Source organism: Camellia sinensis, chromosome 9, assembly GCF_055761805.1.
Source record: "Camellia sinensis isolate YWXY chromosome 9, ASM5576180v1, whole genome shotgun sequence".
In the NCBI taxonomy this organism is placed as follows: Eukaryota; Viridiplantae; Streptophyta; class Magnoliopsida; order Ericales; family Theaceae; genus Camellia; species Camellia sinensis.
The window spans coordinates 31,172,239-31,244,327 of record NC_138969.1 but is presented as its reverse complement, the minus strand read 5'-3'; the positions used below and the strand labels follow the sequence as shown (position 1 = coordinate 31,244,327).

Genomic DNA, 72,089 nt, shown 5'->3' with positions numbered 1-72,089 from the left:
GTTATGTAAATAAAAATTAAGAAATCAATTCTTATCCAAAAATAAAAATAAAAATAAAAAATCATTATTTGTGAACATCAACTTAACTAGGCAGAAAACAAATTTTTCCATATGGTAAATAATTGATTTTAACTGATTTCTACCCCAAAAAACCCATGTTTTAGTCTCTTAATTAAGCAGAAATATTATCACATGTGGATATAAAAAGGCTATAAACGTGTTTGGTATTGTTTATATTTATAATTTCTATTCATATTCATATAATTTTTAAAAGTTGTAAATAAGAATTCGGTTGGTTTCTATTTTTGTTCTCAAAAAGTTGTGCACACAAAAAAATTAGTTTCACTTTTTTGTTTAAATTTTTTTTTTTTTTTATATATATATCTTCTTCTTTCCCCCACCCTTTTCCACCACCAACCATTACTCATCACTACCAAGCACCATCGGAAATAACCTCCTCCGCCAACCACCTCCAACCACCACTTCTCTCAACCGCCTACCATTGCCACAAACCACCTCCCAACAGTGGCAACCACCTCCAACCACTTTTTGTAGAAAACTACCTACAACTACCATCTTACGTGGCTAACCAGCTTCCATCTCTGACCACCGATAATCATTTTCGGCCACAATTTCCTATGGCCATCAATCACCTCCAACCATACCAACCACCTCTCACCTGTGGTAACCACCTTCGGCTGCTACCTCCTAACAACCATCTCCGGTCACCCTCTCTAACCGTCGACAATTATTTCTCGCAAACCACTCATTTTCAATTGTTTTTTAAATAAAATTTTAAAATACTTGTGTACCAAATATGTTTTTTATTTTTACCCAAAATAAATATAAATGTGTTTAATATTTTTTATAAATTAAAAACAATTAACTATAAACGTTGCTAAAAAGACTCCTACAAAAATCATGTGCCCAATTAATAGTGTATGTTTTGCTCATCATTCTCTCTATAATTTTTTGGGTCCTATAAACACATAACCTTTTATTATTATACAGGCACACAACCAACTGGTTAATTAATTATCAAAGAAAATATTCAAATCTCTTACAATCCATTTGGATTGAGTGATTTGGAGAGGCGGGAAAAATGAATCACGTGGTAGTTTGAATTACTAAACATGACAGAAATGAGGAGAAATTCAATGAAATAAAGAGAGATTAATTTTTCTTATAATCACTTTTTTAATCACTCCAAAATTGAAGAGATTTGGTGAGAAAAGAATTGGGATGATTCCTAATTTTATGTAATATCAAAATTGTCTATCTAACTGCTATAAAAATAAAAACAAAAAAGTTATTTTGGTAAGATAACCTATAAGAATTTCTTTTATTTTCTTTCATGTAGTCTATCTCAATAAGATTTGAGAAATCTATTGTTTTCTTTTATCTCCAACGTAACCAAACAAGAGGAAGAAAAAAATCCTAATCTTTTCTTTTCTAACAAATCTTTTCTTTCCTTTCTTCAACAAAACTACCAACTTTATTTGTTTTCATGTTATTATCTACCGTCTCGTGGGATTTCTTTATTGATTTTACTCATATTTCTTCTATCAATTAAAACATCTCAATAAGAAAAAAGAATAGTTTTAAAAAGTCGACAGAAACCAAAATTATTAGTAACAAAATATTCGTGCAAGTAAAGTTGGGAAAGAGCTTATTGTTTTGTAAATTGTATTAGCTAAGGGAAATATCAATCTAGTGAGTTTTTGAAAAAAATTATAAATAAGTAATAAACTTTTTATATATTAATAATTAAAATTATAAATTTTTTCACTTTCATGTAATAATTTTTTAATCATACAGCTGATAAGTAATTTAAAAAAACTTAATCATAGAGGGGTAACCTCCGAGAATAGATCCTATAAAAAATTAAGACGCCAAAGGTCACCTTTATATGATTGTTACATAACATGGCCACTCAAATATATAACAATAAGTCACGAGATTCCACAGAATTCAAACTCACAATCCTGACACTGATTATTGTTCGTCCAGACTTAAAAAATTCGTCTTACCAATTATAAATTATATATGTTGTCGCTCAAATAACTGACCCCAAAAAGAGTGAAATCTGATAACTCAGGGCATATATTCCACAAGCTAAACACTCAAAAGATTTTCTTTCTTTTTTTTATAGAACAAGTGGAAGAATTATTGGCATTTAGGTCCTACAATCATGTTGTGTATCTTTTTTATTTTATAGTATTTTTTTAGTCTGCACGTTGAATTTTAATGTCTTTAAACGAAAGAAAGATCTAATGATAGCTACAATATATTTATTTGGCAATCTAGGACACAAAAATAATAATAAAAGTTTATTAAGAGATTATTTAAGATGACCTAAATAAGTACACTTTTTGAGTTGCCAAACTTAGCCTAAATTAGCACCAAAATAAGTTTTATATTGTTTTCAATTTGAGCAGACTATGTTAAAATCTTGCTAACAATGTGCGGTAACACACCTTTTTTATTTGGTATTAAGCTGGCAAAAATAGAAAAGAAAATACACTCTCTCCTATCTTGTCTGGGTTACTCTTATGCAATATTTTTATGATTTATGATAAATGTTAATAATTTTTTCTCTTTTCTCCAAATCACTCCATCCAATCCCAAATCACTCCATCCAATCCGACTGTAATTTGTACGAGGCACCAAAATTAACATAGCAAGCAAGTGATTCCAATCTCAATGCACACTTACAAAACTTTCAAATTCTTTTCAATAGATTTGAATATCCGAATCAATTATATTGCAGCAAATGCCAAATCTGTATCATTGAGCGTGTGTGTATTTTAGATTTGTTCAGGAAAAAAATCCAAACATATCATTTAAAAAAAAAAAAAACTGAAACAATAGGAATGTGGTGCAGTTGATAAATCATGGAGTGAGCTCTTCATTAGCGGAGAAGGTGAAGATGGAGACTCGGGAATTCTTCAACCTCCCAATGGAAGAGAAGAAGAAATTTTGGCAGGACCCTGGTGATGTCGAAGGATTTGGGCAGGCCTTTGTTGTATCAGAGGAGCAAAAGCTTTGATTGGGGTGACCTCTTCTTCCTCACCACCCTTCCAACCCATTTGAGAAAACCCAATTTATTTCCAATGCTCCCTCTCCCCTTCAGGTACTCTCTCTCTCTCTCTCTCTCTCTCTCTCATATATATATGCATGTACTCTATATATTGTCGGAGGGTATTCTTACCCTAAAATTGTGCAGAGCATTACTAAAATCATGTCCCAACTAGTTTGCCACATATGAGCCACGTTCGACTTGCAAGCAAGGGGGTGAGATATAACTCTTTTCTTTTGACATAAATTATCTAACGTCCAGTTCAGATTTTGTGATCCTAACTAACTTATCCTAAGGTTCCTTTATCAAGACTTTTTGTTCAGTAGAAGTGGGACAACTTATTCCGAAATAGAACTTTCATTATAAAATGACTAAATAACGCTTCCTATCCTGCTTAATCCCGTCCATTGTTGTGCTGCATTTCTCTCCTTCAAACAGACTTCAACAAAGGCAAAAACCTGAGAAAATGTCTAGTAAACCAAAATCACAGCCAACAATTTCATACAGTAATTTGAATCACAGTTCTCATTCCCATATCTAGAGCTATCAAACATGCCTTGTCTAGTGTGCTGCATTTACTAAATCAAAAGATAAAAAATCTCAACCCAATAAGCGAGGCAAGAACTAGAACCACAGTTTTCATGGCCACAGTTACAGTTGATCGATCCAAGAACTCAGTCAAATCAGCTTGGGTTTGCTAAGTCTTTTCATGCAGACACACTCTGGAAGTTTACACGGCTGACTTAAAGCATCTTGCCATGAAGATTCTTGACTACATGGCTAAAGCTTTGAAAATGAAGGCAGAGGATATGAGGGAGTTGTTTGAAGAAGGGATGCAGGCAGTGAGGATGAACTACTATCCTCCATGTCCACAACCAGAGCTGGTCGCTGGCCTCACCCCACACTCCGATGCCGTTGGCCTCACTATCCTCCTCCAGCTCAATGAAGTGGAAGGTCTGCAGATTAAGAAAGACGGGATGTGGGTTCCTGTTAAACCCCTCTCTGATGCCTTCGTGGTCAACATTGGAGACATTCTAGAGGTAATAAACCACACATTAAAGTTTTGTGTTGTTATAAATGGACTTCAATGAGTAAACTGGTAGAATGGTTATCATTTTACGTTTGTTTCGATGAAAAAACATTTCCTCAAGAAAAATAATTTTTTTTAAATGTTTTCTGTAAAAAAACATTTTTCAATGTTCGGTTTTAACTTTGAAACTAATGTGCATAGTTGGATTAGCAGTGGTGATGGTGGTAAAGGCGGCGGAGGTTGTGGTAGTCAATGTGGTGGTGGTGGTGAAGGTCGTGCAGTGGACAAGCTGTTGGTGGCAGAGGCAAAGGGGTGGCGGCAAAGGTTGCAATGATGGTGGGATGGCAGTAGTGTGGTGGTACTAATAATATTTCAGTCCTGAAAATGTTTTCTACCTTTCAAAAATGAAAAACATTTTTTACCCAAATAAGTTTGTTTTGCTATTGACCAAAGAATTTTTTTTGTTGTTGCCTGTCGTTTTCCATCAATACCAAATCACTAAAACAAATAAAGCGTATGTTGAAATCAAAAGGACACCCACGGGGTAGTCGAGCATCAAGTCGTAATACACAGCATTACCTAAAAAAAAAAACTGTGAAAGTTGAATTTGTAAAATAGGACCTTAAATTTCATGATCTAGTTTATCCTGCTATGAGATCTCTTACCTTGTTTTGCAGATTGTTACCAATGGAACTTATCGTAGCATCGAGCATCGAGCAGTGGTGAACTCTAGCAAGGAGAGACTGTCAATTGCCACATTTTACAACCCAAGACTTGACGGAGAAATGGGTCCTGCACCTAGTTTGATTACCCCACAAACACCAGCACGGTTCAAAAGAATTAGGGTTCAAGATTATTTCACAGGCTTATTTGCTCGAGAGCTTCATGGGAAATCATACCTAGATGTCATGAGGATTGAAAATGAGGAAAGCCAGAACAGTACTTGAAAATTCTGTAACAGTAATGTACTAAAACCTGTTTCATCTTTTGCTATTAAGTTGTAAGGAATATTGAAGACGCTTCAAAACCAGCCTATCGCACAAACCTTAATATGAAATTCCTCAACAAAACTAGAGTTTTTTTTTTTTTTTTGGATAAATTCCTCAACAGAACTAGAGTTATAAATAATATTTCATTATACAGACAATAGATGCTAAATGGCGATTGCTAAGGGATTTCTAGATGTTGTACTCGGGTTGCGCTTCACCCTTTAACCAGAGGCAATAAGCCTTTGGCATAATTTTCACAAAATGGTTGCCCCCCAAGTTGGAACCTACAACCTCAAGGCAAGTAGGGCGAACTTTAACCACCCTTGATAGAAAATTCATAGATAATGATACTATCAAAATTAAAATGTACTAATAGAGGAAAGAGAGAAATAGATTAATGATACAAAAATCAAAAAGAACCATAGAAGTAGCAATGCTAGAGTTTCGAAATCCAAAAGAATATCAAACTAGCTAAATCCTTTACAGGAAATATTAATTCGATACATACATGAATATGCTACACGGACCAATGGCTTCATTCCCAATTCCAAATCTTAGGTGTATTAATTCATTACTTCTGAGAATACCTCCAAGTAATATAAGATTTGTTCACTTGAAATGTAGGAACAAAGCAAAACCCCAGCATCAAGTTTCAGCTGTGTCTGTGAACCTAGCATTCAAGCCAAAAAAAAAAAAACCCCAATTACAAGACAGCTAAAATAATCAATCTGAAATAAGATACAGAACCGAGAATTATTCTTTAATAAAACCCCTATTCCCAAACCAAAAACAAAACCCTAAACATGGAAGAACCCAAAAACCAAATCAATAAATTGCATTGGCACCACCCATTATTGTAAGAAATGCCACATTAATCCCTTTCAGTCTGGTCATGAAGCATGAAAGCATAAACCCTAAAACCCATCAAACAAAGTAAGCTAACAAAAAATTTTGTAATTTGAACCACACAAACATTGATCAATCGACACAATCAAATTACCAAAAACAAGAACAAAGAAAGATAAAAGGAATCTCAGTGAAAGCATCTAAGGCAGATAAATTGGGAGATCCAAAATCAAATCGAGACGTATCAGCAACAAACAAAACACTAGGAAAACCCAAAATTGCATCCCAAAACACAGGATTAGAGACAGAGAGAGAGAAACACTGATATACCTTTTCTGAAGTAGACAACGCCATGGACCGTATCGGCCAGAGATCGAGTGACAGAACACATTTCAGCCCTAAAAAAAAGAGAAGAGTAGAGAGAGAAAAGTTGGAAGCTTTAGGATTCGAAATGCCTGTCTCTCTCTCTCTCGTCGAACCTTTTGAGGTTGCTAGAGGAGGCTTCGTTGGATGGGAAGGGAAAGGAGAGAAAAAGCACGACTCCCCAGGCATACATCTGTGCGTCAGAGAGGGGTTTGAAATTAAACAGCCCCCGCCCTCAGGATTCATGGCTTGTTTGGTTTATTTTTCACAAAAATTTTTCAAAAATTTTTTACAAATAAATTTTTAAGTGTAATCAAATTAAATAAATTTTTTTAAAAAAAAATTTAAAATTTTATTTACTTACTTACTTTTCAAAATCACTCTCTCTCATATACATCAAATCAATCACTTTTTTTAAAATTTTTTTCTAAAATAATTTTTTAAAACTATTTCTAAAAAAAGACAAATCAAATAAGTTTTTGTACTTTTTATCTCAAAAATTACTCTACAAACATAAACCAAACACACCCCATATCTCTATGAATGGTATTGAAGTTATTGGCTAGTTTATATCACATTATTATCTGTTAATATATTAGATAGTACATTAATTATAAATCTAGCATTATTCTATCTTGGGCACTAGTCTTTTAATAAAGTTGGGAACAGTAGAGGAGATAGGATTCATAAATTTATATTAGATAATTAGGAAATATAAAAAAAAATATGATAAATTATGATTAGTGAGAGATATGACCACGTGACACTCCTGCAACAACCAATAATTTTTTTTTATGTGGAGTATGTTTAAAAAAAAGTACATAAATTACCATGAAAATTTTACTATACACATCTCTTAAAAGAAGTGTATCATATCCACTCTTAGTTATATTATTTTATTCTTTAATTATGACTAATTTTTTTGTAATTATGATATTATTTTAGTTATCACTCATAAAATATTTAATTATGTCTCATGTTGTATTTTGTTATAACTTTTGTTTTTAATTATGACTGAAAAAATTTAGTTATAAGATGCTTAAGGGTTATGTACCATAGCGATTCTCAAATTACAAATGCATTCTGAAGTTTGTTTAAATTACGGATAATTTATTATAGTTTAGAAAATTATAAATATCTTTATGTTAAAATTTTTATTTAACAAGATTAATTAGAAAGTTAAAATTCCTAACATTACTTAAATTACCTAAACTATTAATTGAAATAAATTTTTGTCAGCATTAAAAATTGTTAATTTACTTGATAATTTATTAATAAAAATCGTCATTTGTTATAAAATTAAAAATTTCAATAGTGAAATATAATTTATAGAATCACAGGGGTAAATCATATTTTAAACAAATCTCAAAAGCAATATTTTTAATTTATTCCAAAAGTATTATCAAATTATTCTCTATTTTTTTGAATTTTTTATAAAAAATTAAAAAATTATTAAAAAAGTTAATTTCCCAATATCTCCTAATTATTCGGCATGTATATATGTATATCTCTCTTATTTTAATCTTATAACAAAATAAATTTTTTATTTTTAATTTTATCAATTAAAATTTTAATTTTTTAATTTATTTTCAATATAAATCATTCTTTAATTTTTTAATTTATTTTCAATATAAATCAATCATTCACATATATTGGTTAAGTAAAACTAATGGAAAATGAATATTTTAATTATTAAACTCATAGAAAGTATACATAAGATGTCTAAAATACTGATTTAATTAAATTCAATGACTAAAATATCTATTTTTATTGAGATTTTTATTGATAAATCCCATTTAGAAGTGTTCTAACACAAGAAGTCCATAAAAAAAAAAAAAAAAAAAAAAAAAATTAACCCACTTAGTCCCACGTATTTATACTTTTATTCCATAATTTTTTTTTCTTAATTTACACTATTTTCTTAGACTCTTATGCTCTTATATTTAATATTGATATCTAATGTTGGAGGAGGAGAGAAAAGGGAAAGGACCTGTAGACACCCCATTTTGACCAGTCCTAAGACTTGGACACTTTCTTTTGACCACCCACTAATAAAAATTAGAATATGTCATTTTATGAATTTCTCAGTCGAAAAATCAAATTGAAGCTTTAATCCCAAACCTAACCTATTTTGGTCAAATTATTTTATATTACTAATATTTTATCAATTTGTAGTATTTTATAATTTTTATTTAATTTTATGTGTGTGTACACATTTTTATGTGTTTTTTATATAAAATAATAAAAAAAACAAAAAAAAATTAAAAAGAAAATAAAGAAAAGAAAAAGAAAGGGTCAGATGAGGATAATGGGTTTTGGGATGGAAAAGAATTTTGTTTTTGCTGGATTCAAAGGAGAATAGAGTGGACATTGTGATGATAAGTTTTGGGTGAAAAATAATTCGTGAAGTGGGTTTGAAAAATGGTGGAGGAAATTGAAAAAAAGAGGAGGGCAAGTGAGAGTGGGTGGTGAGGAGACACCTAACAAACACACTCTCTCTCCCTCTTCAGAATAATTGAGGTTTGTGGGCACCAAGCGTGTGGACTTTTTATGATTGTTGGCATGGTGGGTGACAAACAATTAAAAAATCTCTCTCTTTATATTTTCCAACTTGTTTGAAGCAAAAGGGGGGAGGGGAGGACAACACATGCAATAAGGCTCTCAGTCTCATCTCTCTCTAGCTGGGTCTCTCTCTCCACACATACACACCACCAAGGATCCTCTAGAGTGAAATTTTCCTAAAGTTTCCTAGAGTGCTACATTGTGTGGTTGAGATTTATTGGCAAGTCACATCAGAAAAATTGATGTGACTTGCCAGTAAATCTCAACCACACAATGTAACACTCTAGGAAACTTTAGGAAAAAATCACTTTAGAGGATCCTTACTCCATACACACTGCACACGCACTCACGGCAGCAGCACACTACACACATGCACAACATACACTCTCACCACACCACCACTGCCATCCCAACACACATGCACAACATCACTCAACACACCCATTCACCACTGAACACACACACACACGGGTTTAGAGAGAGAGGCCACACACTCATCACCCACACACAGCCGATACACCAGGCACACGCATGCACACGGTTCACACAGGCCACAGACGAGCTCACACACACAAGAGATGCATGATCTCTCTCGGCACCGGTTCTCTCTCTCTCTGGCATGAACTGGTTCGGAGATGAAGAGATCACACAGATACACACATGCACCTGCTCTCGGGCTCTCTCTCTCTCTCCATGCAAAACCAACTTCTATCTCTCTCTCCGGGTTTCGGGCTTCAAGACCGAACAGACCACCAATCTCTTCCTCTCTCTGGCTCTATCTATCTCTAACACACACACACACGGAAAGGAAGGGCTCTCATCTTCTCCCTCTCGGCACCTCTCTCTCTTTCTCATGCACACGTAGTCGGTTTTCTTACCCAGGAAACTTTGTGATGGTGTTAGACATACATACTTGAATCAAGTTGATATAATTGTTGCTTCTTAGTGTTGCTGCAGGTGTTGGTTTTGCCCAGTTTCTAGTGATACCATGTGCATTATTGTTCCGAAGTGCGGCTGTTGCTTCGGTAACAAGAAGCCCCTGTTTTACTTTTGTTTCGCTGGAGAAAAATAAAATTATGGTTATTGGGCCGTAAAGTTGTGGGATTTTGGTGCTGCATCACGTTAGGTTGGTGCATTTTTGATTGGCCGGTGGGCCGGCTTGACAGTGGGCCGGTTTTGTTTGAGTGTTGATGGGGCCTCCATTGAAGATGAATACATGGGCCGAGGCATAAGAACCGATGGTTATTTGCAAGTTGATGAATGGCCGGCGATTTCAAACTTTTATTTTTTTATTTTTGATTTTGAGTGTTTTGTGAGGTTTTATTTTGTTTTATTATTTCTTCCTCCTCTTTTATTTGGATCTGTAATATTTAAAGTGTTGTAATAATCTCCTCACCCTGTTTCTTTCTATCCCATTCTTTAATCGCTTTCCCTAACTGTACATATGTATATATCTGACATGTCATGCATATCCCTGCTTTACATCCATGTTCCATGCATTAAGATTCGGCTAAATTTGCATCCTTATGCTTTAATTGATTATCCTATGGTTATATGCGCTATCAAATGTTTTGCAATGTTTCAAATATCATATTTTAGAAGCCGAATCTTTAGTGCATCTCATGAGTGAATTGCATTAGGATTTTGTATATAAGATCATACATGTTTTACTAATTTTGTTTTGTAGTTGTTTGAGGGACGTCGGTCAATCTGTGAGTTTTTATGCTTTAGCATCCCATTTGTGTGTACTTTTCTTACTATGTGTTAGTACTCTACCATGAGACTACTTGCTTACTTGATATAACTGTATGAATGCCTGTGGATGAAGGCTTATTGTTTGAATTTGAATAATTCAATAAATGTACGTTTTAAGCCCACTTTGCAGTGGCAAATTCACAAACTTTAAGCCCACTTTGTCAAGTGGCAAATTCAAACCTTTTTCGAAAAACAAACATGAAGTTGAATTGTTCCAATTTGAGCAAACTAGTGTATACTTGTATGCTTCACATAGTAAATTTTAGGATTTACTAAAATAATCAAAACATGAACATATAAAAAAAATAAAAGTCATATCATGGTTTAGTAGAGGCCGATCTTTTGATCGAGTGAGCGGGGGTGCTCATCATTGACCTTCCCCTCTCATACCTAAGGTTCCGAGCCAAGCATCCTTGGTTACGACGAACAGTGGCCTTGGCACGAGTCATGGGTTTCCTAATTTTCCAAAATATTAGGTGGCGACTCTAAGATCTGATAACGCAGTCCATTTTTGACAAAATTGCAATAAAATGGATTTTTAATAAAAATTGCCAAATCTGGACTCTCATCTACATTTCATATTGCACTCGTGAGACTAGACCAAAAAGATCTCGGGAGTCCGAACTGTTTAACGCGCGCAGGTACCCCCCGGGCATGTTACAGGACCAAGGCATAAAAAATTTCATACACAAATTAAATAACATTGATGTTATTGTTTTATATTATTATATAATATGAATATATTTTTAATTGACAACAAAATAATGTGAACATTCTCTCTTATCTTATGTGAATCTTAACGTCACTTTTATCACAACGTAATCTGATGTGAACATTCACATTCACGTCATCTAATATGAACATTCACATCATCGCATACAGTCATGTTTATATTCAAATGAAAGTTGAGAATTGTGGTTATGTAATTTAATGCAATGCTGATGTAAACCTTAACATCATCTTTATCACAACGTCATCTAATGTGAACATTCACATTCACGTCATTTAATGTGAACGTTCACGTCATTTAATGTGAACGTTCACGTCATCACGTACAGTCAATATTTGGATGCATGAGAACTACCAAAACATAATAATAATCAATAAATAACCATATTTAATTTTTTATGTGTAATACATATCAACATTCAATAGTAGTGTGTAGTTAATGCATTTTTTTAGAGTGAAGATTTGGGGAATAGGAATGGTCATGAAAATACCAAAATATAATGACAATCAACATTAAAAGGGGCAAGAGAGATTGACGGTGTTTTGATTTTCTTACCTCAAATCACTACAAAAAAATTGACTTTTTTGCGACGGTAAATTACCGTCGCTAATACTCCTAATGCCGTCGCTAATACTTTTTGCGACGGCAAGAGGGGGGTCGCAAATGCAGGGGTTGCAAAAGAGTTTTTGCGACGGTACTGTGCAGTCGCTAATAATGTTTGAAATTTCTTGACTTTTTTGCAACAGCACTATTTTACCGTCGCTAAAAATGTTATTTAAGACGGAAAAAAATACCGTCGCTAAAAATGTTATTTAAGACGATGTGGTGCCGTCGCAAAAAGTATTTAAAATATGAAATTTCTATTTTTTGCAACAGTGTAATCACTACAACAAAATGGTACTTTAGTGACAAAATCACTTCGTCTCCAATAATGAAATTTTCGTCACCAAATTGATCCGTGACGAAATAATTTCGTCACCACGTTCGTCATCAATTCGTCGTCACTAAAAGTACCTGATGACGAAAATTTATTTTGTCACCTATTATTGATATTTGGTGACGAAATATTTCGTCACTAAATGTTAAATATTTTGTCACCTATAACGTCCATTTCGTCACTAAAATTAAATAAAATTTTATTATATTTTTTTTGAGTGACAAAATATTTCGTCATTAAAAATAGCGATAAAATTTTTAGTGACAAAAATATCGTCACCAAAAGATGAAAAAAAGAGTCCCTTCAGTGACGAAAACTTTTGTCAACAAATATTTTAATTTAGTGATGAAATAGTGAATATATGTGACAAAATTATTTGTTGGAATTAGAAAGTTTTAGTGTCAATTTTTTTCATCGCCAATAATAAATAAATTTTAAAAATTGAGGGGAAGGTTATATTTGCAATTTATATATTTTTTACAATAAACAATACCTATACATTTTAATAATCTATTAAATAAAATATTTAATACAAATCAATATAAAACTAAACTGTTTATTATCATAAAACAACCCAAGCAAAATACAGTCTCATAATATCAAGAAATTAATATATAACATCCAAACTATAACATCTATTCTAGTAAAATCAAAAACTTCAACACAATCAAAATAACTTGTGCATTTTAATAACCTGCTGAATATAATATCCATTACAAATCATTACAAAAACCAGTTCATTTGGTAACATCAACAAAAACCTGTTCATTTTAATCCATTCAATAAAATATCAACAAAAAAATAAGATCCATCACAATATAATCATAACCCACAACAACATAGTCAAAATACATGTTTGGTAATATCAACAAAAAGTACAACTACACTGTGATGGATGTGTCCGGTAATATCAACAAAAAAACTATTGCTATGCAGGTTACCAAATTCGTTCATCTCCAATCTGCCATTTAAAAAATAAAAAATAAAAAAAAAACAACAAAAGGTTAAGATAACCATTCACTAAATATGTTAATATGCAACCTAGAAGAGAAAAAATAAAAATTTTGTTCACATACACAATTAGACGTAGCAGCAACCAACTGTGATATATACATTTTTCAGCATAAGACAAGTCTTACTACAATGGGCACATCACATCGGACATAAAGTTTAAACTACTAAACCAAATTATTCTAAAATATGTATTATAAATGGGGCACTCATGTCACAATTCAGACACCTACTAGTTCATATTACTTATGCCTATCAAGCTTTGAAATATAATTAAACTAAACTGAAAATTTGGGTGTTGAAAATCATAACAACTCTAGCATTGCTAATTAAATGAGGCATGGCTCAACCGGTTGTATTAGAAGCAAACACCACTACCTTCCTTAGTTCCATTTTATTTTAATGAACAGTTTCCTACTGGAGTAAAAATAAAATGATTGTTCACAGCAATTACAAAAAGTTCTTCCTCATTGTTCAGATCTGAATTCTAACTTATTCTAAACAAAGGCATAAAAAGAAGTAAGCATCATATGAATGGAAAGATGATAGGTAGTAGTATTCACAATTTATGGCCTTATCCAGTCACCATAAATAGGCATAACTTCGAGTATTCAGACAGTAAACTTGAGCCAATTTCCTAGAGGCTTATCCAACTTGAGGATGCCTTTTTATATTCAAGTGATAAACAGCAAATGTGAATCCTCTTGAAATTAATAATTAGCATAATTAATTTCACCAAAAAAATAAATTGTTGAAACTAATGCAGGTCAGTATCCAATATACTCAAGCTTACATTGAGATGAGCATTCTACATACGAAGCCTCAGTAAAAACAAACCCAAAAAGGAGGATTATGAAGAGGACATGGTTTTTTTGACCTGCATTAAAAGGATATCAATGTCACATCCACAAAGACAGCAAGACCCATTGTTGTACCAAATCCAAGACTAGTGTAATAAGAACGAAAAACACAGTGGTTTTTGTTGTCTGAAGTAGTTAAAAATGTAAAGAACTATAACCCGCATGTTGTCATTACCTATACAGTTTCCAAAAGCAGGACAATGATGGTCGAACCTCTTTACATATGCCTTGCAGTGCCTACAATATCTGACTCTCTGAAGTGGAATAGAATTCTATGATAGCATAAATACTGAAGACTTCAGGATACATAAGTTTTAATGATAAAGAAGTAAATGCAGTGCTAAGATTTTGTGGCTAAACAGAAATTTAACATGGATAGAAAGCTGAGATATTTTCAATCAATAATGATTTGCTATGATGAAACGCAACAGAATTTAAGATAGTTCAACACATATTGCCACCAGATTACATTTAAAGCCTTCGGCTTTTCACTATGGAATCCAGATTCCAAAAAATCAAAGACCAGAAATCCAGGATCATTGTAAGCTATGCAATATAGACCCGATAATTAAAGTTTCAGTTGATATTCATAGTTCCTTGCAATCACATCTGACTACCTAGTATGTATTAAATCAAGATAATATTTGAGAAGCAAAACATGAAACAAAACTAGCAAAGCTACCAAAGCCAATTTTGAAAACTAAAATTCAAAGGATAAATTAAATGTGATCGCAAAACTCAGTGGTATTTAATGCTATAACCGATGAAATCACTGGAATCACCTTAATTCTTCAGCAACAAACTCATAGGGAATGTCACGAGTTGAAGGCAACAGTTCTTGCTCCAGAAGATAATTTCAATATCTGTGTTAATCATATGATTCATATCTAATTGGAGGGGCTTCTCAACATTTTTCAACCTCAGAATGGGCTTTAAATACTGAGACAGGACTCTCAACAAGCTAGTTATGATGGGAAGATTCATTTGTAACATAACCAGGGTCTGTTGTCAGGATACTGGCACCAAGAAACGCACAGTTAGGACAATGAATAAATGATTGAAATTTCATTCTGTCAAACCTTAAATCTAGATTTTGTACGAACAAATCAATTCAATCAATTTTTGAGTGTAGAAACAATAATCTGACCTGCATAGACCAATCACGAGCATAGAGAACTCTGCATTGAGTATAACGTCTAGCAAAGGTGAAACGACTGAAAAAAATATAATTTTTTTAAGGATGTCAGGATTCCATACAAGTCACAATTTGAAAAAGGTTGATACATATCGATGATGAGCAACCAATAATCCATCCCTATCTAACTAAAATTTGAGCATTCTCACATAATTTATTATCTAGTTGGAAAAAATCTATTACTCACTCCTTTACAGAGAAATGAACAAACAAACAGAAAACACTGAGAAATTTTTATATGTTAATAGGGTACACGTAGCACTACCTTTTATCAATCAATCACAAATGTATACACCTTCATTTTTCCTCAAACATCCAACATAAATGTAATGACCCTACTGTCAAATTCAAAATAGTAGAAGCTACACGTGGCATCTACACCCAAAAATTTCTTAAAAACACCATGTATATGATGAATGAATAAACCATCTCCGACTGTTGAAAAAACCCACCACTTGAATCCCATTGTATGCAGAACCCAGACTTTAATATTCGTAGAATAATCAAACAGTGAATCATATTGAGGATACAAATTAGAGACTAGAGAGAGAGAGAGATTACTGAGAAGAAAGAGGGACCTTGTCGAACCAATCCAATAAAAACGCCCCAAATGAATATAATATTGAAGAAAACGAAAGCCGACGCTGATTCTCCCACTCCTACAAGTCTCTTGCAGCATCTCCCAACACCTGTCACTCCTAACAGTGCTACAGCTGCAACAAAAGCAACAACTTCAACCACATATTCACATATATATATATATATAGAGAGAGAGAGGGGACCTGAGAGTGAGAGTAGAGAGAGAGAGGAGAGAGAAGGAAGGGAAGAAGGAAGGAAGTAAGAAGAGGGACAGTTGAGTTAGGGATGAAGAGACAAATGATATCAAACAACGACCAATCGAATTGGACGAAGCTACTCTTCAAATCATAGAGGCTCAGGAATTTCAAAATTTTCATTTATTTTTCTTTCTATACCAAACATAAATTTACAGAAATCGGAGTATCTACTTTTTCATTCAGAAATGAAATCCCTCATAACAGGAATTTTTTTGTCTTCCCATTTAAACATTCATAACAAGCATCCAAGTTAAACACTGACCCCAAATTAAAAAGCCCCAAATTTTGAAATTGAAAAACCCTAAGTCCTAATTTTCAAATTGAAAAGCCTCAAATCAAAACTCAAAACCCTAGTATATAAACATGCACCTGAAATTGGACGGTGGGAGGGAGAGGTGCGAGGGCTCCGGTCGGAGGGAGAGGTGAGACGGCTCCGTTTGCTTCGTTCGCGGGTCTTCGTCGACCGGAGGGAGAAGCGAAGACGAACCAGGCTGCAAAAGAGGTAGCTCCGAAGGACTGCTCGAGCAACGCAATGGCCGTCACGAGCGAAGCAATGGCTATTACTCCGAAGGACTGCTCTTTTCTCCCTCTCTCTTGATGGTCTCTTTTCCCTCCATCTCTTCTTCGTCTTCTATCTCTCTCTCTCTCTCACGCGTCTGTGTTAGTCTTTCTCTATTTTTCCCTTTTTCTTTTTTTTTGGGACCAGGGAGTAGAAATTGAGACAAAATTTTATGAGAAAATTTTAATTGTGGCAATATTTTGAAGGGCTTATTTCAAATATTGAGAAGAAATTTGAGGCAAAATTTTGTAGTAAAAATTGGTTTTAATTTATATTTTTTAAGTTTTATTATTTATGTTTGTAATTTTACCTTTATTAAGATTTAATTAATATTTTGAATGAAAATAAATAAATTTTAGAAATTTTATGATTTTAATCAGTAAATAATAATTCTATTAAAAAATAATTATTATTATGTTCTTAATAATTTATTATTTAATTATTAATATTTTTTTGAGCTGATTATTAATAGTTATTTTAAATCGTAACAAATTTAATTAATATTAGGAAACATTCAAAATTACGTAGTTTTGATACAAAATATGGCATTTTCCTTTCTATGAACACAATTTATTAGTCACCAAAGGTTTTGAGATCCCACTTTTTTTTTTTCCCCACTCCCGCTATTACTTTCCGTGATCATAATTTTTTTTTTGGTCCCAAAAAATTATCTATTAGCTACCAAAATGTCGTTGGTCGCAAAAAACACAACTCATTAGTGACCAAAAAAATGTTAGTCGCAAAAAGTCAACTATCTGTGACCAACTCAAAAATGGTGGTCGCCAAAAATGTTTTTTCTTGTAGTGAAATTAGGATAAAAAATGTGTTACGAAAGTGAGACAAGAAGGAGGATAGCAAGATAGAGAAGAGGGGTGACGGAGGTTGGAAAAGCGAGAAGAGGGGAGAGGGAGCTCGGAAAAGCGAGAAAAGGGTAGGGTGAGAGAGAGTGAGGCGAAAATAGGAAGGGAGAGAGAGAGAGAGAGAGAGAGAGAGAGAAAGAGAGAGATACCTGTTGTAGCGAGCGCCAGCCGGCGACGTGCGGGTTAGCCGGTACGACAAAGATGGACGAACGGTGTGACGGAGATGAATGGGTGAGGGGGTGACAAAGAGAGATATAGAAAGTAAAATACATGCATCTAAACAGAGAGATATCTATCTCTTGGTTCAATTTTATTTTTCATTGATTTTAAGTATTTGGTGACGAAATTTGGTTTTCCTCTCTAAAAATAATACATTTGGAGATGAAATTATTTCCTCTCTAAAATTGTTTTACAATGGTGACGAAAAATTTCGTCTGCAAAATGGTGCCAAATCTTCCGCCAAATTTTTCCTAGGTGAGAAAATGTTTTGTGACGAAAAATAAAATTTAGAGACGAATAAATTTTTTCTCACCAATTGTTTTATTTGATTTTAAGCATTTGGTGACGAAATTTGATTTTCGTCTCTAAAAATAGTACAATTGGAGGCGAAATCTTATTTTCATCACTAAAACATGTATATTTGGAGACGAAATATTTTTTCGTCATGCGTTTTCGTCACCATAGACCTTTTTTGTTGTAGTGAATGCCGTCGCAAAAAGTATTAAAAAATAATAAAATTTCTATTTTAAATAATAAAATTTCTATTTTTTGTGACAGTATAATGCCGTCGTAAAAAGTAAAACCTGTAACAAAATTAATAAAAATATTAAAATTTTCTATTTTTCGCGACGGTGTAATGCCGTAGCAAAAAAGAAAAAAAAAACATCCTACAATAAAAATATTAAAAATATTAAAATTTCTCCATAATAATATAAAAATAACAATTTCTTCATAATAAAATATTTTTTCATTCATATAATTACATATCAACAAAATTATCCCACTACATAATGTTCCATAATACATATATAATGTTTAAATACATGATTTTGTTCATAATTCAAAATAACATAAACCAAATTTCATTACTAAAATAATAAAATAAATTGCATTTAAATTCTCACTTTCATAAATAAAATTGAGGTCTAGACAGGATGAGCCATTTACTTTGGGACCCATATTGACCCATCCAGTATTGGGTCAGACATGATTTTATCATACCATGTTTTTTTTGTAATTTTCCCATAAATAAAAGAGTAGTACTACATATGTACCCATAAGAATAAATAAAAAAATAAGTGCTTCCTGTATAAAAATATGCAACACTAATAATGAAATAGCTCTGGTGGTCACCTTCACTGTTTTAGCCTTTTTCAGTTTTCAAAAACCCATTCTCTTAAAAATATTCAATACACAAATTCTTCAGAAGGCTAAAAAACTAAAAAAACAGGTGAACATGTCCTAAATAGAAGATCAATATTGAAGGTGAAATGAAATAGCCAACAAATTAATTTTTGAACATGTTCTAAATATTTTGAATAGATATATCTCAATACTGCTTTGCGATTTCCGACAGTGAAGAGTATGTTCCCAAGACTGCACAAATAATGCCCAATGCCACCGTTGTGATGCTCAAGACAATCTGAATATGTGGAAACAGATGCAAGTAAATACAAGGGAAGTAGTTACATATACCAAAAAATATACAATAATAATAAATATTGACTATGTTTCTTCTTCCATTCATGTATGTGCTTCTTTATTTAATTATTTTCTTTCTTCTTGCTTTATTCATTTATCAGTCTAACAAGTAGTTCATGGCCATCAATTTATGCATATGTTATGATATCCATCTATTACAGTATGGTACATATGCTGTCTCGTACCAAAAAACAATGAGCTTGTTCATTTCGCCAAAAAAAATTCTAACAGAAACCCAGAGCTTGTTTGGTTGTGTTTCTGTTTTCTGCTTTCTGTTTTCATGTTTTTAAAAAAACACACAACTTATTTGAGGAACTGTTTCTGAAAACAACCAACTTTTTAGAAAACACCAAAAAATTGTTTTCATACAAAAAATGGAAATGATGGGTGTTTTCAAAAAAAATCATTGTTTTTGTTTTCAAAAACAAAAAACGGAAAACAACCAAAATGCCCAGTTCTCTCATAAACACAAACAGAATATTTGCTGCTACACCTTGTTAAACTTCATTCTGCCACTCTTCTTTGAGTTAAAAGTGAAGCACAAGCATCAATTTGGTGTCATGTTCGAAGAGAGTAATATTCTTTCTATAAGAAATAATTTCTAGCTCCATAACCAAAGCAAACATTGAAATCTTTTCAATAAGTCTCATGCTAGGACATTCTTGATCCTTAAAGCTATGAGAAGGTTGTTGTCTGATGCATAATCCATTTAGTTTTCTAATGTTTTCTTCCGAAATTTGAGGATAAAAATAAGGCACAAAATATGAAGGAACAGTGAATTGAGCTCTATTACCTGGGTGGTTGTCGCCTTCTTTACAATTCTTAGGAAACATAAAGTTGGCACTATTGCTGCCTAAGCCACACCAAATGCATTGTTAATGAACATAACTAAACCCCACACAGAAATCAACAAAAATTCATAGACAAAAAACCAAAGAGGAATACAAGACATAAACAAATCAGGAATGAAACATCCATCATAAGATGTTGGTAAAGATGTGTAATCTTTAGGAATGATGTGGTTAATATGTAAGAATTTAATCTTACTTTGGGCTGCCATTGATTTATATTTTATGATTTGTGAAAAACAGGTTGAAAGTGATTAAGATAGACTGACTAATATACGGTCCATCTTAGTACATGTATTGTTTTCTAAAATGGGAATGTGGTATGGAAGTGTAGGGCATGTTTTTATGTTGTTTGGGTTCCTTAATAGGAGGACCCTAACCTTTCAATCCTAAAAGCTTATTCCTTCTTAGCCTACCACTCTAATCCTAAAAACATAGCTTTTCCCCTATTATCCAGAAAACTCAGAAAGATATTACTTCTGTGTTTACACTAAAATCAGTTTTTAATGAATACGTATTCATTAGAAAAGGTCCAAAAGAGAAGATTTCACACTAAAACCAGTCTTTGGAACAGACAAGGACTCTTGCATATACTGTGATGTGTGTCAGTGCTTTCCTAACCCTATTGTAGAAAATAGGAAAAGCTCATGGATAGTAGAGAGGGTAGCTACATAAAAGATCTTTTCCTAAAAGACACCTTCAAGGTTTTCTCCCCTTTCAGCTTCTTGTGATGTTTCTAATCTCCCACCAAATGATTCCAAGGTTTCAAAAAAATTTAGTTTTATTTGGAAATTTTCGGTGTTTAAAGGCTGCCTTAGACTTAACCAAGGAGATGGTTTTTAATAGAGCCAACTGGAGGAGTAAATGGGTCCATGTTTGCCGATCCCAAGTAAATTGGGACTAAGTTAAGTTAAATTGAGTCAAAGGTTAGCTAAAATACACAGCTATGATATTGTCAAAATTTCTTGCTTAACAAAACATCCAAATTCAATTCCAACTTTCTTGATATTGGTTTGAATAGTTGACTGCTCTGGTTGAATTAGAACTAACATTGTCAATTCTGGGGATATGTATTAATTATTTAAGAGTGCACTCATCAATATTACCATAGTTTTGACATCACTAGCACTAAAAACTGCCTAACTGATACTGCAACTACAAATCAAAATGCATTTTAAGGTGAATGCATTTTGAAAACCATCCTATAGGCAACCTGCTCTTAAATAATTCCAAGAAATGACATATATAGTGCATGTCAAGTACAGAATTAAACATTAAGATTGTAAGTGATGATCTTATTATACATGCCAGTGATATGATATGGAAATGAATGGTAAGAAAACATCACGTACTGAAGAAAGGAACAAGATATGCAACAATAACAGAAGAAATGAAAAGTGCTGTCCTCAGCAGAATGAAACACCAGAAAGTACTAGAGATTCTGACAGGCAGCAGTTCCTCGATACTTCTGGCCAATGGGTTCATCAACAGGGCAAACTTGTGCAGTGTTAAGGAATCAAATATGGATATTTACTTCATAATTTTGCAGACAACGTCACAAATTACATCTAATATCCTATTTTCATAACTTAATAATTTAGTCAAAGGATATTTGGTGAATGGGTTGATAACCTGCAAAAATAAATAAATAAATAAAATTACAGGAACAAAAACAAAACTGTCGAGTTAGAGAAGACATCAATGATTGAAAGGACAAAAAAAAATCAAGAGCTCATACAGGAGATAATAAGAGATCAAGGAGGATGTGGAATCTGATACTTACTGTTGTCCACAATGCAACTTTAGCAATTGAAAAATCTGTGATAATCAAAGAACACGTCACGGTAATGAATCAATAAGAATTGAGAAAGAGAGAGAGACCTTGATCGATCTTGGAGTTGTAAAGGAGGTGGAGAGTTCGTTCTTCCCATGGCTCGTCTTGAAGGCCGTCGTGAATGTCTTCGTCGGCCATTACTGTTCACCAATTGTTTGGGTGTCTTTCTTGCTCTTGCTCCTGAATAGTACTAGAAATGATGAGAGAGAGAGAGAGAGAGAAGACTTTTGGATTCACTATCTCCGTGGCATTGGTCACTTAACTCATCCGATTCACTATCACCGACTGATTCCGATTTCCTACTTCTACGCCTAGAACTCCTGCTCTTCCTCTTCCTCCTCGACCGTGAATCATCCGAATCAGCATCTGAAACAAATTGAGACGGAGAAAGAGAGAGAGACGTAAGAAGAGATTAGGGATTTTGAGATTGGGGATTTTGGGTTTGGGGTGGAGGGAAACACGAGCGGGAATGGAAAAATTGGGGGTGGGGGGGAAGAGATTAGGGATTTTTGAGATTGGGGATTTTGGGTTTGGGTTTGGGGTGGAGGTGGGGGTGGGGGTGGGGGGAACCCGAGCGGGAATGGAAAAGGAATGAGGGAGAATGGAAATTTCGTTGGATTTTTTTTTATTTTCATTACAAATAAATATTTAAATAATAAAATGACTTTTTTTTTTTTTGCAACAGAGGATGTCATTGCTAAAAAAATAATTTTTTATTAAAATAATTTTTTTTATAGTTAATGAATTTTTATTTTTATTTTTTCATTTAGTAAGGTTGAAAATTTATTTGTTTCATATTTATTTTAATGAATAAAAAAATTTTTTTTTTTTTTTATTTGGTAGAAGTGGTGATAATATTTTCCATTAAAATAAAGTTAATTTTTTGTGGTCAATGTGGCATTTGCAATGGTAGTAGTGGTAATAATGGAATGGCATTTGCAGTAGTGCTGAATGTGGTAGAGAAGATGTGTGGTGAGAGAGAGATGAGTGAAAGACAGATAGAGAAGAGAGAGATGGAGAGAGAGAGACAGACAGACAGACAGACAGAGACAAAGTGGTCGCTAAAAGTGCATTTTCATGTAGTGGAGAGCTCGGTAAATAGAGAAGAGATGAGGGAGAGAGTGAGCAAGGTGAACACAATGGGGGAAAGAGACAAGCAGACAGACAAACATAGAGAGAAAGAGAGAGAGAGAGAGAGAGAGAAGAGCGAGAGACAGACAAACAGACACAGAGAGAGAAAGAGAGAGAGAGAAGAGTGATAAGTGAAAGAGAGACAAAGAGAGAAAGAGATACAGAGAGAGAGACAGAGAGAGAAACAAATAGAGAGAGACATATAGAAAAATAGAGAGAAACAATAGATGAGCGAGAGATAGACAAAGAGAGAGAGAGAAAGAGAGCGAAAAGAGATGATCGAGAGAAAGACATAGAAAAAGAGAGAGACGAAGCGAGAAGAAAGATGAGCGAGAGAGACGGAGAGAGAGATAAAGAGAAGATAAATGAGCAAGAGAGAAGAGAGATAGAGAGATGAGAGAGATAGAGAGAATAGAGATGAGCGAGAGACAAAGAGAGAAAGAGGAAGAGAAAGAGACAAAGACAAAGACTAACAGACAGAGAAAAGTGATGAGAGAGAGAAGAGAGGTAATATTTTGTGGTAGAGAAAAGGAACCGACAGTAGTGGTGAAGATGGTGGATAAGAGATAATGGTGGTGGTGGTGATGACGAAGGAGATTAGTGGTGAAGTTGTGGTAGTAGTAGAGTAGATGGAGTAGTAGGGGTGAAAGAGAGGTAATAGTAGTAGTAGTAGTGGCAATAGTGGTAGTGGTGGTAGTGGAGTGGGGGCGATGGTAGTAGTAATGGTAGTCGTAGAGGTGAAATGGCGACCGTGGTAGTAGTGGTAGTAGTGAAATGGCATTTGTAGTAGTGGTGAATGTGGTAGAGGAGATGAGTGGTGAGAGAGAGAGATGAGTGAGAGGCACAGAGAGAGAGAGAAAAAAAAAAGATGAGAGAAGAGATAGATGAATGAGAGACAAAGAGAGAGAGAGAGAGAGAGACAAATAGACAGACAGAGAGAGAAGAGTGATGAATGTGAGAGAGAAAGAAAAAAGAGAAAAAAAGATGAAAAAATGGGTGAAAAGATATGACAAAAAGAGAGACAGAGAGAGAAAAAAAAGAGCAAAAAGAGATAAAACGAAAGAGAGACAGAAAGAGATGAGCAAGAAAGCGAGAGAAAAAAAAGAAAAGAGAGAGAAGAGAGACAGAGAGAGAAGATAGATGAGAGAGATAGAGAGAAGAGAGACGGACGAGAGACACAGAGAAAAAGAGAGAGAGACAGAGAGAGAAGATAAATGAAAGAGATAGAGAGAAGAGAGATGGACGAGAGACACAGAGAAAAAGAGAGAGAGACAGACAGACAGAGAAGAGTGATGAGTGAGAGAGAGAAAGAGAAGAGAGACAGAGACACAAAGAGAAAGAGAGAGACGGACAGACAGAGAAGAGTGATGAGTGAGAGAGAGACAGAGAAGAGAGACAGAGACACATAGAGAAAGGGAGAGTGTAGACGTCCCCGAATGCCCCGGGAAGGTGAGGTCCCGTTCTGTTCGTTTTGCGGGTCTACTACAGTTCGGACTCAAATTGTCACGGTTCTTAATCTGAACCAAAGAGTCCAAATCTGGCAAATTGTTTTGAGAAAACAGATTTTTAGAAAAAGAAATGCCAAACATGGACTGCTTTGCCAGATACAGAGTCGCCACCTAAATATTTTATTTTGGGGAATTTAGGAAACCCTGACTCGGTGCCAAAGGCCACGTGTCCGTCATCACCAAAGTTGCCTCGGCTCGGGAACTTGGGTACGATTGGGGAAGGTCAGCTATGAGCACCCCCTCTCACCCGATCAAAGATCGGCCTCTACTAACCGTGATATCTTGTTTTGAAAGCATTATGTGTTCTTATTCCAGTTATTAGCCTAGAATTACTATGTTATGCGCACAGCAAACAAGTATAGACCAAATCGCCTAAATTGGAACAAAACATTTCATGTTTGTTTTGAAAATGGTTTGCTACTCACAAGTAGGCTAAACTGCAGGTTTTGCCACCCTCAAGTGGGCTTTTTGAAAAGATGGTTTTGCCACTATCTAGTGGGCTTAAAACTCACAGTTTTAATGCATTATTCCAATTTAGATAATTCAACCTCCATCCAAGGCATTCAAGCAGTTATATCACATAAGCAGCTAGCCTCATGGTAATCATGCTGTTATGGCAACACTCATACGCATGCGGTATGCTAAAGCATAAATGCTTACCTAGTACTCCGTGCCAAAACAAGAACATGTTAACAAACATGCATGATCCAAGTCCATGTTTAAATGCCTAATGCAACGCATACGGAATGTCACTAGAGTAGGCTTGGCTAGTCTATAAATGATATGTGAAAATGCACAAGTAGCATGTATTCCAGTTAGATTTAAAATACTTATGCAGTTAGCATGATGCGCCGAGCCCGGTGCATGCAATATTGATGAATGATGCACGCATGCATTGCATAAGGTATGCTAAATTAAACGTGTCCTAATACTAACCATCAAAGCGGGTAAGTAAAAGGGAGAAAGAAGTGGGGGTTGGAAGACATGCACACACGCACCCACACTTATTACAAATTAGCCCTCGCTCGGAGGGACCAAAAGAATAATACAATTAACTAACTATCAAGCTAATTAATTATTACAGACAATTCACTAGCTAAGCAAATTAACTAAGCTAGTTAAGCAATAAAATCAGCCTCGGGAAGAGGGTCCAATGCAATGCGTGCTCGGTTCTGCTCGGAAATCCGCCACCATGCACAAGTTGCCTCTGTTTTCCCTGCTCTGCTCCTCTGAAAATTGTACAAGTCCCAGGATATGCTCTCTACACACTGTGGAACACCACCGGCTGAGGGGAATGGCCACCGGTCAAGGGAAATGATCACCGGCCACAAAATTGATCCATCGGCCAACATTATTTGCCGGTCGGCACTGAAGATGGCCGGCCGGCCAAATCTTCCTGCAGAAACTGGTTTGACAGCAGCAGAGGACAAAACATGGCATGGCAATGCATTTCAAGCAAATGTGTGCACAACCACACCCCTTGTCATGTTTATGACTCAAAGGGGGGTGGTCCTTGGTTTTCGGACCATCAAGCGCGCATTTTAATGCGTGATGGCCCAAAGAATCAAGTGTGCATTTTCATGTCAAATGAAATGCAATGCATACAATCAAACCAAGGGGTTACTACCTCCATCATGACTTGGTCAAGAGGTAGAGCATGCATGCCCATGCAATGCAATCCTAATGATGTGAGCTAGCATGCAACATAAGCATACAAGCAAGTGATGTACACTGGGTACACAAACTAAGCAAGCAAGCATGCCATAACTATGCAAACTACTAAAGCAGGCAAGATGCAATCTAACCATGCGACATGCTAGCAACTTGACCAAGGGGATACATGCCAAATGCGAGTGATTTCAAGCATGCAACACATGCAACCAAAGCATGCAAACATGGGAGAATGTAACAACACTTGGATGGCGTGCGAGAGATGGACTTACACTAATTGGACAGCTCTAAGTTAGGTCCAAAACAGTGGCCAAAGCTTAAGAAGATGGGACCAAACACACATACACACATGCACACGTTAAGGCCTAAACACTTAAGCATCAAAGGGCACCTTTTAAGCACACTTAAAAGGGAATAATCATGGTCATGAGGCATGTATTAAGCTCTGAAAATCATGCAAGAACATGGTGCCAAACCAAGCAAACAAGATAGGCTAAACATGCAACAAATGGCCCAAGCATTCAAGGCAAGCTAATGAAGTGTTTGACCACATTTAACAAGACCAAACATGGCATGAATTTAATGACCAAAAACAGAGTTTTAGTATATAAAACAAAGCTCAAAAGACCACTTAGATGGCATCTAAATGGCTTGATTTCAAAAGCATACACAATGACCAAAACATGGAGCATGCAAGACAAGCTTTCAAAGCTTCAAAGAGGCATCCAAGGCAAGCATACAAGCATGTCAAAGGGACTGAAATGATGCTACAAATGGTGCCAAACCACTGAAATACAGCAAGTAATGCATGCTACACACTCACACACTTAAGGCCAACAAACCTAAAATGCAAAGGGGGTATAAAATGCATGTCATGGCCGACCAAAATGACTAAAGACAGACCTCAAACATGGCAAAATAAGCACAAATGCTTCACAAAGCTAGGCCTAAAACATGCTTGAACAATGGTTTACAACCTAAGGCATATTAAGGCCTAAACATGGCATTACAAGGTAGGGTTGCTAAGCATGCATGGTGTACCAAAACCAACTAAAAACAGAGGCATATTATGACATAATAGGCACAAAAAACAACTAAGGCATGGTCAACAAGAGCCTAAGCTAGGTGCTCCCTCAAGAGGCCAAAAATGGTCCTTTTCAAGGACAACAAGGAGAGGGGGTGGCCCTCTCATTCTCGGGACTTCAAGGCAGCTCACTCAAAATAGCACAAAAAGGAGCCCCTCAAGGCTTAAGAGGGGTCAAACACCTCCAAACCACAAAACACTCTAAACAAACTATTTAGAGGGGCCAAAAACAGAACTTTTTGATGTTATATACTAAACACAAAAACAATTCTAAGATAGGCAAAAATACAATGCAAAAATGGGGAATAAAGGGACAAACTTCTTACCCTTGAAGACCTTCTTCACAAATGGTGGTCCAGCTGCTTCCTTGAGCTTAAACCAGCCCCAAAACTCCAAAAACAGACCTCTAGTCTTTCAAGGACCAAGAAAAGGTGTAACACTATGTGTTTGTGTGCAATAGTAAGACACAAACACACTTATACACACACAAGAGAGGGATATAGAGATAGGATATGCATGAAACCCTAACCCTAGAACTCAAACCCTAAAATGGCTGTCTAAAATGTCTAACCCTTGAGCCAAGAGAGAAGCCCTCTCTTTATAGAGCCTTTTGTCTTGTAAAGCTTACAAGACAAGCTTCTAAAGAGAGAGATCCCTCCATACACGTGTATGGAGGGGAGCCAAATGCAAGACAACTGTATTAAAATATCTGCAAAAGTAGATGAACAGTAGTCGGCTGCTCAAAATTGCCATTTTGACAAAATACACTGCCGACCGGCAACAAAAAATGCCGACCGGCAATATACATTGCCGATGGTAACAAAACACCAGCCGGTGTCCTCTGGCCATGGCCGGTGATGTGTGGGGATGCCTCACAAGGTATTCCCTGCCCCTCCAAGGCAAAACACAAGTGTTTGGTGCAAAACCAGACACTAAACAGTCGAGTTCGGAGATCCTGAGGCAAGGCGCGTAGCCGAGACCTCCGGAAACTCCAAACGAACACAAACAAGGGTAATCACCAAGTGTTCCAATGGTGACGTCCAAGTCTTGAGGACGGTCAAAAATGGGGTGTCTACAGAGAGACAGACAGACAGAGAAAAGTGATGAGTAAGAGAGGGAAAGAGAAAAGAGACAGAGACAGAGAGATAGGAAGATGAAAAAATGGGTGAAAAGAGAAATGTTCAAAAGAGTAAGACGACGTCGTTTATAGTGGATCGATAAATCGAGAAGGAGCTTGATAAATAGAGAAGATGGGAGTAAGAGAGTGAGCAAGGCGAACATAGTGAGGGAGAAATAGACAAATAGACAAGTATAGAGAGAAAGAGAAGAGTGATGAGTGAGAGAGACACAGGGAGAGAGAGATAGACAGAAGAGAGATGGAAAGAGAGAGAGAGAGAGGAAGATAGAGATAGAGGGAAAGATAAAAAAAAGAGAGAGAAACAAGAGATGAGCGAGAGATAGACAAAAAGAGAGAGAAATAGAGCGAAAGGAGATGAGCGAGAGAGAGACACAGAAAAAGAGAGAGACAGAAAGAGAAGAGAAATGTGGGAAAGAGATAGAAAGATAAGAGAGAGATACAGAAAAGAGAGATAAGCGAGAGAGACAGAGAGAGAAAATAGATGAGAGAGATAGAGAGAAGAGAGATAGATGAGAGACACAGAGAGAAAATGAGAGAGAGAAACAGACAGACAGAGAAAGAAGAGTGATGAGTGAAAGAGATAAAGAGAAGAGAGAGAGATAGAGACAGAGAGACATGAAAATGAAAAAATGAATGAAAAGAGAAATGTTATATCAAAAGAGTAAGAAGACATTATTTTTTAAAAAAAATTTTGCGACAGAAAAAAGTACTAGAATTTATTCAAACCATTTTGTGACTGTATATATATGAAGCTATCTCAAAACCACAATCACTATGCTAGGTTAGAGTTTTCCAAAAACTCTTTTGAGAAAATTATACTTTATTGTTTTCTATGTTATATTGTTTTTACTGAATTTTTTTAATATTTTAAGTATTTTTTTTTAATTTTTAGACACACCTAACATAAATACACCTAAAAATTAAAAAAAAATTGTAAATTTTTTTTTAAAAAAATTCACTAAATACCAAAAATACAATAATTCAATACATTTTTTTTGTATTTTTATGTATTTATTAATTTTTAAAAATATTTTTTCATAATTTTTTTTTTAGATACATCTAAGTAAGGTGCATCTAAAAAAAATATTTAAAATTTAAAAAATATTCACTAAAAATAAAATTAAAAAAAAAACACGAAAGTCACTTTTTGCGACGGCAGAAAATGCCTTCTCAATACTCTGCTTTTTTGAGACGGCAAATTGTGTCGTCGCAAATGCTCTGCTTTTTTGAGACGGCAAATGGTGCCGTCGCAAATACTCTGCTTTTTTGAGAAGGCATTTTCTGCCGTCGCAAAAAGTGACTTTTTGAGACGACAAGTGTGCCGTCGCAAATAGTTCCGTCTCATATACCCACTTTTCTTGTAGGGAATAAGACTTAATGAAATAATAAAAAAGAATATGAGTTGGATGAAATAAAATAAAATAAACTCTTTTGTTTCTATTGATTTTACTTAAGAAAAATAGATAAATACCGTCGCAAATACTCTACTTTTTTGAGACGGCAAATTGTGCCGTCGCAAATGCTCTGCTTTTTTGAGACGGCAAATGGTGCCGTCGCAAATACTCTGCTTTTTTTAGAAGGCATTTTCTGTCATCGCAAAAAGTGACTTTTTGAGATGACAAGTGTGCCGTCGCAAATAGTTCCGTCTCATATACCCACTTTTCTTGTAGGGAATAAGACTTAATGAAATAATAAAAAAGAATATGAGTTTGATGAAATAAAATAAAAAAAACTCTTTTGTTTCTATTGATTTTACTTAAGAAAAATAGATAAATAGTTTGGATTGAAATGAAATCAAAGGTTTAAAATTTAAATTGATAAAATTAAAAATTCAAGATTTATTTTGTTACAAGACCTAAATCTTGAGTTTTTTTTTTTTTTGTAATTTTTCTTTTATTTATTTACTAAAATATTTCTTATGTTTTTATAAAAATTGTCTGTTTTCGAACAAAGTTTTATAAAAAAATAGTAATTATATTTGTACATGATTAAATATGCATAAAATTTAGGGAAAATTATGTTAAACCCTCTCAAACTGTCGACCGTTTACATTTTATCTTCCTACTATTTTAAACCCAACAATTACCCTCCTCAAACCATTTGAATTTGAACATTAAATCATTGAGAAAATTATTTATAAGTCCTATTAGGGAGACTTATGTTACATATGGTCCTACTAAAAAACTTATGTTCTCATAAGTCCTGTGAGAGATTTGTTGACACATTTACCGTTAATATTAGTTGTTAATATTATAAATAATGACAAAACCATATATAGAAAATTGAATGTTACCATAGATCATATCTATGTGAATGTGAATTTGAATTTCAAAATACACATTTACTCTCAATATAAGTTGTTAATGTCATAATAATGACAAAACCATATATAGAAAATTGAATGTTACCATAGATCATATCTGTGTGAATGTGAATTTGAATTTCAAAATACACATTTACTCTCAATATAAGTTGTTAATGTCATAAGAATGACAAAACCATATATAGAAAATTGAATGTTACCATAGATCATATTTATATGAATGTGAATTTAAATTTCAAAATATACGAACAAGCAACATTTTCACATTCAATTTAAAAAATCAAAAACCTAGTAAATTTGCGAAAGGTAACGTGATACGTACGTAAACACTGAATACGTCACAACACAAGTTCAAAGAAAAAATACAACCGAATGTAATACGCATAAAACATGACAACATTACAGATGTGGGTTAATATTACAACCTAAATGTAACGTCATTGGAGGCTAACGAAAGTGTGCCAATGTATGGATGTAACATTTTTTATAAATCAACAACATTTTCACATTGAATTGAAAAAATTAAAAACTTATTAAGTTTGCGAAACGTAATGTGACACGTACATAAACACTTAATACAACAACGTCACAACATAAATTCAAAAACAAATACAACCAAAAGTAACACACACAAAACATGACAACATTACAGATGTGGGTTAACATTACAACCTAAATATAACGTCATTGGAGGCTAATGAAAATGTGTCAATATATGGATGTACAATTTTTCATAAACCAGTAACATTTTCACATTCAATTAAAAAAATTAAAAGCCCATTAAATTTGCAAAACGTAATGTGACACCTACATAAACGTAACGTAACGCGACCATATTAGATGCGACATTCAAACGCAAAAAAATACATTTGCATTGTAAAATGGTACATCTATACATTCGGTTGTATTTTTTCTTTGAATTTATGTTGTGACGTTGTTGTATTCAGTGTTTACATACGTGTCACGTTACGTTTCGCAAACTTACTAGGTTTTTGATTTTTTAAATTGAATGCGAAAATGTTGCTTGTTCATGTATTTTGAAATTCAAATTCACATTCATATAGATATGATCTATGATAACATTTAATTTCCTATATATGGTTTTGCCATTATAGGGTATAATAGTATATTAATACCATTTATTCACAACTCATAGGACCTTGTAAAACACATTTCTATCTAAATAGGACTTGAAAATCTATAAGAAATTACACAGGATTTCACATTAAATAAATTCTCCTAATAGGACTTATAAATAATTTTTCCTAAATCATTCTGTTAATTATCTGTTAGATATTTTGATGAAAAATTGTTAAGTGTTGTGCACATGATGATTATATTAAATTTTTATAAAAGATAAAATAGGGTAATTTGGTTATAAAATTTAAAGCGAATTACATTAACGGTTCCTATAGTTTGGATTTTGTGTCGCTTTGGTCCCTGATTTTTCAATTGTGACACATTTTAGCCTAAATTTTGAATCTTGTTCCAAAGAAAGACAATTGAAGATACCATTACTCAATTTTAAAGACAAAGTCGTCAATTTGATAAACTAATTTAACAAAAATAAATGTCAAAAAAATATTTTTAAATTTAAAAAAATTATTTCTACTCATTGAAGATAAAATTATATAAAATTGATAAATTTTCTAGACATTTATTATTTTTTTTATCAAATTAGTTTTTATTAGGTGTTTGGATGATAATCATGTAATGGATGGTTATTTTTATTTTCATTAGATTAGTTTCTATTTTTCTAAATGTCAAATATGGCCACAGCTTTGATATCATTATTAAACCAATCCATTAAATCAAAAAAATTTAAAACTAAAAACATATCATATATTAAATATATCGATTACACATTAAAAGTCTAACAACCATCCATTACATGATCATCATCCAAACACATAATAAAAATTAATTTGGTAAAAAAAAAAAAAAAAATCTAAAAGATTTATCAATTTTACATAATTTTATCTTTGGTGGGTATATATTATTTTTAAAAATTAAAAAAAAAAATTTAACATTTATTTTTGTCAAATTAGTTTATATTTTATCAAATTGATGACTTTGCCCTTGAAATTGAGCAATGGTATATTCAATTGTCCTTATTTGAAATATCAAAATTCATAATCAAATGTGTCATAATTAAAAAGTCAGGGATCAAAATGACACAAGTTCCAAACTATAAGGACGGTTAGTGTAATTAGCTCTAAAATTTAATATAATCATTATATGCACATAGGGGTGTAAATTTGGTCCAGGCCGGTCCACCCGGCTCGGGCTGGCCCATGTCAGGCCGCGTGTTCTCTTGTCAAAATTCTAGCTGAGAAGGGCCGGTCCACGTGCCATAAAATTAGGCCCAGGCCCAGGGATTATTTGGGCCTTGGGAAGGCCGATAGATCGGGCCGGCGGGTCTAGACCCGACTCGGGCTTAGGCTGGGGTTAGGTAAGCTTGAACATTTTTTTGTAATTTTTTCACCAAAATTTTATTCTTTTTCACTAAAAATGACACTGGGCCTCGGGTAGGCCAAGCGGGCCAAGACTCGGGTCGGGCTGGGCTTTGAGTGGATCGATGGGCCAGGCCACGGACTGGGCTAGGCTGAGCTTCAAAATGACGCCCTAAGTCCAGGGCCCCGGGCTGAGCTTGGGCCCAGCCTAACCAAGTCGAGCCCATCCCAGGCTACGGGCGAGCTTCAAACTACCTACAACCCGCGGGCTATTTTTATACTCCTATGTACACAGCACTTGACAATTTTTCATTCAAATATTTAATAGATGACTTAATATTCAAATTCAAATAATTTGAGGCGAGTAATATTTGGGTTTAAAGTATTATGGGGTAAAGTGTAAATAGTCGATAATTTGAGGGGTTCAATATAATTTTCCCTACAATTTAATAATATAATTATAATTAATGTAATTTTGTATTTCAATAGAATAAAGTTTTTTATTTTTTTATTTTTATGATTCAATATGTGATTCTAATTGTTATGATACACTTTAAAATTTGGTATTATAATTTTTTCTAAATAAGTTGTTTGGGATATCATAAATAACTGCACTTTTTAACTTTTTATGAAATATGGGTTGAGTATGGGTTGGGTTTGAAGTGATGTGATAGAGATGTGATGTGACTTAAATAAGATAATGTGACTTAAATAGGATAATGACTTTTTGACTTTTTGGCTTTTTTAGGTTATGCCAAACCAAGCCTAAATTTATAATTTATAATTTAATTAAAGCCTAAATTTGGGCTATATGAGCTCATATGGGCCAACTATGACCAGAGGTCCAAAAACCCATAGAGCATGTTTGTTTGGATAGATTGGATAAGAATGATTATAATCCATCAAATTATTAGTCTTAGGATATATTGTCCCCGGACTATTTGGTTGAACTGAATTTGTATCTTACATTTGTTTAGTCATAGGATTAGATGTCTAGATTGGACTATTTTTAGTGAATCCAATGTTTGGTTGGACGGATTAAATAAGGATAAATGTTCGAAAGACTATTTTACCTTGTAATTTATAATTTTTATTTAATATATAATTTTAAATTTGTAATCTATAATTTATAATTTAACAACACTAAAATTTTTTAATTTATAAGGCTATAATTTTTAATTTATTATTTTCAATTAAATTAAATTTATAATTTTTATTTAATATATAATTTTAAATTTGTAATCTATAATTTATAATTTATAATTTAACAACATTAAAAAGTTTTAATTTATAAGGCCATAATTTTTAATTTATTATTTTCAATTAAATTAAATTTATAATTTTTATTTAATATATAATGTTAAATTAACAACACTAAAAAAATAATTTTATTTAATATATAAATTTAATTTTTTAACAACACTAAAAAAATTTAATTTATAAGGCCATAATTTTTAATTTATTATTTTTAATTAAATTTAATTTATAATTTATATTTTTTATTTAATATATAATTTTAAATTAATAACACTAAAAAAATAATTTATAAATGTTCAAAAGACTATTGTAGCATTTTTCAATTATTTATTAAGTAATAGCATGAAAATAAAATGAACATTTCACACATTAGTCTCATGGGATACCAATCCCATGAAAATAATCTCACCCCCCCTTTCAAGATACAATAATCCCTCATATGAGAGACTAATAGTTCGAAGCTACTATTAATCTGAAACCAAAAAAAAAAAAAAAATTAAACCAAACAATAAACCGTGGACTAATAGTCCAATCCCGTAGCCCAATCCTTCTAAATTTGGGCTATACGAGCTCACATGAGCCAACTATGACCAGAGGTCGATTGGACGGACTGAAAAATGGGGGATTAGAATCCATCGGACTTGAGTCCTGGGACTGTGAATCCCCCGGACTATTTGGTCGGATTGGATACGTATCCTGTGTTTGTTTTTTCATGGGATTAGTTGTCTGGATATGACTATTTTCAGTGAATCCAACGTTTGGTTGGACGGACTGGATAGGATAAATGAACAAAAGACTATTTTACCCTTTTTCAATTGTTTACTAAGTAATAGCAATAGTAAACATATCTTTAATATTTTAATTATTTTTAGTAAACATTAAATATACTAATTGTTAAATTTTGTTTAAAGATATTTAAACATACTAATATTGATAAAAAATTGACTGGTATAGACTATTTTATTTAAACAAATAAAAATTTATTGTTGAAATTAAACATACTAATGGTTAAATGTTTAAATTTTTATTTAAACAATTAACATTGAAATTATTTTGATGTACAGATTGTGTTTAAACAATTAACAATTAACAATTAAATAAATGTTGATGTACAGATTATGTTTAAACAATTAACAAATGTTGATATAATTAACAATTAACAAATGTAGATGTAATCAAATGTTGACGTATTAAAACATAATTTAATAGATGTTAAATAAATATACATGTTGATGTACAGATGTTGAAATAATTTAATAAACATGTTGATGTACAAATATTTAAATGTTTAAATAAAACATAATTTAAATAAATGAAATTATTTATTGTTGAAATTAAACATCTAATTGTTTAAATAAAACATCTATTAAATTTAAATAATAAAATTAAATAAAACATAAACAAAATTTTAAAATAAAACATCAATAAAATATCTATAAAAAATTATTTTAAAAAATTAAATAAATAAAACATTAATAAAAAGTTAAATAAAATTATTTTATTTTTAAATTGAGACATTTAAATTTTATTAAATTTTATTAAATATAATACATAATTAAATAGTAGAGGGTCAAAATTGTCAGTTTCGCATCTAATCCAAACAGTGATTAGTCCCCCCAAAACAATCCCACCCCCTCCCCCAGGACAGGATAGTCCCCCATATGGGGGATATGGAGTCCGGCAGGACATGGAGTCCGCCAGACTAAAAAAAAATCAAACGACGGATAAGGAACACTATTTAAATTGTAATCCAAATAGTGGATAGTCTCCCCCTCCAATCCCACGAATCAAACACGCCCATAGAGTTTGGACTTTAGAAATACAAGATGGACCAATCCAAACCCAGTCTATTGGCTAGTCAAAATTCATAGACTAAAAATTTATTTGAAAATTGGGTTATTATTATTATTTTTAACTAAAAAATATGTAAAAAGTAAGAAAAATAATTTGGGCAACTGATAATGACCTTTTAAACAAAAAATATTTGGTTCCCGAGTTGTCATGGTTTGCATATAACTCACAATAACACCCACCAATTTCTCTCACAAACCAAAATAAAACAAGCAAGCAAGAAATGGAAAAAACCTCACCAATACTTCTTCTCCTTCTTGTTTCTTCACTTTCATTGGCATCCTCAAACTCACTCCAGGCCACCTTTGTTCAATGCCTATCAAACCACTCAATTCCACAAAACCAAATCACAGCCATACTCTACACACCAAACAACCCCTCATTCCCAACCATCCTCCAATCCTACATCCGCAACCGCCGCTTCAACACCTCCACCACCCCAAAACCCCTCCTCATCATCACCGCCCTCCTCGATACCCACGTCCAGGCCGCCGTCCTCTGCTCCAAAACCACCAAAATCCAGCTCAAAATCCGTAGCGGCGGCCATGACTTCGACGGCCTCTCATACGTCTCCACCACCCCTTTCATAATCCTCGACATGTTCAACCTCCGCTCCATCTCTATCAATATTATTACAAACACTGCTTGGGTTGATGCAGGCGCCACGTTGGGCGAGCTGTACTTCAAAATAGCATCATTGAGCAAAACCCGTGGTTTTCCCGCCGGAGTTTGCCCCACCGTCGCCGCCGGAGGCCACTTCGCCTGCGGCGGCTACGGCAACATGTTGCGAAAGTACGGGTTATCGGCCGATAACGTGATCGATGCCCGAATTGTCGATGTTAACGGGCGCGTTTTGGACCGGAAAACCATGGGGGAGGACTTGTTTTGGGCGGTGAGAGGTGGCGGCGCAGCCAGCTTCGCGGTGGTGCTGTCGTACAAAATTAGGCTAGTTCCGGTGCCGGAAACCGTGACGGTTTTCCGGGTGGAGAGGACATTGGAACAGAATGCGATAGGGATTGTTAATCGTTGGCAATTGGTAGCAGAAAAGATTCATAGAAATCTATTCATAAGACTTCGTTTATCACCTAGTACTACAAAACAAAACAATGCAAAGACAATCAAAGCATCATTCGTTTCATTGTTTCTTGGTGATTCACAAAACCTCATGGATGTGATGAACAAAGAGTTTCCTGAATTGGGTTTAAAAAAACAAGACTGCATAGAAATGAGTTGGATTCAATCAGTGCTCTACTGGGCAAATTTCAACAACAATACCTCAACACTTGTCTTGCTCAATAGAATCACCCACTTGGATAGTTTTCAAAAAAGAAAATCAGATTATATCCAAACCCCAATTCCCAAACATGGGTTAGAATTGATTTGGAAAAAATTGATTGAATTGGGGGAAACAGAACTAGTCTTCAACCACTATGGTGGGAGAATGAGCGAAATTCCGGTGGCGGCAACACCGTTCCCTCACCGGGCCGGGAACATATTCAAACTCCAGTATTCTGTGAATTGGAAAGATGAAGGAGTTGATGCATACAACAACTATATGGGTCAGATTAGAGAGCTATATAGTTTCATGACTCCATTTGTGTCAAAGTCACCTAGAGAAGCATTTCTATGCTATAGAGACCTTGATATTGGAATCACACACAATGGTGAGGGTAGTTATGATGAAGGTAAGGTCTATGGGTTGAAGTATTTCAAGAGTAATTTTGATAGGTTGGTGAAGGTGAAGACCATGGTTGATCCAGAGAATTTCTTCAGAAATGAACAGAGCATCCCTACATTTCCATCCATGGGGAGGATCATCAGAGGAAACTAGAGATGGAGATAGCTTGGTGTGTCATAGTTTTAGTTTGGGGTGGAATAGGTTTGCGCATGTGTTGTTTGGTGCAACTTATCACTTTTATAATTTTTTTTTTAATTGTGTGTATTTAGTGTAATTTCTGTTTATAACTTATAATATATAAATAATTTAAATAAGTTAGGAAAATTTAATTATTGTAACTTGTAATTTTTAGTTTAAAAAATTAAAAAACAAACTCTAATTGCAATTTTTGAAGACTAGATATCTCGAGTAATTATCTTGTCTTTCGACAATTGCAGGTGATGTATCTAAGAATAGCTGAGGGCCTAACAATCATAATCATATAGCTCTAAAGACAAGAAAATGGGGGGAAAATGACAATATTACATTAGATGTGTACACAGTCACGAGGTCTTCTCAATCTACTTGATAATTTTGTAGGTATCCAGACGTGTTACATTCATACAATTTTTTCGCTCTACAATTTCTCAAATAAGGTGGTAATACATAATGTATATAACGAGAGATTTGAGAAAATATTAAAATGTGAGTGAAATTTTTAAATTTTGCTGTCACGTTATTTAGGAGGATTTGGAGGAAATAAATTATATGGATCAACCATTTTTCATATAGTAAAATGCTCTATAACCCATTATGGGGAAGCAACTCTGTATGAGATTAAAAGGAAAAATAAATTAGGCAGAGGTTGTCTCCAGTTGAATTTCTCAATTGAACGATATTGTTGGGTCTTTGTAGGCTTACCACGGAATCCGCATTGATAATTCGAACCATTGAATATGTAAGGCTCATCAAGTATTTTATCTCTACAAAAAATAACATTAATCGGATATCGATAAACACTTTATCAGAACACATTTGTGTCACCAATTTATTTTAAAAGTCAAATTTACGGTTGACACAAATGTGATCTGATCAAGTAACTATTGATATTCAATTAACTTGATTTTTTACAGAGATGACGTACTAAACAAGTTCTACATATTCAATAGTTTGAATTATCAATATAGGCTCCGTAGTGGACCTATGGAGGCTCAATAGTACCCTCTGATCTGATTTGAATAAGTGAGTAACCTATCTCAAATATATAAATAATCTCAGAGACTTTAAAAAAAGTATGATTACAATAGGTGGTGCTATTAGCACTCCATCTATTGTTTTAAACCCTCCATTCCTTTGGACCATCACTTATAAATTTTGAAATTCTTAAAATTTCTTTTGTCTCCCCAAATAATACTAAAATTATCCTTATAAAAACATTCTACCCATTCAATTGAATGCACACCCCCACACCAAAAAAAAAAAAACCTATCTTCCAAAACCCTTAACAAAACCCATGAAGAAGAAGAAGAAGAAGAGCCAAGTGTGATTACTGTATCTGCTGTCTCATTTTTTTATTCAGTTTAACCATTGTCACAGTTGATATGCTCTCTTTCTCTCTCTCTCTTTCTCTTTGCGCCGCCTCATCCTTTCTTTGGTGATTAATGTCCGGTAACCTATTTCTGAACAAATAATAAATGTTCGATTACCGATTCCTAAACAAATAAAGAATGTTCGCCCATGTGTTCCCAAATTTCAGTCATATGTTCAGGAGTTTAGTTCTAAAAAAATGACGAACATATTTTATTACTTTTGCCATTTTTTAAAAAAACTTACTTTTACAAGGCTAATCTCTTCTGAGCTAAAAATACTATCAAAGTTATAAACTTTTTCTTAACTTTTATTGTTGTACTCGTCTTGTCTCATAGAGTTGTGGTTGTTGAAAAAGCTTTCACTTATTTTCATTGCCGGAAAAGTATAGGTAATCAAATGGTTGCTAACGTTACCGTCGGAATATTGCCGCTAAAAGGTTTTCAAGATTTTGAGAATAGGTAAGTTTTGAAGGTGAGATTTGGGAAAGATGGATGTGTGGCAATGGAGGTGGTTGCGCTTATAAATCCTAATTCATGATTTAGTGGGTGTGAGAGTTTAATTATAAGATGGGGTGTCTCAAAATTAATGATATCTTTTTTAATAATTTTATGTAAAATTATTATTATAATAAAAAAACCTAAAAATTAAGGGATCTAAAATAATTCATAGAATACTAATAATAGCATTCTTAACCGGACTGTTTTAAATACTTATTATAGTGAGATTACTAATATAGAACTTGTTGACTCTCTCCCTAGAACATGTACCTAAAAGTCCTAGATGTACCAACAAAATAATGTTAGATTATATTATTAATATTTATTATTTTCCATTAAAATTTATATTAATGCATTGAAGATGTTTTGTAATGTTTTTACAATTTTAAGCGCTTCATTTATCTTTGCCCCACCCCTCTACTACTACCTCATTGCCTTCTCCTCCGCCACTACCTCATCACAAAATTCAATTCCATTTTTTTTATAGAGAAAAAAGTATTGAGTGTTAAATAAATATTTTAATAAATAAAATTTCTAACATTATCAAAATCAATTAGTTCACGTTACAATTGACTAACAAAAAAAGATATTTGTCATGCAATTTAAAACATCAAGAGTTAAAATATTTTTCAATACTTGAGAAGAAAATTTATTTTTAAGACAAACCTATTTATGTAATTATTAGTACCATAAATCTGTAATTTTTATTTTTATTTATTATTTATATAATTATAAGACATGTGGCATCCTCCTACTCATTTGGAGGTTATGAGAAGTTATGAAGGCATGGAGGGTTATGTGGCATTATGGGAATGAAGATGGAAGAGTGGGTAGTTTTAGGTGGTTATTGGGTAGTTATTGTTGGAAGTTTTTTCCTACAAATATTTGTCTATAAATAGCCATTCATGGTTACATTGTAAAAGATCCAGAATTCATAATCAAAGACAATTGATTTTAATATTTCTTGTCATTTTTCTTATCTTAGGAGTAGTTTAACATAGATTTATATTTTGAAGCATTTATTTTCAGCATTTCCATTTCGAAGCATTTTATGCACTTCATTTTCGAAGCATATGAGTAGAGGTAAGTAATTATTACTTTGATTGTTCACTCAATCGTCTTTCTTCGTCTCCCTCATTTTTCTTTTAATTTTTCTTTTCTCTACACTTGGAAATTTTGAAATCCTCTTTGTTGAGGCAAAAGAACCATCAAAGTAATCACTTGATAATTGGCTTGAATTTAATCTGTAAGGATTTTTCAATCCTTGCTGGCACGCTCGTATTTATGATATTTTCCTTCATAGAAAAAATAAGCCAACAATTTTTGGCACGCCCAGTGGGACGTCAAGTGTAATAAATGAAAAATGAATTGGATTTGTCCATTTCAAATAGCCTAGACGAAATTTATTGGCGTAAATAAGAAATTTTGGATCTTCAAGAAGAGATCCATTTTCTTGATGAAATAAATTTTCATCCCTTACAATATTATTTGGTGGAAGAAAAAGGACACCATTTAATTGGAGAAATTCGTCAATGGAATGATGAGTTATCAACTCTCACTACCAACTCTTTAGCTGAGGCCTTAATGGCCGGAATTGGTAAATTTTTTCAGAATTTTTTCGTGGTTAAAAATAGCAAAAGCAAAGAGTTGATTTAATCAATGGCTTGGGGGGTTCAAGAGTCCGTTTTTAAAGAGCCAAATTATGAAATTAATATAACGAAAGAGCATGTTCTTGAGCCAAATTTGGCTAAAAATGATGTTCCATGCATGGCTCCGGGGGTCTCAAAACCAATTTTTAGAGAGTTAAGTCATGAAAATAACATATGTAGGGGTGATTTTCATAAGCCATTAATGGCTAACATGGAAAAACAAGCCACTTTGCCAAATAATTATGAAAATCTATTCGGCAAAAGTCATGTTTTTAAAACAAACATGGTCAAAAATAATGAATAAGCCACTGTTCATGAATTCAATTTTTTTGACATTTTTCAAAATGTCAAAAAGTATGAATTTTCATGGTCACACTATACCATGACTTTTGTTGTTCGAAATCCATTTTGGATTTGTGGATCACATCAAACGTTGACTTTGATGGAATGGCTAACAAATAATATTTCGTTATTGCAATATATTGAGCCAAAAATGTTGTTATTAGTTGATCCGTAAAACCATCACCATTTGGTTTTGTGGTTACCTTCGAAGCATGTCTCAAGACACTTCGAAGTAGATTATTCATTGAAATATCATTTTATAGCCATTAATGGCTAGTTAAAATGCCAAACTAATTTCATAATAATCCAACTCTTTGGATTTAGTTCGAAGAGATGTCGTGAGTACTTTCGAAGGACGGCTTTAATCCTTTAGTAACATATGTGACTTTCGAAAGGTGGTTTTATCATCAATAAATACCTTCAAAATGTAACATGGGATGAGAAAACTTTCGAAATGTGTACCTTCCTTCAAATATATGTAAAATGACAATTAATTAATTATCGAATAATGCCTATTTTTGGCATGATAATTAGTGGCTTTACTGATAACCATTTTTATAGCCATTTGTTACATGAAAATGTAACTAGTATTCTATAAAAGTTGGTTCGAAGAACAACGGTTTTGGTGTCTTCGGAGAATTAATAATTGGTTTAAAGCATAAAATTAATATTTTCATTAATTATGTGTGAACCAAAACATACAAAATTTGAATAACCACAATGTTGGCCAAAAGTTGTTTCGAAAGCCCTTTTGCCATAATTTTGTAAACTTCAAAGCACTCCATCTTGCATCAACAACAGCTTCGAAGAAAAAATAGTGATAGTTGTGAACCTTCGAAACTTTGCCAAGTATTCCCAAGGATGTAATTCGTCATTTGTTGGCATTTTCAACATTCGAATGATAATTTTAGTCCTTTATACCACATTCGAAGCTAGTTATTTAGCATGTGTAACAGTTTGTTAAGGTGAATCATTGGCTTTGTTTTAAAAATATGTGGTTATCTTTCGAAACTTTTCTGATATAATATCCCTTCAATGCGTATATATATAATTCGCAACATCTAGTTATAATTCATGCTCATTCGAAGCAGTTTATTGGTACTATTATATCATTCGAAACACTTTGTTGATATTATTCGAAGCACTTTATTGCTTAGATTAGTCATGTGTTTGGTTTGGCCCTTCAAAAATTCAAATAAATATCATTTTTAAGGGCCGCGTGGGGTAATGTTAGCACCATAAATCTGCAATTTTTATTTTTATTTTTATTTATTATTTATATAATTGCAGGACATGTGACATCCTCCTACTCATTTGGAGGTTATGAGAAGTTATGAAGGCATGGAGGGTTATGTGGCATTATGGGAATGAAGATGGAAGAGTGGGTAGTTTTAGGTGGTTATTGCTGAAGTTTTTTCCTACAAATATTTGTCTATAAATAGCCATTCATGGCTACATTGCAAAAGATCCAGAATTCATAATCAAAGACAATTGATTTCAATATTTCTTGTCATTTTCTTTATCTTAGGAGTAGTTTAACATAGATTTATATTTCGAAGCATTTATTTTCAGCATTTCCATTTCGAAGCATTTTATGCACTTTCTTTTCGAAGTATAGGAGTAGAGGTAAGTAATTATTACTTTGATTGTTCACTCAATCGTCTTTCTTCGTCTCCCTCATTCTTATTTTAATTTTTCTTTTCTCTACACTTGGCAATTTTGAAATCCTCTTTGTTGAGGCAAAAGAACTATCAAAGCAATCACTTGATAATTGGCTTGAATTTAATCTGTAAAGATTTTTCAATCCCTACTGGTACACTCGTATTTATGATATTTTCCTTCGTAGGAAAAATAAGTCAACAGTAGTATATCCATTTTAAAACAAATCTAATATGACACATAAATACGACACATGCCACATAAAAAAAGTTGTTACATTAATAAAGGACTAAAGTTGTTTTCTTTCATTTTCACATGATAAGTGATTAATAAGATAATATATATGTATTAGAAAAATGTTAATAATTGTTCAAATTGCTGTCATTATATATATACGTGATTTGAAGTGCATAAAAAATATTTTGCAATTTTAATTTTATTAACATTTATAATTTTTTTAACATTTTTTCTTTGTTGGCAATTCATTAATAAAAGCATTAATATGTTTGCTTTCATTTTCACATGATATGTGACCAATAATATTTTATATTAACAGAAAAATTTAATGATTGTTCAAATTGTTGTCATTATATACAGGGCCGGCCCTGAGGACAGACAAGAGAGGCCTGCGCCTTGAACCCCAAATTTAGGCTGAAAATAGGGGCCTCTAAATATAATTTTTGTGTTTTAGATATTAAAAAAAAAAAAAGGCCCAAATACTATAGGCCCAATTGAACTGATCGTGGTTCAATTGTAAACTAGATACTGCTTAACTATAAAGCAACAAGATTATATTTTTATTTTTTTTTGAGTGTTTGTAACGATTGCTTTCTATCTTAATATATGAAAGTAATTTTTTTTTAATTTTAATGATTTTATGTGCAACTAAATTTTTTTATGACTATAAACAAATAAAAAATTGTTGTAACTTATCGTTTTATTCATAATTTTTTTTTTTTGGTGTGTGTGTGTGTGTGTTTTTTTTTTTCAGATTACAATATTAATTCCTTGTGTGTAACTTATCATTTTAATTCCTTGTCATTTTAACCTTGTATGTAAGACCCCATTTCCGAAGTTTGCCTTGAACCCCTATATCTCAAGGCCGGCTTTGATTATACATACACATGATTTAATTACATAAAAATTGTAATTTTAATTTTATTAATATTTATAATTTTAAAATATTTTTCTCTATTGACAACTCATTAATAAAGTGCTAAAATTGTTTACTTTTATTTTCACCGATAAGTGAGGAATCAGATATTAACTAGCGAACGGTCGATGCGTATGTACTTCAGATAACTAATAATAAAAATAAAGAATAAAGAATAAAGAATTTAATATCATAATATATATATTGCTTAAATGATAAGTACGTTCTTAATGAAACTAAAAGTCTCGAGTTCAAAACTTTTTTATGCTGTCTATAATAATTTTTTTATTTTAACATATATAAAGCTGTCACGTGACATGAGGAGAAGAAAGCTTTACTAAACCAATTTAAACCTTCACTTAATAATAAATTATGTAAAGTGATTCGAATTGCATAAAAAATATATTTATATTTATATTTTTATTTAAAAAAAAAATGTATTTTTCTCTATTAATAATTCTTCAAATTGTACAAGACCATGACTGTAAGGAAAATTTTCCATTTAACCAGTATACAAGTATGGAAATTGTATCAGGTTGAGTCATTATATCTCGTGTTGACATTAAAATTACCCTCAAAACTAACATGTTTATTAGTCGTGTGACTCGGGTCAAGTATCCCGACACTAACTCAAACTCACCATGTTTATACATATGTCAATCTGAACCAGACAGAATATTAGTACATTCCATGTGCCATGGTTCACGTAAAAGCTGGAAATCAATGGTGAGTTAATAATTGGAGTTGATCATAAAACTAAACATAAAATCCCCATATTCTTTTCAGTTTTTTTCTTTTTGTTTTTTAAATTTTCTATAGTTTTTATACAGGTTATTTGCTCAATGTGCTCTCAAAACTATTCATTACTAGACAACAATAAGAAATTACCTATTCATCCACAAAAATCATAATACAAACCCTTTCCAAATTTTATTTAATGCAAGCAACAAAGAAACATTATTTCAGCAATTGAGGCGATATACGTTCAATTCAAATTTGAAAAAATACACATATATGATCGGAGGAGAAAAAAAAGGAATTAAATAAATACACATACATGGTTCATGTGTTTTTTTCCATTTCCCAGAGTCCGGTAAAAATAAATAAATAAAACATAAGAACTACAACTAATATGCAAAATTACCCAGTAGAGTATTTTAATCTAGCACACATAAAATCTAGGAGGATCACATACATAAAATATAGGAGGATCACATACAAGGGCACAGCTCAGAAGGCTTCGGTTGATGCACTACTGGTGGGAATCCTCTGGCGTTTCTCCACATGTGATGACGGAAACCAGCCGGCTTTACCTCTGCATTCTCCTTCTGACCATCCCGACGGGCTCACCTGACATTGTTTTACAAAAGTTAAAATTATAATTAAAAAAAAAAAGAGAGAGAGTGTGAAGAAGAAAACCAATTCAATGTCATTATTCAAAGGGAATACTTGATTTTGTATGAAGGCTATATTCAAACTATGGAAAATAGGAATTTGGAAAATGTTTTTAGAAAGCTTATGTTGCCTGTATTTAGCGTGGGTAATTTCAACATATAATTGTCTGGAATTTTGTGAATAACATGAGACTCATGAACTCCAGGAATTATCAAGAGAAACCATACAACAAAAGAATCTTGAAGAAATCGATGCGTTACTATAATAGTAACGAAAGGTGCAAATATGTTATGCTAAGAATTGAGTTTTGAATCATTTTCAAGGAAATGCAAGGGTCCTACAATTTCGCGAGATTCTGCAACACCCAGAAAAAGAATTAAACAATAATTCACGAACTTCAGCCTGAAATTTTCTTTAAAACAAGAATTAGTTGAGAAATGAATTCTACAACAAAATGAATAGGGAAGTGATTTTACTTCAATTTTGTAAATAAAGAAATTCCTTTCTGACAGTCATTAGGCAGCCTAAATGCAGTTAAACAAAGAAAACAGTTTTTTTAAATATTTACATAAAAATAAATAAATAAATAAATAAAGATTGACTGAAGGATATGAGAGAACCTTCCGAACAACAACATAATCTCCAACTGCCAAACTCAGTTCCTTCTCAGATGCAGCATCAAAAGCATGCATTGCCTGCACAATGTGAAAATAAGACTTTAACCAATCATGCTCTAGTAAGTATTTGCCTTACGGTATGTTGGGAAGCCATTTTAAGAAAATTTTAGCTTACGACAGCCACTGCATTAATTTAATTTCAATGGCCTCCTTCCGGAGTCAACAAGTTGATATATAACATACCAGCATGTGTGTAAATAATACCAACACAATCTACCTTTTCAAACTCAAAAGGGCCTTTACACTTTTGCTTAAGAGGAGTTATTCGCTCTTTTAAGGATTTATTTAAACTAAGGATAGCTCATTAATGTTTCATCAAAACATAATTTTTTTGTTTTAAAAAATTCCTTCAATGGCCAGAAAATTGTGAAATTTAGAAGATACCTCAGCCAAGAAGTACTTTGTTTTCTCCAAGCCATTGGCGGATGGAATTACAGGAGGAGCAGACTCTTTCCGTTGTTTCTCCGAGCCCATCTACCACCAAATTACAGGCCATCAAATGAACATAAATTGCTTTAATGTGAAAATATTATTTCCAGGAAAAGTACAGTGCGGACACTCACCTCAGCTTCAACCTCACCAAGAATGACAGCTACTCTCTCATGATATGATTTTTCTCCTTCAACCTTCAAAAGTGTAAACTTTATAGTAAATACACAACTCCATGTAATTATATGCCATAAAATAGAATAATAATTCTACAAGTGCAGAGTCTGAAGCTATGTTACATAGACTCTTCAAAATAAATCAAATACCCAAGTCGGATACCTGACACTTGAACAACGGTGTTGGATAGGGATGTGATACTTTCCATCGGACAATTCTTATATTCATGTATTTAACACTATCACTATAGGTATACATTGTTGTATAATTGCTATAAAATGAGTAAAATGCGTTTTTGACCCTTGATGTTATACATAATGCCATTTTATCTCACATAATAGATTAAAAATATAAAAATGACCCATTTTTATCCTTAAATTTGAGGTTTGATAGGTCCAACCTCTACATACGCGCCCGTACCTGAGTCCATGTAACATAGATCTGAAGACATACCAATGCAACAAGCCTCTGGAATGTCAGCCTTTGTTGCTGTGATTCTACAGCAGCCAATGCAGCTGTTGCTTCCTTACCCAGCACTGCCATATTTGCTTTCAGTTCCTGCATTTTAGATTCCGCTGCGTGCAGCTTTGCCACATTTTCAGGAATGGGAGCTTCCCTTACCCGAGCTTGTCTTCTAGAAACCTCTGCTGCCTGTTTACTTTTATAGACAATTAGAGCTATAAGATTAAATAATCAACAATTTGGCAATCGATAGTCCGAGGTTGAGCAAAAATAATTTAGTGAGGCAAAGGAAGCCAAGCTGTCTGATTACCTGTATCTCTGCTTCTTGTCTCATTCGACTGTAACGTTGAGCAAGATGACGAGCATCCTCCAAAGGAACACCAGCTGACATTGCTCTCAATGGTTCTAAAATCTGGGTATAAAAAAATGTGCAAGTTCATACTTCCATTTATAGGATAGTTACAATTGTTGTTGTCAAATCATAAATTGAATCTTGAATCGTAAGATTCACTTTATTTAGCATAAAATAAAATTTTATATATGTATATACATAAAAATAAAGTGTTTAAAATGAAATAAATTTCAATATAGCTAAATTGCATATATGTACATACATATAAAGCCACATATCAATATAATTAATTGTTTCATGCATGATGCAAACAAAACTATCGCAGTGAATCGTAACAAATCACAAATAAATCGTAGTGAATCATATGGTTCATTCAATTTAAGAATCAACAACACGAATCAAATAGTTTTGGTTGAAACTCATATCAAATCATTTAAATAGAATTGTGAATCTGAAGATTCTAACAACCATGGTTAAACAATTAGATTAATTTTAGATCTGGAGAAAGTAGACCGGTTAGTTGAAATAATTTTGGATTGATGCCTCTCTTTGGGATAACTGCCCTTTCTCCCCAATTTTTATTTCTTGGACCTCTCTCCCCAAAATAGCAAAGCCAAAAATAAAACTTCAATTAAAGTAACCCAAGTTGGCAGTTAGAAAAAAGAACTGTACGTGTACTCGTTAATCCAGCACAACTAAAGTGATGCCCTTCTAATGTCAGATTCTAGGGTAGAAAAAAGGATATGGGAGTTCATAATGAAAGAGCAAATAAAGATTCCAAAATGATGGGCTTGAATATCGAAGAGGAATCACCAAATATGTCCACTCTTATATACAATTAACTGATATATTTCATTTAAGTGATAGTGCAAGAAAAAGAGCAAATCTAGAATTTCACATAGAGCACGTTTATCATGGATTGAAGTTTTAGAATAATTTTAAGTATTCATTTGTACTTATTTTAATTTAGTATGCTACTAGACAATTTTTATGTCAATAGCAGGTTTTAGTAGTTAGGGGCATTATGGGAAGTTCAATAATTGCTAGACATGAGTACAGGTCAAGTAATGCTATTTGAATTTTATTTGAAGTAGTTACCAAATATTCTTAGTTTCTAAATTTTAAGTCATATTCTTTAGGGCGAATTACACTAATAGTTCTTGCAGTTTGGGATTTATGTTACTTTGATCCATAACTTTTCAATTGTGATATATTTGATCCTGAATTTTGAATCTTATTCCAAACAAAGACAATCAAAGATATTTCCTTTGCAAACGGTCCATTTCAAAAGCAAAGTCTTCTTACAACTTATTTTGTGTTTGTTAACTTGTATGTTTTTTGAAATGTAATGACCCTTTTTTTAATGAATAATGTTAAAACTTTCTTGATTATAAAGTACTATTTTGTTTGATTTTTAGAATATATTTTCAGAAAAAATTTCTAAGAAACTAAAAATTAAATTAGTGAAAAAAATAATTAAAAACGCGTCATTTTTATATAATTTTATTTGTTGGGAGGGTAGAAATATATATATATTTTTTGATATTTATTTTCGTTAAATTAGTTTTTATTTTTTCAAAAGTTAAACATGGCAACAATTTTGATTTTATTATTAAACCAATCCATTAAATCAAAAAATCCAAAACTAAAAACATTTCATATATTAAAAATATCGATTACATATTAAAAGCCTAATAACCATCCATTACATGATAGCCATCCAAAAATATCGGTTAGCAACAAATACAACTATCTATTACATGATAACCATCCAAAACTATCAACAAAAACAACCACACATTACATAACCATAATCCAAACACATACTAAAAATTAATTTGGTAAAAAAATAAAATTGTAAAAGATTTATCATTTTCATATAATTTTATCTTTGGTGAGTATAAATAATTTTTAAGCATTCAAAAATAAGTTTTTGACATTTATTTTTGTTAAATTAGTTTATATTTTATCAAATTGATGACTTTTGCCCTTGAAATGGAGCAACGGTGTCTTCAATTGCCCTTATTTCGAACGAGATTCAAAATTCAGGATCAAATGTATCACAATTAAAAAGTTAGGGATCATGACACAAGTCCCAGCTACAAGGACCGTTAGTGTAATTCATCCTATTCTTTATAAAAGTAGGGAAGCCACTAGCCTATAAATATATTTGTAATCTCAATGATTCAAGGAAGAGTCGAAGCACCTCTTTCTCTCTTCTTCTTCTTCTCTTTCTTCTTCTGTGCACACATACCAAAGTTACTATTCTCGGGTTACTATTCACAGCTCTCAAAAGATGCACTTTTTAGGCCCAAAACCCTTCCCTATCACCCCTAAATCAACCCTAATTCCTTCTACCTATTAGACTTCAATTTAACAATTAAAACCTAAATTACTCACTGTTTGGGCCTTTAAATAGAATCTATTTAAAAATCCAGCAAGTTGTCCTACATCATACTAGTGATATGTAACTAACAAGCAGTAATCCCAAAAGAAGCAATAATGATTTGACGATAACTGACCATAGAGATAGCACAAACCTGAGAAAATAGTTGCCTATTCAAGTCTTCTTGCTCCTGCTCCACATTTTTACGAGCATCGCCATATAGAGATGCAGCCTTAGCTAGAATCTTGTCATCAATGTTCTCAATTCCATATTTGAAACAATCCTCAGACAACTTAGTTCCTGATTACCATAGTAGTACTAAAGTTAAGTGCAAATATATAAATGGACCATTACATGACAAAAATGTTTTATATAACATGAATGTTGATAAGCAGCTCCTTTAGTTCATCCAATACAATATCTCCTAAAATAAAGACACTACCAATTCATGTTTTACCTGCTTCAATATGCTTATACCCTATGGCGGTAAATGTTTCTGCTGCTCTAATAATATCTTTCTGAAAATCCTGCACAAATAAGTATGCCAAAGCATTAATAACACAAATGAATCTAACAAGTTATAACACATTTACATTTTACAGTAAAAAGGAAAAACTGAGGTGCTGAAGGCCCTCTATATCACAGAAGATGAGTTGCAGCTTCCACCGTGCCTAAACTCCATTAGTAGAGCTAAATCAATTGTAGTGGAGACAATCACACTGAAGGTTATGGAACAAATGCCTCAAGAACAGAGAAGAATACGGCACAACACTTGTCCTTAGAGGATAAGGCTCATGGAGATCTCTCTCTCTCCCTCTCTTAGAACAATCAAGGCATAAATTTCTTGAAGGGACAATCCCTCAGGTCTAACCATCGATCGACATGACCTCAGAGATCTCACAAATGGATTAATAGAATTCTACTTTAGTCTCACTAAAATAATGAAAAACTATTCTTGTATTTATTTTGACAATTATACTATACTATGTAAAAATTATTACAATTTTAATTTCATAATAGGTTGGATACGTGACCTACAGTATCTGAAAAGTATTCGATATCTCCCAAAATTAACATCACGTATCAAATACGTTTAGAAAGTATTGAATATGTATCTGTGAGTATCCAAGGATTATTGTTATCCAATACGGATACAACACCCTTTTAGAAGAATCGGTGCTTCATATAAACGTTCAAAAATTCTTATTTGACTTGGTAACTTGTGATGTGGCATCTATAGCTTAGTTAGATAAGGCATATAGCATGGCTAGATAAGGTTGCAAGAGTATTCAAAAAAACATGCCTAGAACCACTAGATTATGGTTTGAACTTTTTTGAAAACTAGTAGAGCCTATTGGCCCATATCAGTGAAACAAAGTTGCAAGAAGCATTCCACTTTATAAAAAATTAATCTTTGCTTTATAGTCCCACATCCAAAAAACAATGATGCAAGAGACATCCATGCCCCTATAAAAGCTCTTTTGGTGTTGAATAATTTTTTCATAGTTTTTCTTTAAGACATTACATTCTGCATATAGGAATATTCTATTCTATCTTGATTCCTACTAAACACTTGGGAGTTGTTGCCCATTAATGGGAAGGGGGCCATGTAAGAAAAATGATCTTAAATGTTACTAATACGACATGAAGTCTACATACATAAAGAGTTCTCTTCAAAGTGTGGAAGTGGGGGCCTTAGTCTACACATAGGTTTGTCTCTGGATATTATAACTACGAGGACCTTTACACCAAGTGAAACTTTTTTGTTTCGTAGCCTTCATAACCTTCTATGTTGTTCATATTTCACAAAACTGATCAATTAAAAATCAAAAGATCTCTCATCTATACAATCCTCCAAATTAGAGTTGCATTACATATTAAGAAATATTAGTTGTATTAAGAAGCACGGATACGGACACAAACAAGAGACACAACATGGACATGCAAACACGACAATTTTCAAAAAATGCAAGACACGACACATGGGGGGGGGGTGCAAAATATATAATCTTATATATTCATTACATCACATATAAATATGAATATTTTATTTGAAGATAATTATAAAATAAAATAAAACATAATACTAATTTCTAAAGTAGTTTAAAGCAAGAGGCATTAATAGGTATAAATCTACACGTTGTCCTTTTACCATGAAGGGGTGTGTAAGTTCATCCTACCCTTATAAATAATCCTTAATTGTGGTGGTGGCAATTCTCATTACAAAATGATCAATTGTTATAATTGTTTGTGTCATTATCCAAGCAAAGAAAATTGCCTAGAACGGAGAACGACAGTGCTATATTATCTCCTACAGGACAATCTCGAGTGGTAAGAAATCCCCCCAAAAAAAAACATCATGTGCTAAGAAATCTCAGTCTCTGCAATCAGCACCAATTCCAGGTCATGAAGGGACCTACCTATAGTTAATTGGAACTCCAACTAATATGCATCATTTCTATATGTGATACTTTATTTCCATTCCTTCCAGTTACATAACCAAACCCTTGACAAAAACTCAACACTTCCATTCCTTTCCACTCCCCTACTTCATATGAAGCTCTCATGATTTTGTAAGAGCAATCCCATTCCAAAGGTAAAACAAAGGAAGAGAAGCCATCCATGCTTGAAAAGGATAAAACTACATTCATGAGGATCACTTGACTTGACCACTTGATTTAACTCTCTGCTTACAAAAGTAAAAGTTTCGCCCATGTTGAGAACCAAGCCAAAATGGTTTGAAAATTGGAGTAGGAATATAAAAAAGGGGCTACTCATAATGCCTAGGATTTTTAGGCAATCAAAACTTAGAGGGAATGCAATCACACGTCAGTAAACACCAGAAAATCTCTTAAGTCTTTTTTCATTTTTTATCAAGATTTGTTACTGCATCATTTATATAGATTATTTACACTAGAATCAAACATGTGAAAAAAAAATAAACTTTGCAGAAAATTCAAGCTAAGACTTGGACCAAAAAAAAAAACACCAACTGACTAAACAAAACAGTAGCACTAGATTCAACCAATCTCACAATAATAGTTGAACATTTATCCATACGACAAAAACTCCTCGGAAATAATCAACCCAAGTCAAGTATGTTCTATCATGAGTCAGACAACAAGACTTCATTAAAAGGTACAAATATGGAGCAATAAGGGTAATCAATCTCCTAGATGGTCCCACTTTGAAAATGAAACCAGTTTTTCACATTTATCTCTTTTTTCTTGGGACTACATTAGCTTGGCAGCCATGGCAACACATTTCTAGTGAATATTCCTTGCAACATAAACAAGGAAGCATTCATAAGTATATTACTTCAGAGGTTTTGCTCCATGCAACTTACATAAGCATTAATTACCATGCCTAGTTAAGAGTAAAAAATTGCCACATTCCCATATATAAAGTGATTTGCTCATTCAGTTAGAAACAAAGAAATTATATAAGTTTTGGCACCATAAACTAGTAACTAAATCATATTAATTTGTATTGAAGCCTAAATAGTTAGAAGCTGTTGAAACATCTTACCCTTCCTGCACGAGTAGACCTGTACAGTTTCTCTAATTGGTGATGTCTTTGCATCTCAACCTCATCGATGACCATTACCTCAGAACTTTCATAACCAGTCCCACTAAACTGCTTTATTACAGCCTGAAATACAAACATATGCATCACCAATTTACATATAATAATCATCTAAAAAAGGTGAAAAGAGAACTATTGATTAATAGCCACAGATTTGATGCATTGGTTTCAAAGACCCACTAAAAAATATAGTTGTATAATTGCCTTTTAACCAACAGGTAACTAATCACACATCTATCTCCGTCCATCTGTCCTTCTCTCCCTTGTTTTTTGATATGATCTTGCTCTCCCACATGTGTTCTTACTAGAATGGTCCCTACCCATGTAACAACTACTTAATAAGATTTGAGCTACTTCCAAACTATTTTACCAAGTTTCATGTCAATAAAACTTTCGGATTTTCTTGATGAAACTGATCTTGCATAGAAGAAAGAAACATTCTGACCTTTTAGTGGAACTCTACGACTATATCACTGTTACAATTGATGTATTATTGATTGATGTATTTTGATATATTACAATGATTCCTATATATAGAAGAGAGGATGTGGGAAGAGAATAGGTGAGTGTGTATGGTCGTGTCAGATCATTGGTGAAGACACTGGATGGTGGTGTCATAACGTTGTAGAGGACACTTTATGGGGGTGTCATAACGTTGTAGAGGACACTGTATGGTGGTGTCATACCGATGTAGAAGACAGTTTATGGGGTCATGTCGGACCGTTGTAGCAGACAATGTTGTGACAGTTGTTGTGACAGTTTACAGAGTCTTGTCGGACCCATAAAGGAGCTAACCGGAATCAATGTCGGGACAGTTTACAGAGTCTTGTCGGACCCATGAAGGAGCTAACCGGAATCAATGTCGGGACAGTTTACAGAGTCTTGTCGGACCCATGAAGGAGCTAACCGGAATCAATGTCGGGACCCATAAAGGAGCTAACCGGAATCAATGTCGGGACAGTTTACAGAGTCTTGTCGGACCCATGAAGGAGCTAACCGGAATCAATGTCGGGACAGTTTACAGAGTCTTGTCGGACCCATAAAAAAGTCGCACCCTCAAAAGGTGTGCCCAATCTGTCAAAAAAGGCGTGCCATCAAAAGGCGTGCCCAATTCATAAAAAGGCGTGCCATCAAAAGACGGGCCATCAAAAGGCGCGCCCATGTTGTTGTCGAGCGCCGAGCGGCGCATGATGCGCGTGTCTGCCTCTTCGTCAGGGTCTTTATAAACTGAGGTGGAGGCTGTGCTTGAGACAGAAGCGAAGACAAAAAAACTTTGTGAAAAAACTTCTGAAAAAACTCTTCATTTTCTGAGAGAGATATTCGTTTTCTGAGAGACTGTCTCTAAGAGCTGCAAATCTTGAAACACTCTGTAACACTCGGTTGCCCAAAAAATGGCCTCTTCGTCCCGTAGTCTGCTCACTCTCTTTCCAGACCTCAACGAGTCCACAAGAGAAATAACTGGTGCGGTGGCCCCTGAACCTCAACCAAGCGCCCCAGGGTTTGCTCCGTTGAACTTTCCGATGCGGTCTGTGGAGCAAAAAATGGCAGGGCAAACAGATATTGAAGCCAATCAATATACACTGAAGTCATGTGTGGAGACCATGACTGCGGTCACAAACTTGTCGCACCGGCTGCAGAGTAGGACAAATGAGGTGCAACATTTAAACGCCCAACTGGCTCTGCTCCAAAACATGTATAAGGATGCGCGAGCAGAGATAAGTGTGTTAAAGGCGGAAAACAAGGAGCTGAAGCGGAAGGCCACTGTGACATTCCGATTTGGAGGTCCGCCATATGCTGCAGTGGAGGAGCAGGGAGGAGGCAACGTGCTTGGTGGTCTAGGAAACACGGAGGCAACACCATCAAGGGCCGGCCAGGACGGAGGCAAGAAGAAGAGACCGGCGGCCGAGTAGAGAAGAAAAATCCCGCCTGTGGATGTGGTTTTTGTTTTGTTGTGTTTTTCTCTTTTTTTTTTTTTTTTTTTTTTGTGATGTAAAAGTGTGATCGGGGTTGATCCCGTGATATGAATAAAATGACAAGAGTGTGAAAAGTTGTTGGTGGTATTTTGTGGTGTTGTTTTGTTTAATAAGAAAAATAAAATAAAAGAAAACAATGGATAAAGAAAATAGAGAAAAATAATTGTGGATAGGTGATAAGAAAAACAAAATAGTTGTTTTTTTTTTTTTTTTGGTGGAATATAAAAAAATAATAATAATAAGAGAATGGAAAAACGGGGGATGCTCACTAACCAGAAGAGGGAAAATATATTATAATAAAAAATATATATATATATATATATATTAAAATAAAAGAAAAGGGTGAAAGAACGTGGGTGGAATAAATTAAGAGAAAGGAGAGATATGATTAAAGTGGGTTTGAAAGTGGGAAAAGATGAGAGAGAGGGACGTCCCGCATGTGTGTGTATGGGGCAGTGTGTGGAGTGTGTGCCCATGTGAAGGCCAAGCTTTTCAGTCGGCTGTTTGCAAAGAAAGAGATGCGCATATTGATGGTGGGTCTTGATGCAGCTGGTAAGACTACCATTCTTTACAAGTTGGGAGAGATAGTCACCACAATTCCTACCATTGGATTTAACGTGGAGACTGTGGAGTACAAGAACATTAGCTTTACTGTTTGGGATGTTGGTGGCCAGGACAAGATCCGACCTTTGTGGAAACATTACTTCCAAAACACACAGGGACTTATCTTTGTGGTTGATAGCAATGACCGAAAGCGTGTGGTTGAAGCAAGAGATGAATTGCACATAATGCTAAATGAGGATGAATTGAGGGATGCTGTGCTGTTGGTATTTGCAAACAAGCAAGATCTTCCAAATGCAATGAATGCTGCTGAGATGGTTTTACAAGATTAGTGGCCTGATTGCTATTGTTGCTGAGTTTAGGGTTATCAAGGAGAGGCATTAAAGAAGTCGATGCTGAGAGAGAAGGAGATGGCATCTGGATGGTTGGTGCGAAGGTGGGATCACTGAAGATTACTGCACGGCTGTCTCTGTCTGTCTGTTGATGGAGGCGATGCGGTCATGGCTTCTACTCGATGCCACCGGCGGAGCCAAAAACAGATCTGGAAAACGCGAGATGCATGCGATAAGGAGAGACGACCTCGTCGGCGGAGCCAACTCAGATTTGTCAGAGAGGGAGAGAGAAGACTTCTTCACTCCTCCGGTGGCCGGCGCCGACTTCCAGCCGGCCTTGGTGGTGGCAAATTGCTTCCTCGGACCTAGCCTCCGATGGACTTGTGGGCTATTTGCTTTGACGTCAGAGACCGATCACAATCCAACATGACCGAACCAGAACAACCCGACGTCCGAACAGGTAGAGCAGGCTCCAGTGGCCGTGACTTCTGGAACTTCGGCAGTGGTGGTGGTAAGGAAGGAGAAGAGTGAAGGTATGTGTAGAAAATTTTAGCGGACTAGGTTGAGGTCCGGCGGGCGGCCAAGGCGAGGTTGCCGCCCGCCGGTGAAGTGAAAAATACTAAGTTCTTAACCTTGCTCTGATACCATGTTACAATTGATGTATTATTGATTGATGTATTTTGATATATTACAATGATTCCTATATATAGAAGAGAGGATGTGGGAAGAGAATAGGTGAGTGTGTAGTAGGTGAGGAGTAGGTGGAGAGTAGGTGAAGTAGGTGAGTGTGTAGTAGGTGGTAGTGGTAGGTGTGTAGTAGGTGAATTTTAACAATCACATAGTTGGAACATTCTCCATTAGAATCAATACAAATAATGATAATTTGGTGCCAAGATTGCTTAGAATAACTACTTTTCAAAAGGCAAATCTACTCCCTTTTGATTCATAAACTATACTAATTCAAAATTTCATTTTATTTTCGTCAACTAATGTTTCAATTCTAAAAAATAAAATAAAAACAAGATGCACACACCACACTCCACAGACGGACCCATGGCGATGGCCCCCTGCCTTCAGCATGGTTTCACTGTGCATGGTACTTAAACTAACATTCATTTCCCATATATGCACACATTAATCCCCTCACCCTCTGGTTGGTAATACCATTTCCTTCTCTTATTTATTTGTCTACCTCTTCACTAGCCCTCTCTTCCTTTTCTTTCTATTTTACTCTTCTTTTCTTTTTCTCTGCTCATTTGTTGGTTCTCATTTTCACATATCATAATAGTCCTCAAATTTGCATTTTCCCCTCAAATCCCCCATAATTGATACTTCCATTTGTTTTGCTTATACCAAAGCATCAATTTTCCATGGATTTAGTAATTCATATATGTTTGTACCAAACTTTTTTAACTCTGCACCACCCAATAATTTACATCAATTGATGACAATTTTTTTATCCACATTTTGACCCCCAAAGATAAAACCCTGATTCACCCTCTACACAAATCACAGATTTTACCAGTATAGATATTCAACGAGATTTATGGAGAGTAATATCGAGCCTCATGTTTGGTTGCCAGGAAAATCTATCTATCCAAAGAAAACAACAAGCAGCCGTAACCCAAATAGTGAAACACCAATTTGAGTCCAAATTTCAACTTATTTTTCTTTTCCCGCATTTTATCGGGAACCAAACAGAAACAAAAAAAAAAACAAAAAAACAAAAAAACGATTATTACCTGTTGTTGTTTGGCGACTTGTTCTTTGAGCTTGCTCGCTTGCCTCCTCAAAGCGTCCATTAGAGCGTTTTGATTCAACGAGTTTTCGATTACAACAACGATGGTGTGATGTTCCGGACTTCGATTCAACGAAGTTGTCAGATCTGACAACTATGAAAAACCAGAAGAAGCTATTGCTTATCAGCTCAGCTGTATCTTCAATGGCCACTCTGTTCGTCAATCGTCTCTCTCTATCTCTTCGCCATTTTTCTTTTCATAAATTATTTTAGTGAAATTGCAAGTATACCCCTATGGATAGCCAAAATTAGGTTCTCTCTCCTTGCCAATATTTTTTTTAAAAAAATAAGTTAACAGTAGCTTCTTTTTTTCTTTTTTCTTTTTTGTCTTTTTTTAAAAAAACATTCAAAAAAATATAGAGGCGATTTAACTCAAAAAAATCAAAAAAATGGGATGTGTTTGGTTTGGTTTGGTTTCGGAAGATAAATTTTTAAAAAATAATTAAGAGAGAAAGTTTAGAATTTTTTTTAATTTGTTTGGTTGTATATTTTAGAAATAGTTTTGGAGTATGTAAGTTTGAGATGATTTAATATTTTGTTATAATTGAGTAGCTATCTATGAGAGAAAAAGTTATTGAGAAGAAGAAAGGATATAGAAAAAATGATTGATTGATGTGTAGGTGAGAGAAAATGATTTTTAAATTTTTTTTAAAAAAAATTTCTAACCAAACAAAATTTTGAAATTTTTTACAAAAATTATGTTTTGAAAATTAAACCAAACAAGGCCCTAATTTTTAATCATGTTGCCAAAATAGGCCAAAAATGATGACATATGTTGAAATATTGTGTAAATTACACCCTTTGTCAGTTGAAACCAAATTTTACTTTTGTTCTAGTAATTTTGATTTTAACAATGTTTGAGTTTCCTTTTTTGGATCCTTATAACTTCTTTTAAATCTCAAACATTGATGGTGTGGGTCCCACACATATATGAATGAGTCCTACATATACATAAATGAGTCCTACATATACATCAATAGTTGAAATCTAAAGGAGTTATGGGGTCAAAAAAAAAAAAAAAGGGGTCTCAAAGCATTTTTCTTTTAATTTAAACCCTACATTTTAATTTTGTTTTGATATGATTTCTCAATCATTTATCGTTAAAATTTTAAATAGAAAAGATAAGGTGCAAAATTAAAAGAACAACATGAAATTTAAAATCACATATATAATGCATAAATTACATTAATAATTCTTATATTTATTTTAAATTTCACTTTAATTCTTCTATTTTACACGTGTTATTTTTCGGTACTAGATAGGCATCAATACCCATATATGGTCTTACAATTTTGCAAAGACGTTTTTTTAAAAAAAAATTTCGATACTAGATAGGCATCAATACCCGTATATGGTCTTACAATTTTGCAAAGACATTTTTTTTTAAATTTTTTTTGGTAAATTATCACCTAAGCCACTTCTTCTTCTGAAGTTAGAGCATTCCTAACAGTTTACTTAAATTTTATCTTAAAATATTATTAAAAAATTTATTTCCTATTTTAAGGATCATTTTTTCATTTATTTCTCTCAACAAACTCCCGATTCTTTTTTTAAAACATCATTAAAATATTCATTCTTTATTCTTTCACTTTTTCATCTTCTTCTTGGCTTTCTATTTCCATTTTTCTTCTGAGAAGTGAAAAACATAGGCATTTATGGAACTTACCAAATAAGTGCCGGATGATAATGGATGGATCAATCATAATAATAATATTAATTGTTCTCTACTTCATTTGGATGGAATTATGAAGTCTTTGACAAATTAATATATATATATATATATACTCAGTTCTCTCTCTCTCTTCCTACTTGTATATATTTATACAATACGTATGTAAGCTTTGAGAATGGATAGAGCAAAGCAGTTCCTTTATCCCTACTTGCATATATTTATACAATACGTATATAAGCTTTGAGAATGGATAGAGCAAAGCAGTTCCTTTATCCCTACTTGCATATATTTATACAATACGTATATAAGCTTTGAGAATGGATAGAGCAAAGCAGTGACTAAGGGGGCGGTCAGCCAATCAATCGGCCGGACGTTTCGGAGGTCGACTAGTTAGACATCCGGGTGGATAACTGGCGAAGCAAGTTTTGGCCAGATCAGTCATATGGGGCATCTGGGTGGACGATCACTGTCAGATATGAGGGAGCTACAGTGACTCTCTACAAATAGGGAGTCACGGTAGCAAATATTAATTTAGGGTGATGTATAAGAGAGCTAATGTGGTGGTATAAGGGAGTTTGGCCAAGTTTGGAAAGACTAAATAAGTGCACTTTTTGACTTTTCTTGTATTATGTGTAGAAAAAGTAGAGAGGAGATGTTGATTTATGTGATCCAAAAAAGATAAAAAGATGAAATAAGTGCACTTTTTTAATTTAGCCAAACTTAACTTAAGTAAAGATATGATTTAAGGGTTCTGCTAGGATGTTCTTATGAGATTATTTTATTGAATTTCTTAGAGAGAGTTGTCTTGTGCCATTAGGTATTCTATACCTATCCACCTATGTCAATTCCAGGTATAAGCATCTTTTAGGGGTTGCTTGACACTGATTAATATAGCTATTTTTTTTAGTTTGAAACTTTTTAAGCCTGACTTTTTTTAGTCTCGTTTGGTTTTTATTTTGGAATTTTTTTAATTTTTATTAGAGAGAAAATGTAATGATTATGGATAAAAAGTAATACTTTATCTTATTAACTCATAGAGATTATTTTGTCTTTTTGCACCTTTTTAATCTCAAAATCTTAGCCAAAAGAGCACTCAGTTGAAGGCTGTTTCAAATGTTTTTTCTAAGAGCATGCAATGTTATTTTAGCGTCATAGCGCCTAATAGTCAAATATTAGATCCAGGCATTTTCTTTATCCTTTTAACCAAAACAATTCAAGGTCACATAAGACCATTACAAAAAAAAAAAAAAAACAAAGACAAAACTACCACCATTGGGTTCGTTTGCTCAGTGAGTTAGTTTTTTAATTTTTTTAGTTTGGCACTAAAAACCTTCATTTAAAAAGGATTTTTTTAACTTTTTGTCAGAAAAAGAATGTAATAATTATGGGTTAGATGTGATATTTTATCTTATTAGGCTAAAAAAATTATTTTATCTTTTTATAACTAAAATATAGCTCCAAACTTACCGAACCCATTCTTCCCAAACGAACCCAATATTCAATCCATATGCAAGAATTACACATTGACTATGGTGGAACTCATAGAATTGTAGTGTGATGTATTTATGATATGTTTGATTTTCGAATTATTTTCATGGAATTATAAAGTTAATTGACAGTTATTAATTAAAATAGTTAGATAGGGTAAAAACTATTCCATGAAATGGGATATGAATAAAATTATGAATAGAATTATAGGAACAAGTTATACTATGCAATAAATAAATCAAATCAAATAGGGAGAATTTCAGTGCAATGAATGTTTTGAAAAATTATTACAAGTGATAAACTGTATAAATATTGATAATTAAAATTATAATTTTTTTTTTATGAATCTGTAATAAATTTATGAAATTACCAATGGTAATTTCCCCAATAAAAATACTAGATACAGACCTGCCATGTTTGTTTAGGACGTGATAAAATGATATATATTTTTATTATTGCATAAATTAATCCGTCACTCTTTTTTTTTTCATTATCTTTCATACAAAATTATTAAATTTCAATACCAGGCTAAAAAAGAAGCAAATTAAAAAAATGTGAACTGAGACGTTATTCATATTCAAGGTTGTTTTGATAACTAGTTATTTTGATTGAGTTTTGTTGGTGAAAATATTAGAAGAATTATATTTTATTAATAAATAATGTAAAAAAAAATGAGATATAAATAGATCAGATTGAGACACAGATATCTCGTTTTCTTTAAAGAGATCAAACTCACTGCGGTAGGGAGAACCCAAATACCGATGCAACAGTCACTAAACTCTGACTTGTCCCCCCAAAGATACAACAGCCTGACCACTTGTCATATGGTTCAGGCCAACTCTGCACAAGATGGTGAACTCAAAGCTCCACTAAGAAAAACACCCTTCTTTAGCTAGTAATCTCTCAGGTGTAAAAAGAGTTGGTCTAGAACAGAGTAAATGAGAGTGTAGACACCCCATTTTTGACCGTCCTCAAGACTTGGACGTCATCGTTTGAACACTCGATGATCATCCTTGTTCGTGTTCGTCTTGAGTTCTCGGAGGTTTCGGCTACGTGCCTTGTCTCAAGACCTCTCGACTTGTTTGTTTTGTGTTTGGTTTTACATCAAACACTTACTGTTTTGCTTCTGAGGGTGGGAAATAGCTTGTAGGCCATCCCACACCTCACCGGCCATGGCTTGAGGCCACCGGCCTTGTTTCCTTGCCACCGGCCACTGGTGATGGCTGGTTGGCACTTCTGATGGTCGGTCGGCACATTTTGTGGTCGGTCGGCCAACTTTGTTGGCCGATTAGCCACTTTTCTGGCCGAGACCTTTTCTTGAGGGGGGTTTGAACCTTTTGAACCCCCTGTTTTAGCTTCTTGAGGAAGCTTGAACCTTTTGACCCTTTTTAGCTTCTCCAAGAAGCTTGATCCTTTTTTAGCTTCTTGAGGAAGCTTGAACCTTTTGACCCTTTTTTAGCTTCTCCAAGAAGCTTGACCCTTTTTTAGCTTCTTGAAGAAGCTTGAACCTCTTGACCCCTTTTGCCTAGCTTCTCCAAGAAGCTTGGCCCTTTTGCTCCAAGCTTCTAAGAGAAGTTTGGCCTTTTTGCTCAAAGCTTCTAAGAGAAGCTTTGCCCCCTTGGTTTCTCTATAAAAAGAGGGCCTCTCCTCCCCTTTAGAGGGTTAGAAAAATCTGATATATATCATATATATATCACTCCCTCTCTATATCTCCCTCTCTCTCTACATTTGTGTGGGTTAGAGGGTGCAAATGGGTCTAGTTCTTGGCCATTTGAACTACACCTCCTAGCACAACACCTCCATCATCAACCTAAGGAGCTTGGAGGCTATTTTCAGAGGCTAAGGGACTATTTTTTTGGACCAAGAGGCTGCTGTCCCCTTTTGGCTACAAAGGTAACTCATTTTCCCTCTTTATTCCTCGTTTTTGCACACACTTTTAGCCTATCTTGCTTGCTGTTTTGAGTTTTGTGTATAACATAAAAAAGTTCTATTTTTTTGTGTTTAAGATACTTCATTAATGTCACTTTTGTGTTTGGGGTCGTTTACCCCCTCTTAGGCCTTGTTTGGCTCCATTTTGTGCTATTTTTAGTGAGCTTCGGGACCACCTTGTTTGGGCGTCCTCACCACTGAAATCTTGAGGGATTTCAGTGGTGAGGATGGTGGTTTAAGGTCCTAAAAAGGAGAGGGCCATCCCCTCTCCTTGTTGCCTTCAAAACGTGTCATTTTAGCCTCATGTGTGAGCATCTTGTTTAAGTTCATGTTGGCCATGCCTTAAGTAGTATTTGTGCTTATTTTGCCATGATATAGCACTGTTTTAAGTTGGTTTAGACACACCATGCTTGCTTTGCATACTTGTCTTGTAATGCCATAAAATTGCCTCAACATGTATCTAGCATTTAGACTACTATGCTTACTTGTTTTGGCTTAGCTTTGTGAAGCTTTTATGCATGTTTTAGTGTGCTTGAGGTCTGTTTTTGGTCATTTGGGTCATCCATGCTTTGCTTTGTATAGCTACCATGCAATCTCCCTTGTAGGCCTTGAGTGTTGACCCCTCTAGCATGCTTTACTTGCTTTGTTTCAGTGGTTTGGAACCACTTATCATGTCATTTCAGTCCTTATAGCATGCTTGTATGTTTGCATTTGATGCTCTTTTAATGCTTTAAGAGGTTGGTGTCTTATGCTCCATGTTTGGCCCCTTTTGTATGCTTCCATGTATAGGCCATTTAGATGCCATCTAGGTGTGTCTTTAACCTTGTTTTGGCATGACTTGGGTCTGTTTTGTTTCACTTTGGTCATTTGCTTCATGTGTCACATGACCATAGTTTAAGTCCTTGGGCTTGGTTCCATGCCTTGTATGCTTGTTAGCTTAGGTTGTGTGCCTAGTACATATTACATGTTTGCATGCTTGCCTCCATGCTCATGTTACATACTTAGCTCACATGCTTAGGTTGCATTTAGCATACATCTTTTGCCTCTTGAATTGATTATGATGGAAGTTGGGGCCCATTGTTTGTTTTGTGCATTGCATTCCATATTGAAATTGCACACTTGGCTTTTGGGCCATCACGCATTGAAATGCGCGATTGGTGGTCCGAGAATCGAGCACCATACCCCTTTGAGTCTTAAATATGATAAGGGATGTGGTGGTGCATACATTTGCTTGAAATGCATTGCCATGCCATGTTTTGCCCTCTGCTGCTGTCAAAACAGGTTCTGCAGGAATATTTGGGCGGTCGACTACATGGAGTGCCGACCGACCAATTATTGATGGCCGAGAGCTCAACAAATGGCCGATGACCATCTGGACATGGCCGGTGGTGTTCCCACTTGATCGGTGGTGCTCCACAGTGTCCATGGAGCATACCTTGGGAGTTGTGCAATTTTCAGAAGAGCAGAGCAGGGAAAACAGAGGCAAACTTGTGCATGGCGTTGGATTTTCGAGCAAACCCGAGCACGCACGCATGGGACCCTCTTTCCGAGGCCTTTTACCACATACTTAGCTTAGTTAATTTGCTTAATTAATTAGGTGGGCTGTAATATTTAATTAGCTTGTAGGTTAATTAATTTGTATTATTCTTTTGGTCCCTCCGGGCGAGGGCGAATGTGTAATAAGTGTGCGTGAGTGTGTGCATGTCTTCCAACCCCCACTTCTTTCTTCCTTTTACTTACCTGCTTTTGATGGTTAGTATTAGGGCATATTTAAATTAGCATACCTTATGCTATGCATGCGTGCATCCATACATTTGTCCTACATGCACTGGGCTCGGTACATCATACTAACTACACTTGTATTTCAATTCCAAGTTGAATACCTATTAGTTGCAGCATTTCACATGTCATTGTAGATTAGCCGAGCCTATCATAGTTGCATTTTGTATGTGTTGCATTAGCCATCTTAACATGATCTAGGACCATGCATATGATTACTAACTAGTTTCTGTTTTGGCTTGAAGTACTAGGTAAGTTCTTATGTTTTAGCATCTTTGCATGCGTGTGAGTGTTGCCATGACAACATGCTTACCATGAGGCTACTTGCTTATGTGATATAACTGCTTGAATGCCTATGGGTGGAGGTTGAATTACCTAAATTGGAATAATGTATTAAAACTGTGAGTTTTAAGCCCACTAGATAGTGGCAAAATCATCTTTTTTAAAGCCCACTTGAGGGTGGCAAAACTTGTATTTTAGCCTACTTGCGAGTAGCAAACCATTTTAAAAACAAACATGCAATGTTTTGTTCCAATTTAGGCGATTTGGTTTATACTTGTTTGCTGTGCGCATAACATAGTAATTCTAAGCTAATAATCGGAATAAGAACACATAACGTTTTCAAAAACGGATATCACGGTTAGTAGAGGCCGATCTTCGGATCAGGCGAGAGGGGGGGCTCATAGCTGACCTTCTCCAATCGTACCCAAGCTCCCGAGCCGAGGCAACTTTGGTGATGACGGACACGTGGCCTTTGGCACCGAGTCAGGGTTTCCTAAATTGCCCCATAAAAAATATTTAGGTGGCGACTCTGTATCTGGCAAAGCAGTCCATGTTTGGCATTTCTTTTCTAAAAATCTGTTTTCTCAAAACGATTTGCTGGATTTGGACTCTTTGGTTCAGATTAAGAACCGTGACAATTTGAGGGTCCTGAACTGTAGCGAGCCCAAACGAACAGAACGGGACTCATCCTCCCGGGGCGTTCGGGGACGTCTACAGTTTCTGGCGACTCTGCTGGGGATTTTAGAGAGCTTGACTCGAACTCATGATATCCTGTTTTGATTTCATTTATGTGTCTCTTTGCATTGCATGTGCATTGGTGCGCCTAAGACACCGTGTGTTTGCTATCTGCCATTCCTGAACGGTTTGCCGGAGGCTTGACTTTGTCAAAGCATGCCATAAGGCTGACCGGTTGTGGGCTCTGACAGTATGGGAACACAAACCCCGATTTTGCCGAGGCACCCTTTTCGACCATTCGACCTAGTGCATATCGAAATCCATAGTGACTATTCCAAACTAGGACAGGTTGCTTACCCGATGTTAGGTTGTTTGAAAACTGTTGCGTGCATAGTGAAACCCTAGCTCCTAACAAAAATAGGACAGGGAAACCCTACCCCTCCATAGGGGTGTTTTGGCTCTCACTTATCTATTTTGTGCTTTAGAGTTGGCCTTTACAGGGAATGCATGTATCGGGCATCACTATCAGTATTTGGGGAATCAGTTTTACCTAAGGGTATCAGTATACAGGCAGAATTTTGGGTCGAATTCTATAAAGGGGCACAGTCATTCAGCTTTGCTTATATGGGTTATGGTGAAATCAGGCTGAGATGCTCTCTGTTTTCCCTTTTGCTAGGTAGTCCTGGAACCATAGCTTCAGAAGGCTCCGATATCCCCCGAGGTTCATCGGACTTGTGCTGATAGACTTTGTCAGGTCAGAGATCCAGTTCAAGGGCAATTAGTGTTCCTTTGCCAGAGGCAGGGCAAAAAGGCCAGTTAGGCACAGATCATCAGTTCAACAGTCTTCGGATCAGCAGTCATTATCCATCTCACCTGTGTGCGGTTGGGTTGAGATATCTGCTTTTACCATAGAGACAGATATACCGATAGATCAGTTAGATCAGGGCAGTATGGCGGGAATGGAAGAGATGGTGCGCTAACTCCAGGATAGTATGAAAACCATATAGCAAGACGCCGTCCATCAAGCAGAATTCGCCAAACAACAGGCTGTGGTCATAGCCCAACAGACAGAGACAATTGCCAGGTTAGAGCAACAAACTGGAGTATCTACTTCACACCAGGCTCCTCCCCCACCAAGAGTTCTAACACTCGGGGAGACAGCTAATGTCCAGGAAGATACGGACATTCCGACAGGGCCAGCTCCACCCCCGATTTTACCCCAACTATCTAAAACACCCACCAACCTACCAGACCCCCCCCTTTGATGTCGAGACGGACCCCACAGCATTGAAAGTGAGCAAGCTTGAGAAATTGTTCAAGAAGTCTCAGGGGGCCCACTCCATTCCTGACATTGAAAATGGGTATACAAACTCGACTCTGACGCTGCCGGACAGATTTAAGATGCCGCACATCTACTGCTTGATGGATCTGGGGATCCCATGGTACATTTACGGCTATTTTCAGACATACTAAGGCCGATGGGCCTCACCAGATTACAGAAGCTATCATTGTTTGGCCGGACCCTGTCTGGGATAGCCGCAATCTGGTATGCAAAATTGGAGAACTCTGTGAAACAGAATTGGAAAGAGATGACTGAGGCCTTCAGTGATCAATACTCCTACAGCACACAGATTGAGGTCACAACTCGTGATCTTGAAGTCACCCGCCAAGAGCCAAAGGAGGGTTTTTCAGAGTTTGTGACGAGGTGGAGAGCAAAGGCCTCGATGATGGCTACAAGGCCTTCTGGGCGAGGCAAACTTGTGCATGGCGTTGGATTTCCGAGCAGAGGCAAACTTGTGCATGGCGTTGGATTTCCGAGCAAACCCAAACACGCACGCATGTGACCCTCTTCCCGAGGCCTTTTACTGCATACTTAGCTTAGTTAATTTGCTTAATTAATTAGGTGGAATCTAATATTTAATTAGCTTGTAGGTTAATTAATTTGTATTATTCTTTTAGTCCCTCCGGACGAGGGCGAATGTGTAATAAGTGTGCGTGAGTGTGTGCATGTCTTCCAACCCCCACTTCTTTCTTCCTTTTACTTACCTGCTTTTGATGGTTAGTATTAGGGCATATTTAAATTAGCATACCTTATACTATGCATGCGTGCATCCATACATTTGTCCTACATGCACCGGGCTCGGTACATCATACTAACTACACTTGTATTTTAATTCCAAGTTGAATTCCTGTTAGTTGCAGCATTTCACATGTCATTGTAGATTAGCCGAGCCTATCATAGTTGCATTTTGCATGTGTTGCATTAGCCATCTTAACATGATCTAGGACCATGCATATGATTACTAACTAGTTTCTGTTTTGGCTTGGAGTACTAGGTAAGTTCTTATGTTTTAGCATCCTTGCATGCGTGTGAGTGTTGCCATGACAGCATGCTTACCATGAGGCTACTTGCTTATGTGATATAACTGCTTGAATGCCTGTAGGTGGAGGTTGAATTACCTAAATTGGAATAATGTATTAAAACTATGAGTTTTAAGCCCACTAGATAGTGGCAAAACCATCTTTTCTAAAGCCCAATTAAGGGTGGCAAAACTTGCATTTTAGCCTACTTGCGAGTAGCAAACCATTTTAAAAACAAACATGCAATGTTTTGTTCCAATTTAGGTGATTTGGTCTATACTTGTTTGCTGTGCGCATAACATAGTAATTCTAAGCTAATAATCGGAATAAGAACACATAACGTTTTCAAAAACAGATATCACGGTTAGTAGAGGCCGATCTTCGGATCGGGCGAGAGGGGGTGCTTATAGCTGACCTTCCCCAATTGTATCCAAGCTCCCGAGCCGAGGCAACTTTGGTGATGACGGACACATGGCCTTTGGCACCGAGTCAGGGTTTCCTAAATTCCCCCATAAAAAATATTTAGGTGGCGACTCTGTATCTGGCAAAGCAGTCCATGTTTGGTACTTCTTTTCTAAAAATCTGTTTTCTCAAAACGATTTGCCGGATTTGGACTCTTTGGTTCAGATTAAGAACTGTGACAATTTGAAGGTCCTGAACTGTAGCGAGCCCAAACGAACAGAACGGAACTCATCCTCCCGGGGCGTTCGGGGACGTCTACAGAGAGGAACAATTTATTGGCCAATAGAACCTTACAAATTATACCAAAAAATAATGACCATTAAATTAGAGAAAAGAGTGAGTCCCAAAACCTCCATAATATTAACTCAGCACCAATGTCCATAGCCTTTCAATAATCTCCATTCATGAACAAAGCAAAAGGTCACCAAAATAAATAAATAAAAGATATTTTAATGGTCCAACAATCCCCTACTCATTTTATATTAATAAGGACATAAGAGATTACCAAACAAAGATAGATTAGCATGCATCACGAAAGTGTGCTTTGCATTGAACCTTCATTAGTGAAATAGCAACCTTTACTCCAGAGTCAGTAGTGGTCTCAGACTTGAACTATGACTGCTTAGGAGAAATAAAGTATTACTACTCACACATAATGATCCAGGTGTTGACATGAGCTTTTAACGGCTAGTACATTATAGCCTTGTGCTTATCCTAATTTTCATGACCATATTTGAGAATAAGGTAAATTACACTAACCTCCCCTAAGGTTTCTGACAAATACAGGGACCTCCCTGTGGTTTTAATGATTACAGTAACTTTCCTTACTTTAATTGACAATACCAAAATTCCCCCAATTTGCCAATTTTACACAAACGACGTTATTTGCTTATACAAAATAACCATATTACCCTTTTATTTGAGAGCAAAAAGATGAAAATACCCTTTAATATTTTTTTAACCCTACAAAATATATATTGATACTTCCCCTCCCTCCATTTACCAACCTAAACCCTCTAAAGAAATGAGAGAAAGAAAGAGAGAAAAACTCTTCTTCGCCAATGCCCCTTCGCTTCGCTATCTGCTATTGTTGTCTTTCCTTCTCATCCTTTTCTTTTTCCTCTACTCCCTCTTCGCCGTCCATTGTTGACCGATTTGGGTTGACTGATGATGGCAACAACATTAACCGATCTAGGTTTGTGACGGCTGGTTGTAATCTTGGCCACGATCGCAAGAAGGAAAAGAAGAGGAGGGAGAGGAAGAGAGAAAGGAGACGAACAGCGGGAGAAGGAAATAAGGAGGATGACATCAATTGATAAAAATGGAGCATTATCTCTTTTTTATTGCAAGGATGGCAATGGTGGGCTTGAGGTTGGAATAATGTTGAAGAAATAGGAAATTGAAGCTTTTGCCTCTCTGGGCTTGAGATTGGGATAATGTTGAAGAAACAGGAAACATAAGTTTTGCACACCAAGCATTCCGGTAGTGGTTAATAGATGCAAAAGTTCATAATTCTTGCTGACTTGCTTTTTATTCCTTTTGTCTTCTTTGAAACCAGATTTCATTGATTTTTGTTTAAACCATACTTTTTTCTTCTCTTGCCTTCTCAACCAAAGAAAATCCATACAGTTCCGTTGTTACAATAGAATAGGTTTATGAGCTTTATTATTGTTGCTTGTAATGAAAGAGGAATTGAACATGATTGGCTTTATTCTTTTGGATTCTTTTTCATTAATTTTCATTTTCTCTGGCATGATGGTTCACAATACATTATAGATGCCAAAATCTGGACCAACTCAAACCCAATTTCATTATTGGGTTGCAGCAGATATGGACCATAGTTCTTTGAAATCTATTGGGTCATTTCTAATCTTTGAACAATGAATCTGTATGAGAAGAATTTTATATGAATTTTACTTTTATTGCCTGTGTAGCATGCATTCTTTGATTTTTTAAAAAAAAAAATTAATTTAGTTTATTTTTTTATTTTTATTTTTTTCATGTTAAATGTGGATGGCCTAATAATATGAATTTACAAATTTGTATGTATATGCTAAGGCCATTCTAGTTGCTTCTGTTTGCTATATATTATAGTTCCCAAATTTTATGAATTGTTACTTCTAGGCAGAGACAAATCATGCTACTATGAAGCCTGCTAGTTCTTACAACTTATAATGGAATATGGAGTCCTCCTGGTTGTATATTTGTATGTATATATTAGAATGGAAATATGGGTGTAAGATTAGTAGAGAAAAGGTTGTGTGCTTGCAATTTTCGTATAAATTTAACATGTTTTTGGAATGGATAATAAGGAGATGGAAATAGTAAGGATCATATATATATATATATATAGAGA

The 72,089-nt window shown here is 34.5% G+C and overlaps 2 protein-coding genes, 2 long non-coding RNA genes and 1 pseudogene across 5 annotated transcripts in view; 2 read left to right on the top strand and 3 right to left on the bottom strand.

The window, feature by feature from the left end:
- Positions 1 to 5,179, top strand: part of LOC114321612 (protein SRG1) — a 5,709-nt gene extending 530 nt beyond the window's left edge. Inside the window, 4 exon segments of the mRNA XM_028268789.2 lie at positions 2,885 to 3,046; positions 3,048 to 3,133; positions 3,795 to 4,119; positions 4,787 to 5,179. Of these exon segments, the coding sequence (XP_028124590.2) occupies positions 2,885 to 3,046; positions 3,048 to 3,133; positions 3,795 to 4,119; positions 4,787 to 5,056 (843 nt within the window). The 3' untranslated portion in view covers positions 5,057 to 5,179.
- A 292-nt stretch (positions 5,180 to 5,471) lies between these two features.
- On the bottom strand, positions 5,472 to 6,653 carry LOC114321614 (uncharacterized). Its single transcript, XR_003650367.2, has 2 exons — positions 6,275 to 6,653; positions 5,472 to 5,768 (listed from the first exon to the last, which is right to left on the bottom strand). It is a non-coding gene; the product is annotated as an uncharacterized LOC114321614 (long non-coding RNA).
- A 7,813-nt stretch (positions 6,654 to 14,466) lies between these two features.
- LOC114322054 (uncharacterized) lies at positions 14,467 to 17,043 on the bottom strand. Its single transcript, XR_014339513.1, has 4 exons — positions 16,563 to 17,043; positions 15,919 to 16,070; positions 15,310 to 15,376; positions 14,467 to 15,178 (listed from the first exon to the last, which is right to left on the bottom strand). It is a non-coding gene; the product is annotated as an uncharacterized LOC114322054 (long non-coding RNA).
- A 19,562-nt stretch (positions 17,044 to 36,605) lies between these two features.
- Positions 36,606 to 39,546, top strand: LOC114309908 (berberine bridge enzyme-like 21 pseudogene; annotated as a pseudogene). The gene has a single exon (XR_014341051.1). The product of XR_014341051.1 is annotated as a berberine bridge enzyme-like 21 pseudogene (transcript).
- Positions 39,547 to 45,866: 6,320 nt separating this feature from the next.
- Positions 45,867 to 59,335, bottom strand: LOC114321611 (SH3 domain-containing protein 3). Its single transcript, XM_028268788.2, has 10 exons — positions 59,030 to 59,335; positions 54,365 to 54,487; positions 51,294 to 51,363; positions 50,991 to 51,136; positions 48,409 to 48,510; positions 48,090 to 48,287; positions 47,594 to 47,656; positions 47,415 to 47,504; positions 46,974 to 47,048; positions 45,867 to 46,308 (listed from the first exon to the last, which is right to left on the bottom strand). The coding sequence occupies exons 1-10, from the start codon at positions 59,087 to 59,089 to the stop codon at positions 46,189 to 46,191; spliced, it is 1,047 nt and encodes a 348-aa protein (XP_028124589.1). The 5' UTR covers positions 59,090 to 59,335; the 3' UTR covers positions 45,867 to 46,188.
- Between the last annotated feature and the right edge of the window lie 12,754 nt (positions 59,336 to 72,089).

What these genes read in the sequence shown, in the direction of transcription:
- LOC114321611 (XM_028268788.2), bottom strand. Translation starts at nt 59,089, where the DNA reads ATGGACGCTTTGAGGAGGCAAGCGAGCAAGCTCAAAGAACAAGTCGCC. An exon ending in AAGTCGCCAAACAACAACAG is followed by an intron (nt 54,488 to 59,029) that starts GTAATAATCGTT and finishes TTTGTATTTCAG; the next exon opens with GCTGTAATAAAGCAGTTTAG. An exon ending in TCCAGAGGCTTGTTGCATTG is followed by an intron (nt 47,657 to 48,089) that starts GTATGTCTTCAG and finishes ACACTTTTGAAG; the next exon opens with GTTGAAGGAGAAAAATCATA.